Source organism: Ascaphus truei, chromosome 5 (genome assembly GCF_040206685.1).
Source record: "Ascaphus truei isolate aAscTru1 chromosome 5, aAscTru1.hap1, whole genome shotgun sequence".
NCBI lineage: Eukaryota > Metazoa > Chordata > Amphibia > Anura > Ascaphidae > Ascaphus > Ascaphus truei.
Window position 1 is genome coordinate 140,300,854 of NC_134487.1, and position 72,089 is coordinate 140,372,942.

At 45.9% G+C, this 72,089-nt stretch overlaps 2 protein-coding genes across 3 annotated transcripts in view; both read left to right on the forward strand.

Annotated features, from left to right (window-relative positions):
* Window positions 1-31,758: 31,758 nt before the first annotated feature.
* Window positions 31,759-56,288, forward strand: LOC142494679 (uncharacterized). The gene is made up of 5 exons (XM_075599112.1): window positions 31,759-32,055; window positions 33,448-33,525; window positions 33,903-34,592; window positions 53,231-53,304; window positions 55,509-56,288. The coding sequence occupies exons 1-5, from the start codon at window positions 31,779-31,781 to the stop codon at window positions 56,286-56,288; spliced, it is 1,899 nt and encodes a 632-aa protein (XP_075455227.1). The 5' UTR covers window positions 31,759-31,778.
* Window positions 56,289-64,695: 8,407 nt separating this feature from the next.
* The window catches only part of UBTD2 (ubiquitin domain containing 2), a 209,692-nt gene continuing 202,298 nt past the window's right edge, over window positions 64,696-72,089 (forward strand). The window contains exon 1 of one of the 2 annotated variants that reach the window (XM_075600978.1): window positions 64,696-64,885. In XM_075600978.1, the coding sequence (XP_075457093.1) occupies window positions 64,816-64,885 (70 nt within the window). In that variant the 5' untranslated portion in view covers window positions 64,696-64,815. The remainder of the gene's footprint in view (window positions 64,886-72,089) is intronic. The other variant, XM_075600979.1, reaches the window with a different exon arrangement.

Here is a 72,089-nt window from a genome sequence, read left to right on the forward strand (position 1 = left end):
TACACGGGGCAGAGAAGCGGACTTTCAAACGCTCGTTGGCCAGGGGTACCGATTGTTGGGTAGGACAGAGGGGGCAGGATAGTTTGGAGGGGTGCAAGGGCACCTGGCGCCATCGACCGAGCGAGGGTCAAAATATTGAACAAGATGGCGGGAAAGTTTGTGACGCAGTGTGGGGGATAGCAGATCACCCATCCCGAGTCCGACTACAAGTCAATCGGCCTGTTCCGGCCGACGGCACACACTTATCTGAGATAGGGGCGGACTTGTTCAACAATGATTTGCAGGAGGGGTTGGAGAAGGTCCTAGCGGTGTTGGCGGCACGGTCTAATTTAAAGAGGTTTAAATAGAGCCGTGAGTGGCGGCAGTTCGGGGGTAAGTGCTTGTCCTTGCCAGATGGGCTCGGGGCGGGCGTCGCCCAGGGGTAGGAGCGAATGGGCGTGGTCAAGCGAACGTGACACCCGGGAACCCACTCGCGACAACGGCCGGCTCTTTAGGGGTCGGCCGGGTACGGGGGCAGCAGGCCAAGGCCTGGCTGACCCTCTGACCCCACTCTGGCTTGGACTAGCGCTTACTCCAGTATTATGATTGTTAATAAACAAAGCCGCGGCCTTTTATACCTCCAAATCTGAGTCTGTCATTACTTGTCTGTTTATATGTGGGTACCGGTTCCAAGTGGGAGGGGGAGGGGTCCCTCGCAGCCTCCCTGGTCAAGCAATACCTCCAGCCAATTAGGCGAGGGAAGCCCATGACCAGGGGGCAAGCCCCCTCCCCCCTCACCTCGCTAGGATCTCTGGGTCACCGTCGTGACCCCTGAGGGGGGGAGGGGCAGGCCAAGGGAGGCTTCAAAAGAGGCAGCCGGGAGCTGAATCTGCCATTCTGCTCCCGGTCTGCAGCGAAATCCCCACCCACCCACCCCATTAGCAAGACAGTCGGGGGCAGATGCTTGCCCCCGGCCACTCTGTGGAGTAGTTACAATTCCCTTGGTTGATAAGCTGTCTGTACTACCTGTAAGCTGTAACATGTACCATCATATTTTACAGGGCAGAGTCCGAACACCTCCCGAGAAACAAAGGACTGAAGTTCCTTCAGGAGGCTCCAGTTGGTCGTTTTGCCACTGTCGCGGCGGCAGTTCGGGGGTAAGTGCTTGTCCTTGCCAGATGGGCTCGGGGCGGGCGTCGCCCGGTGGTAGGAGCGAATGGGCGGGGTCAAGCGAACGTGACACCCGGGAACCCACTCACGACAACGGCCGGCTCTTTAGGGGTCGGCCGGGTACGGGGGCAGCAGGCCAAGGCCTGGCTGACCCTCTGACCCCACTCTGGCTTGGACTAGCGCTTACTCCAGTATTATGATTGTTAATAAACAAAGCCGCGCCCTTTTATACCTCCAAATCTGAGTCTGTCATTACTTGTCTGTTTATATGTGGGTACCGGTTCCAAGTGGGAGGGGGAGGGGTCCCTCGCAGCCTCCCTGGTCAAGTTCCTGCAGTCCCCTCAGTCAGTCCCAACAATAATTTTCTCGGGGGGCGTCTCTTGTTCACATACACGCATGCACCTACACTGGCGACACACTTTATTCGAGCTTGGCTAGTCCCACGAATTCGGGTATACCCGGGTGTTTTGAGGTTTGTGACTGTTTTCTGCCCGAGTGCATTGAGTTATTTTCCGGCAGGGATTGAAGCATTTTATTCCCGCTGGCTGCAATACTGCACAGTACATATATATATACTGCATTACAATTCATGAATTTATGCCATCTGGTAGACACGCGAAGCATTGCAGCCTATTAAATCCTAATCATTATCATTTAACAGATCAGCCGCCCATCAGCCAGGCATGAACCCAGGCTGGGAAGGCAAATGCAACGGGGCTTGCCAGAGGTGAGGAGCGGCGCATTCCAGGTATCTGCCAGGTACATACCGGGTATTTGCTCGAATAAAGTGTGTCGGTGCAGTAGATGTGATGAGACGCATATGCGTTTCAACAAGCTTCCAATGTGCATGCGCCTGGCTGTCCACCAATTGTTCAGTATTTACTGTAGAAGCTGTTCAGCCAATGATATTGCTGGACTACATTTTGGCAAATTGTGACTAAAAGAACTACTGTAAATAACCATAAGCAAAGCGATAGATTACAGGAGAATCGCTTTACTGTGCATTGATATTGATATGGTAAAAAAAGAATATGGCAGCTGTTCCCCCCATAGACATTGCCATTCGGTTGGCGCCGAGCCACAGCAAATGTCCCGTAGTCTTGATTATGCACATAGTTGACAGGTGACAGCGGGCCTGCTACACCTGTAGTTGACAGCTGATGAAGCTGGAAATCGTTTTGGTACATGCAAGCTTACTGGCATCTGTAAGTGAAATCCTTCTCAGGCTGCAGGTATCCAGGTGGGGACAGATAGCAAGGGTTGCCGGTCAGCAGGTTTTCACTGATGGTCGGACCGTTATTGGAAGCCGGTGCTAGCGCTCGCACATTGCTTGCCTGGGACTGACGATTCTTAGTTGGTTTTACCATGACCTTTCGCCTTTTGAAGTCTCCATGATCAAAGATACTGGAAAAATCAGGGGCAACACACCAATACCCTCCTCCTGCAACTCCGGGTGCAGGAGCAATACGAAAAAAAACACGGATCGATACATAACTTTTTCCTTATTGCACGCTTCCACACATGAGCATCTGGTGAAAGTTTGTAAAAAAGTCATAATTTTCGATAAAATATTGATAAATTTGACCAACTGTGGCCATCTTATCATCTGCTGAACTAATTGCTGACCATATTAAATAAGCGTACGTTATGTCGGGTTTTCTGAACACGGACTTCAGTGGTGTACTCGTCTCTGGACCTATCTGGACAATAGAATAGAACACCAGACACTTTGCATTAAGTTTTTAATATGAAACGCCTAAATAGATACAGTGTTGTAACTTCTTCAGTACCAAGGTTAATTCACAAAGGACCACTGTGGTATTTTTTCAACACCTGCAAGTCGACATATTACTGAAGCACATGTAGTGTACACATTAGAATTCATTACAATTCATGAATATCTGCCACCTGGCGGATACGCGAAGAATTGCAACCAATTAAATCCGAACCATTCTCATTAAACAGATCAAGCGCGGGTGACGCCAGCATGAATGCAACATGAATACGGCATGAATATCGCATGAACGTGGCAAAGCGCGTGGCATTCGGAAAAAACCCGCCCCCAACCCCACCTTAAAATAAAATATATAAATAAAATACATGTAATAAATTCCTAGTCAGAACAACATTCGTGTATAAATGTATTTATTGTATTACATTATACTATAATTAGTCCTTGTTACGTGTGTGTGTGTGTGTGTGTGTGTGTGTGTGTGTGTGTGTGTGTGTGTGTGTGTGTGTGTGTGTGTGTGTGTGTGTGTGTGTGTGTGTGTGTGTGTGTGTGTGTGTGTGTGTGTGTGTGTGTGTGTGTGTGTGTGTGTGTGTGTGTAAATGTCGAATCTAGAAATAAAAGCCAGGTGTGAATGACTAGTTTCCTGAACCATATAACCAGTGTCTGGACGTCCCCGCTTCACAATATCTAAAGCAGCAATCCCGCGTGGGTTCCTACCTGATCCGCAGTCCCTCAATGTCCAGGTACCCTCACTCCCGCAATGTTATACATTGGAGGGGATGTGTTCCCTACCTGTCTTCCGATGTCTTCCGTGTGAAGCTTGAGTCAGATCTGGAAGAAAGCAGTATAGGTTATTTCGGTGTAGTATAGGGCAGTTAAGATATATAGGATAAATAAGATATCCAGATCCAGAGTGTGTGAGTGTGTGAGAGAGAGTGTGAGTGTGTGAGAGAGAGTGAGAGTGTGTGAGAGAGAGTGAGAGTGTGTGAGAGAGAGTGAGAGTGTGTGAGAGAGAGTGAGAGTGTGTGAGAGAGAGTGAGAGTGAGAGTGTGTGTGTGAGAGAGAGAGAGAGAGAGAGAGAGAGAGAGAGAGAGAGAGAGAGAGAGGGGGGGGGGTGGGGGAGAGTAGGGGGGGGAGAGAGAGTGTGGATGGGAGAGAGAGTGTGGGGGGGAGAGAGAGTGTGGGGGGGAGAGAGAGTGTGGATGGGAGAGAGAGTGTGGGGGGGAGAGAGAGTGTGGGGGGAGAAAGAGTGTGGGGGAGAGAGGGAGACTGACTGACTGGGTAGGTGACTGACTGACTGACTGACTGGGTAGGTGACTGACTGACTGACTGGGTAGGTGACTGACTGACTGACTGACTGACTGGGTAGGTGACTGACTGACTGACTGGGTAGGTGACTGACTGAATGACTGGGTAGGTGACTGACTGACTGACTGGGTAGGTGACTGACTGACTGACTGGGTAGGTGACTGACTGACTGGGTAGGTGACTGACTGACTGACTGAGTAGGTGACTGGGTAGGTGACAGACTGACTGGCTGAGTAGGTGACTGGGTAGGTGACTGACTGAGTAGGTGACTGGGTAGGTGACTGACTGACTGACTGAGTAGGTGACTGGGTAGGTGACTGACTGACTGTGTAGGTGACTGACTGACTGACTGACTGACTGACTGACTGGGTAGGTGACTGACTGACTGACTGGGTAGGTGACTGACTGACTGACTGACTGACTGGGTAGGTGACTGACTGACTGACTGGGTAGGTGACTGACTGGGTAGGTGACTGACTGGGTAGGTGACTGACTGGGTAGGTGACTGACTGGGTAGGTGACTGACACTTGGGTGGGTGGGTGACTGACTGGGTGGGTGAGTAGGTGACTGACTTTAGGTGACTGACTGACTGGGTGGGTGGGTAGGTAGGTGCCTGACTGACTGGGTGGGTGGGTGGGTAGGTGACTGACTGACTGGGTGGGTGGGTAGGTGACTGACTGACTGGGTAGGTAGGTGACTGACTGGGTGGGTGACTGGGTGGGTTGGTGACTGACTACTTGTGGTCTCTCTCTCCCCCCCCCTACACACACACACACACACACACACTCTCCTGCCTACACACACACACACTCTCTCTCTCTCTCCCCCCCCCATACACACACACACACACACTCCTCCCCCCCCCCCTACACACCGTGAATCGCTGTGGTCTCCGGTCTCTGTGACAGCCGAGTGTCGCCCTCGGCGGCTGTCACTGCGGGTCACCGGGTGGCAGTGAGGGATCCGGACACAGGGGAGAGAGGAGTGGGGGGGGCTAGTGATGTGGCTGGTCACCGGGTGTCAGACACACCGGGACATAGGGCAGCGGCAGCCTCAGCTCAGTGGCTGTCGGTGAAGGAGGAAACCATCTTCTCACGACGGGCTGATCCAGGTCACCGACCTGGCGGAGCTGCCACGCGGGGTCACGGAGGCCGGGGACACGGAGTTGGAGGTGAGATTGGGGTGTTGGGGGGGGTCACGGAGGCCGGGAGAGATTGGGGTGTTGGGGGGGGTCACGGAGGCCGGGAGAGATTGGGGTGTTGGGCGGGTCATGGAGGCCGGGAGAGATTGGGGTGTTGGGGGGGGGGGTCACGGAGGCCGGGAGAGATTGGGGTGAGGGGGGGTCACGGAGGCCGGGAGAGATTGGGGTGAGGGGGGCTCACGGAGGCCGGGAGAGATTGGGGTGAGGGGGGGTCACTGAGGCCAGGAGAGATTGGAGTGAGAGGGGATCACTGAGGCCGGGAGAGATTGGGGTGGGTGGGTGGGGGAGGTGGCGGGTGGCTCGATGGGAGGGGAGGCGACAGATGGCCCTGCAGGGGCCTGAGGCAGACAGGCGCGGAAGGGGCTGCCTGTCGGAAGGCGGAGGAGTGAAAGTGCTGAGGAGGGAAAGTATTGCTGAGAGGCGGGGGAGGAGCGAAGGCACTGCTCAGAGAGCCAGAGGCGGGATAATCTCCCCCAACAACATGAACCCGCCTCCTGCTTTTTTTTTTTTTTTTTTCTCCAACGCGAGCGCGGGAAAAACAGCAGCGCGAGCGGGGGAAATTAAATAAACAAACACGTATGCTGCTTGGGCCAATATTTACTCGCCCGGAGGTTAAATCCTCTCGCCCCGGGCATGTAAATGTATAGGATTGTCGAACACTGTATATTGGTATTTACCATCACTACTCACTTGTTTGGTTTATGGTTGTGTAAATTTAAGTTAGATCATAATAGCGCACTTCCCCCACTTACTTTTTTCCATTTGATAGAATATGATAGATAGATTTAAAGATTCATTCCTCGAAGGAGTACGAGCATTATATCAAAACCCAACAGCTTTATTTAAGCTCCCAGGGAATGGGTAGGATCTCAGTGGCCGGAACAGCACGAGCGTAGTAGGGGTCACAAGCAGGGGTCCGAGGCAGGCGGCAGGTAGCGAAGTCAGGTAACAAGCAGGGGTCCGGGGCAGGGGGCAGGTAGCGAAGTCAGGTAACAAGCAGGGGTCCGAGGCAGGCGGCAGGCAGCGAAGTCAGGTAACAAGCAGAGGTCGGCAACGAGGAGACTGGAACAGGACAGGCGGGGCAAGACAGGGACTAAGAACAGGGAGCAGGGACTGAGACCGGGGAGCAGGAACAAACAGGGACAAGCCAGATTACTAGCAAGGGCTTTTACTGTGAACAGACTCAAATACAGGTACAGGAACAGATCAGGAATCAAAGACAGAGGCATGTGCATACTGTAGGAGTCTGACTTCAAGCAAAGGCAAAAGCAACAGACGGGAAGCAAGCTATAAAGTACAGAGACAGGAGCAACAAGAAGACAGACAGACAGAGGAACCCAGAGCCAACAGAAGGCAGCAGCACACCCAGTGGACAAGGAAGCTATGGCTAGGCAGGAGGTCTAGGCGACCCTGACATTACTCCCCCCTCTCGAGAGCGTTCTCTGGACGATCCTCCAGGCTTTTCCCGGAGGCCTTGATGAAAAGTGGACTCAAGGTGACCCACCTCTGGTGGTTTGTCAGCGGGCAGAGGGTACTCCACAGGTACATTGGTTGCTGCAAGGAACCTCCGAATGGGTGCGTTCAGACCAAAAGAAGGGGCAGAGACATCAGGAATGTGGGCATCAAGGACGGCTGCAGCCTTTTGAAATGAGTCATTGGGGGCACAGAGTTCACTCTCCATGGTCTCCTCTTGCGACTGCCGTTTCGTGGCATCACCCAATGAAAAAACAGCTATTTGAGTTTTCAGCTCTTCCTCCAGCGAGGCTCTGGTTATGCTCAGTGTGGCCTTCAGCTCCTCATGCTGTTCTTTGGGGACACACTGGGTACTCAAATAATCTTGCAGCATCTTTATTTTGTAGGCAGTCTGGAAATTTTCTTCCTGCAGAACTCGCTGCTTTTCTTCAGCATTCACCCATTTCTCTTTGGTGTCCTGCAGATGTGTACGCAGTTCTCGCAGCTGACTCTGCAGCATATTTTCTGTTTGTGTGCGCCACTCCAGGGAGACACGTTCTTCTTGCAGCACTCTCTCTGCATTCTGCAGTGCTGTCTGCACATCTAACTTTTCCTGGGCCAACTGTTTCTTCTCCTCTCCTAATTTATGGAGTTTCTTATCTCCTTCACTGACTTGGACATAGAGATTCTTGCACTCTTGGGTTACAGTTTCAAAACTGATATTTAACCCTTCGAAGATTTCTCTCAATGAACATAGTTCTGTGTTGAAGTGGCAACTCTTCTCCTTAGAGGCTTCCAGCTCTCTAGTAAGCCTGTGAACCTCTTTCTGAGATGCTTCCAGTGCTGCGTCAACTTGAGCCATGAAAGTCTGGTACTGGGCAGAATCAGCGTAGGCCTTCTCCAGCTTACTTGACAAGATCAACCTGTCATTCTCCAACTGATATTTTTCTTTTTCCCAGTCACCCTCTGCTTTTTCCAGCGCTAATTGCATCCTTGACTTTTCTTCTATCAATAGTCTCTTCTCCTCTTCTGAGTCATGGAGTCTTTTATCTCCTTCACTGGCTTGGACAGAGAAGTTCTTACTCATTTGGTTTATAATTTCAAACCTACTATTTAACTCTTCGGAGGCGTCTCTCATAGAACGCATCTCTGTTTTCAAGTAGCATCTCTCCTCCCGAACGACTTCCATCTCTTTTTTGAAGTAGCAAACCTCCTCCTGGGAGACTTTAAGCTCTGTATTAAGCCTGTCAATTTCCTTCATAGAGATTTCCAGGAATTCTTTACTTTTAGAAGCGAGGCGCCGATTCTCAGCAGCATCAGTATATGCCTTCTCCAGCTTAGCTGAAATGCCATCCAGATCACTCTCCAACTGCTCTTTTTCTTTCTCCTGGAGAACACACTTAGCAATTGCTGAGGATAGACAGTTTTGTAGTGCAGAATTAGCTTCTTGCTCCTTATCTAAACGTACATAAAGACAATCAATCGCTTTCTGTGCAGCTTGAAGCGTCTGAGTAGGGGCATCTTTCTTCTCTTCCACTATTCTTGGGATACGTCTGTGAGTTGCCTTAAGCTGCAGCATATCTCTTTCATCAAATGCAGACTCTGAGGTTAAATTTTCATTCTTAATTCCTTCTGCAACTTCCACAGTAATGCCTCCCTTCTTTTTCTTCTTCTTCTTTGCTTTGAGAAGTTCTGAAGAATCAGTGGTACTGTGTTCACATTTACTGCTCAAGACTGTTTGAGTGGGAGCCATAATTTCAGACATGGGGAAACCACACTTCCCAAGAAACCATTAAAGAGGAAATGTGTTTTTAAAACAGAAGCATTAGAATGAACAACAGGAATATTAAACACAGAGAGACACAAGATAGGAGAGCTGACCTTTTGAGACTTAAGCATCAGTCACAGAGATTTATAAATGCAAGGGAAAAAAAAACATAGACAGAGAAACCTGTAGTTATATCTGAAACTTTAGACATCCGGCGTAGGGATATCATATAGACAAAGAAAACCTGCAGTTGAATCTGAAACTTTAGATATCAGGCATAGAAATATCATAGACAGCAGGAAACTAATACAGAGAAAACTTGTAGTTAGATCTGAAACTTTTGATATCAGGCGTAGGGATATCAGACAGAGAACCCTGCAGTCAAATCTGAAACCTTTGATATCAGGCGTAGGGATATCATATGTTGCAGTGAAACAAACTTATGGGGAACTTGCAGGTAAACCTGAAACCTTAGAACCAATCATAGGAAGAACTACAGATTGCTGTGATTTTTCCTGCATGCAGTAACAAAATAATGGAAGCACTCTTGTCTTTTGAAATGGGAACCCTGTGAACAGCAGTGGTCCAACCAGGGATGCAGAGACAAGCCTTGTCCAGGAAATGAAAAGTCAGAGTCTAAAAAGGTGGCAACAGGTACTGCAAGGGTTAACCCAGGTACTGCACAAAAAGAAAAATCTCAAAGAAAGCTGCAATAGTCTCTGCAGCAACAGTTCTAGTCTCAGCAAAAATGTTTTTTCGTTATGAACGCAATACTTCTTGCAGAACACTTAGCAGCAAAAAAAAAACCTTTCAAGATTCCAACTTGGATTTCCAAAAAAGAAACGAAAGTACTTATCTTCAACCATGCGGATGTGGTCTGCTGCAGCAGGCAGGAAAGGGTGCAGGCAGAAGAATAATCTGTTCCAGCGAGATCCAGAAGTGGCCTTTGCTTTCTGTCACGGGAGACTCCTGTGGCAGGTAGGATCTCAGTGGCCGGAACAGCACGAGCGTAGTAGGGGTCACAAGCAGGGGTCCGAGGCAGGCGGCAGGTAGCGAAGTCAGGTAACAAGCAGGGGTCCGGGGCAGGCGGCAGGTAGCGAAGTCAGGTAACAAGCAGGGGTCCGAGGCAGGCGGCAGGCAGCGAAGTCAGGTAACAAGCAGAGGTCGGCAACGAGGAGACTGGAACAGGACAGGTGGGGCAGGACAGGGACTGAGACCAGGGAGCAGGGACTGAGACCGGGGAGCAGGAACAAACAGGGACAAGCCAGATTACTAGCAAGGGCTTTTACTGTGAACAGACTCAAATACAGGTACAGGAAAAGATCAGGAATCAAAGACAGAGGCATGTGCATACTGTAGGAGTCTGACTTCAAGCAAAGGCAAAAGCAACAGACAGGAAGCAAGCTATAAAGGACAGAGATAGGAGCAACAAGAAGACAGACAGACAGAGGAACCCAGAGCCAACAGAAGGCAGCAGCACACCCAGTGGACAAGGAAGCTATGGCTAGGCAGGAGGTCTAGGCGACCCTGACAGGGTTGGACCCAATAAAAATTAAAAACGGCACAAGACAGGGATACCCATCGTCCCCTCTTCTAGTCGCCTTAACGATTGAACCCTTAGCCACGAATATACGAGCAAATGATCATTTACGAGGTATAGCAATTGAAAAAACAAATGACAACATTTCTCTATTTGCAGATGATATTATTTATCTATTTAACACTAACGAGCCCCCAGATTTCTCTACCGAATCTCCAAAAAGTTTTGTCATATTTCGGGAAAAATCTCATATAAAATCTTGGTATAAATATAGTGTATATGGAAAAACTCTCAGCCTATCTGAACGTCTCTACCTCGCGATTTTCTGAGATTTGGGCCCCCTGGTTCCGCCATGCAGGTATATCCCCATATATTGATTAGAATATTTGGAACAGATACATGTGGTAACTTAATTGTTGTGTACAATGCTATATTTTTACAAATGCTTCCCCTCCCCCATCTTCCCACACCCCCCCTTTTTATCTGTTATATGTTTTGTTAATTCTTATTTTGTATGAAAAATGCTCAATAAAAATTTAACTAATAATAATAAAAAATAAAAAAAATCAATAATGATCAGTCAGAGGCCCTAAATTTGAATCTCCCAGGCCCCGAGGTTAAACTGTTAAACTGAATTTGAACTACAGATGGAGTTCCTCTCATAGTAAATATGTTGGAGTAAATATGACCAGGTAAAAAGAAAATAGGTGCAAAACAGCGCTAGAATTATAAATATAAATGTTCAGGCAGCCAGGTGAAAGACTGGTAGTACAACCAGTCAGGGGAACAAATGAAAAAAAGAGGTTTAACCGGCGCCAAAAAAAGGGTAAATACCAGTCCTGTTATGACAGTCCAAATACAGTCCTTGGAATGATGAATGGTGATGATTTTCACCTCAGCAATGCATATATGAAAAAGAGAGAAAGAAAGAGAATAATGGTGCAGTAAATCAACACAGGAGGGGGAAGGAAGGGGGGGGGGGGGGAAACACAGATATTAGCAACAAAAACAACAAACAGAGCATACAAACATGAAACACAAGCACGGCCTAAAAAATAATACAAAGCTTATTTATTAGCGTGGACATGTGTATTAACCGCATCCGGAGGGGCAAAATTGCAACCCTACTTACGAAATGCTGGAAAGGTACAGGCAGATCTGCTGTAAGCAGCTGGGCTTTCAGGATGGCGACCGGAGCACTTGTGCTGGCGTCTACACGTGACTGGGGAATCAGGCGGATGTCTCCGATGCCGAGGCCTCTGGGCGGACGTGACGTCACCCCCGTTGTGTACTCTCCACCGGCTCACAGGACTCCAGTCCTCCAGTCCTCATTAACAGCCGCAATGTCGCCGTACCTCGGTTAAAACACTTGTAGGAGACTGCAGAATTTCTCCTTTGAAACTGCAGACTGTACCACAGTAAAAACACTCTAAAACTTGGAACTTCCCGACGCGTTTCGTACGCATGCGCGTACTTCTTCAAGGGATGTGCTTGTCTGATAGTCTCTAGGATATATATACCCTTAATCCAAAGTCCTGATTAGTTAATTGGATAAGTGGTATTAACCCCAATTTGGGCTAATAGACAACAGCACATAGACAAAGGCCTATGCTAATCTACATACATAACAAACATACAACATTAATTTGGGATAACAGAAAAGGGAGAAAAAACGTTAAAAACATTTAAAAAACATTTAAAAAGACATTAAAAAGACATTAAAAATATATACAGTGGCAGAACAGATAAATGACTTCAAATGATTATAAAAAGGCTTTGAGTTCAAAATCGATGTTTATTCCTTTAGGGGAGAGAGTTTTAAGTTCATATATCCAGTAAGCCTCACGTATACTGGCCTGCTGGAGTCTACTCCCCCCTCTAGGGTTAACATCAACCTGCTCTATTGCCTGGCAGATAAGACCCTTGGGATTCTTATCATGGTACAGAGAAAAATGGTGTGAGACACTATGTGTCACTAAGCCCCTTCTGATATTGTAAATGTGCTCATAGACACGTCTCTGGAAAGTTCTCCCTGTTCTGCCCACATATTGCAAGCCACAAGGGCATTGCAATAAGTATATAATGTATGTGGAATGGCAGTTAATGAAATTGTATATGGGGTAACTCCTATTAGTAACATTAGATGTAATTTTTTTTTAATTTTTAGTAAATGAACATGCTACGCATTATGCACAGGTGAAGAAACCTTTTAAATTCCCTCCTAGTTTCTGCTTTCTTTGGTTCACTGGACAACTAGGGGCTAGTTTGGATTTTAAGTTATTAGCCTTGGAAAATATAATGTTGGCTTTTTTTGGAAGGATATCTGCCAATACTTCATCTTGTAATAAAATAGGCCAATACTTATTTATAATTTGTTTAATTTTTGGCGCCATCTCATTATATTGAGTGATGAACGCTACCTGATTGTGATGTTTATTTATTATTTCCTTTTTTTTAACCTCATGTTGAAGTAAAGTGTCTCTATTAATCTCATTGACCTGATTGAAAGCCTCATTTAATTCAAACTCATTATATTTTCTATTAATAAATTTATGTTTTAGATCTTCTGCTTGTTTTTTAAAAATCTCGTCTTCTGAACAGTTACGTTTAAGACGTACCAGTTGTCCCTTTGGAATGTTTCGCAGCCATTGTGGATTATGGTGACTATCCGCGCGCACATAGTTATTTGCCTGCACAGGCTTAAAAAAGGTTTTTTAGCTAATCAGGACTTTGGATTAAGGGTATATATATCCTAGAGACTATCAGACAAGCACATCCCTTGAAGAAGTACGCGCATGCGTACGAAACGCGTCGGGAAGTTCCAAGTTTTAGAGTGTTTTTACTGTGGTACAGTCTGCAGTTTCAAAGGAGAAATTCTGCAGTCTCCTACAAGTGTTTTAACCGAGGTACGGCGACATTGCGGCTGTTAATGAGGACTGGAGGACTGGAGTCCTGTGAGCCGGTGGAGAGTACACAACGGGGGTGACGTCACGTCCGCCCAGAGGCCTCGGCATCGGAGACATCCGCCTGATTCCCCAGTCACGTGTAGACGCCAGCACAAGTGCTCCGGTCGCCATCCTGAAAGCCCAGCTGCTTACAGCAGATCTGCCTGTACCTTTCCAGCATTTCGTAAGTAGGGTTGCAATTTTGCCCCTCCGGATGCGGTTAATACACATGTCCACGCTAATAAATAAGCTTTGTATTATTTTTTAGGCCGTGCTTGTGTTTCATGTTTGTATGCTCTGTTTGTTGTTTTTGTTGCTAATATCTGTGTTTTCCCCCCCCCCCTTCCTTCCCCCTCCTGTGTTGATTTACTGCACCATTATTCTCTTTCTTTCTCTCTTTTTCATATATGCATTGCTGAGGTGAAAATCATCACCATTCATCATTCCAAGGACTGTATTTGGACTGTCATAACAGGACTGGTATTTACCCTTTTTTTGGCGCCGGTTTAAACCTCTTTTTTTTCATTTGTTCCCCTGACTGGTTGTACTACCAGTCTTTCACCTGGCTGCCTGAACATTTATATTTATAATTCTAGCGCTGTTTTGCACCTATTTTCTTTTTTCTGTGATTTTTTTGTACATTTGGTGTTAGCTGCTGTTATCCACATTTATATTTATTTATTTATATATTTTATCGATTGTAAGTGCCATCATGAGTTCTCTGTTTATGAGATCCCGTCATAATGTCAATATTGACCATATTTTTAGTGATCCTAGCTTAGTTCAAGGTATAGAAAGTGTGACCGAAGATTTCCACCCATACTTGCTCAGTTAGAGAAAACACTTATGCTAGAAAGCAAACAATGGTGGGAAGCCACCACACTGAGCAAGTATTTGGAAAATCACCGTATCCCTAGGGGGCTTAGGGTTCGAAAAAAGCCCACCGGGGATGCACATAATGAGGGCTTCATGAGGGAATGGAACGAAATATTAGATCATTGTTCATTCTCTCTCATGAAGCTTTTGGTGCATCAACGTAGGAAAACCCTGGCCGAACTGGACGATCATATATTAGATATGAAGATCCAGTTAGATCCCTATAAAGAAAACAAAGAGTTGCTCGCTCTAGAACCGACTATTAAGAAAAGGCTAGATCAGGCTGAATTAGAGATAGTTCAAATTAAACAACAAAATTTTTTTAGGGACAAACAAGACTATGACACTGGTTGTCAGAGAGATTGGGCAAAGAAATCTAAGGAGATTAATGTTCCAAATACAGATAATAAAAAATCCAGTGTAACGTCAGGACCTAAAGAATCTAATCCTAAAAAGAGCAGATTTATACAAAAGGGAGCTAACAATGTCCCAAAAAAACCCTCTATTAATGTACTGGTTCCCACACCGTTCGTTCCGGTTAAACAACCGTTGCATGATAAAAATCTATATCTGCAACAAAAAAGAGCCAAGGAGCGATATGATGCACTAACATTACCTCAATCAATTCCTATCACGGTCAGCAATAGATATACATTGCTGTCTGATATAGGATCAGAGAGTGATGTGGAGAGCATCTCGTATACACCACTCCCTACACCAGCCGTTAAATCAAACTTTTCTTTTTTAGAGTGGAGGAAGGAAAGAGATCACATCTTCCCAGAGGTGGAAATAATCAAACATGTATCAGAAATCCAACCTCCACAAAATTACAAAAAAAGAAAGACAGGACCCGAGGGAGAAGAGGAGGTACTAGTAGAAATCGGGTAAAAATTACAAAAGAGTATCCGAATATTTTTAATATAAGTCAGTACCAGCTCACCGACATTGAGAAAAAAGTACTCAACAAGGGACTTAAGTTTGCTCCAGTCTGTGGACCAAATAGTTTTAATCTCTACATAGATGTTCACAAATTTGCCCGTAAACTCGCCCTGAAAAAATACTTTGCTAGGGATAAAATTACTAACCAAATTAATCCCATTCAAGAGGTACGCAGCACTGCTGATCCTCAAGAAAAATATTTCAAAAAAGCATCCACGTTCTATCCTAAGTTCGCACAAGGACATTTAGTAAGTTCCTTTGTAGAAATGGTCAGCGTGGATTTAGAGAACTCATGTAGAACGTATAAAATCAAAAAAGATAATTTTAACATTAAAGAAAAAGAGGCAGTCCAAAATTTAGAGAATAATGACTCGATTGTCATCAAATCGGCTGATAAGGGTGGGGGTATTGTGGTCATGGACAAAGAATATTATTTAAAAGAGTCCATGAGATTACTGGGAGATGAGACCACATACCTCCCCCTTAACAGTGACCCTTTGGTACATTTCAAAGCCGAACTGGAAGAACTGTTGACTTCTGGCGTAGATAGTGGGGCATTATGTGAGGATGAGTTCAAATTTCTGTCTGTTCAGTTTCCACGTACACCGTTATTTTATTTTATACCCAAAATTCACAAAAATCTAACTGCACCTCCAGGGAGACCTATTATTTCTGGAATTTCTTCCCTCACTTCAAATCTTTCACAATTTATAGATCACCATCTTCAACCTATAGTCACTGGTGGTAAGTCCTATTTGCGAGACACGACACATACGCTACAAATTTTAAAAGATCTCAAATGGCAGCAAGGATACATTTTAGCTACGGCTGATGTAACATCATTATATACAGTTATTGACCATCATCAAGGATGCCAGGCCGTGTCTCGCAAACTGGAACACTCCAGTGGCTATTCGCGCACTAAGAGGGATTTTTTGATGGAGAGTATTTGGTTTATTTTAACACACAATTATTTCACATTTAATTCTCACTATTATATTCAGAAATGTGGTACCGCCATGGGCACGAGGTTTGCCCCTAGTTATGCCAACTTATTCATGGACAGTTGGGAGGAGGAGTTTATTTGGAACAACTGTCCTCTAGGGGCAGACCTGGTGCTCTGGCGGTGCTACATTGATGATGTGATTTTCATTTGGTCAGGCACTCAGGATTCTTTAAATGATTTTTGCACTTATTTAAATCACAATCACCTTAATTTAAAATTCACTTGTAGTTTTAGTACTGAACACATCGATTTTTTGGACCTCCACATATATGTCAAAGATGATATATTGCACACTAAAACCTTTTTTAAGCCTGTGCAGGCAAATAACTATGTGCGCGCGGATAGTCACCATAATCCACAATGGCTGCGAAACATTCCAAAGGGACAACTGGTACGTCTTAAACGTAACTGTTCAGAAGACGAGATTTTTAAAAAACAAGCAGAAGATCTAAAACATAAATTTATTAATAGAAAATATAATGAGTTTGAATTAAATGAGGCTTTCAATCAGGTCAATGAGATTAATAGAGACACTTTACTTCAACATGAGGTTAAAAAAAAGGAAATAATAAATAAACATCACAATCAGGTAGCGTTCATCACTCAATATAATGAGATGGCGCCAAAAATTAAACAAATTATAAATAAGTATTGGCCTATTTTATTACAAGATGAAGTATTGGCAGATATCCTTCCAAAAAAAGCCAACATTATATTTTCCAAGGCTAATAACTTAAAATCCAAACTAGCCCCTAGTTGTCCAGTGAACCAAAGAAAGCAGAAACTAGGAGGGAATTTAAAAGGTTTCTTCACCTGTGCAAAATGCGTAGCATGTTCATTTAGTAAAAATTCAAAAAAATTTTACATCTAATGTTACTAATAGGAGTTACCCCATATACAATTTCATTAACTGCCATTCCACATACATTATATACTTATTGCAATGCCCTTGTGGCTTGCAATATGTGGGCAGAACAGGGAGAACTTTCCAGAGACGTGTCTATGAGCACATTTACAATATCAGAAGGGGCTTAGTGACACATAGTGTCTCACACCATTTTTCTCTGTACCATGATAAGAATCCCAAGGGTCTTATCTGCCAGGCAATAGAGCAGGTTGATGTTAACCCTAGAGGGGGGAGTAGACTCCAGCAGGCCAGTATACGTGAGGCTTACTGGATATATGAACTTAAAACTCTCTCCCCTAAAGGAATAAACATCGATTTTGAACTCAAAGCCTTTTTATAATCATTTGAAGTCATTTATCTGTTCTGCCACTGTATATATTTTTAATGTCTTTTTAATGTCTTTTTAAATGTTTTTAAATGTTTTTAACGTTTTTTCTCCCTTTTCTGTTATCCCAAATTAATGTTGTATGTTTGTTATGTATGTAGATTAGCATAGGCCTTTGTCTATGTGCTGTTGTCTATTAGCCCAAATTGGGGTTAATACCACTTATCCAATTAACTAATCAGGACTTTGGATTAAGGGTATATATATCCTAGAGACTATCAGACAAGCACATCCCTTGAAGAAGTACGCGCATGCGTACGAAACGCGTCGGGAAGTTCCAAGTTTTAGAGTGTTTTTACTGTGGTACAGTCTGCAGTTTCAAAGGAGAAATTCTGCAGTCTCCTACAAGTGTTTTAACCGAGGTACGGCGACATTGCGGCTGTTAATGAGGACTGGAGGACTGGAGTCCTGTGAGCCGGTGGAGAGTACACAACGGGGGTGACGTCACGTCCGCCCAGAGGCCTCGGCATCGCAGACATCCGCCTGATTCCCCAGTCACGTGTAGACGCCAGCACAAGTGCTCCGGTCGCCATCCTGAAAGCCCAGCTGCTTACAGCAGATCTGCCTGTACCTTTCCAGCATTTCGTAAGTAGGGTTGCAATTTTGCCCCTCCGGATGCGGTTAATACACATGTCCACGCTAATAAATAAGCTTTGTATTATTTTTTAGGCCGTGCTTGTGTTTCATGTTTGTATGCTCTGTTTGTTGTTTTTGTTGCTAATATCTGTGTTTTTCCCCCCCCCCCCTTCCTTCCCCCTCCTGTGTTAATTTACTGCACCATTATTCTCTTTCTTTCTCTCTTTTTCATATATGCATTGCTGAGGTGAAAATCATCACCATTCATCATTCCAAGGACTGTATTTGGACTGTCATAACAGGACTGGTATTTACCCTTTTTTTGGCGCCGGTTAAACCTCTTTTTTTCATAAATATGACCAGGTACTACCGCTCTCTATATCAAAGCAACTACGAACCCCTATTCAATAAGATCAAAAAAGATTTGGCAAACTGGGAAGGATTCCAGGTGTCGTGGATCGGGAGAATAATATCAGTCAAAATGAATATACTCCCAAGGTTATTCTATCACTTCCAGACCCTCCCGCTCTGGATACCTGGATCTGAATTAAAAAACCTACAAAATAAAATATTCCATTACACCTGGCAGGGCAAAAAATAGCAGTTATGCTCACGTAAAAAATAAGAGGGGGCTTGGGCGTGCCAGATGTCTCAAAGTACTACCAGGTGGAGGTCTGGAATGCCGACCCTCCTCTCTCTCCGCCTTCCCTCCTCTCTCTCTCTCTCTCCCCCCCTTCCCTCCTCTCTCTCCCCCCCCCTTCCCTCCTCTCTCTCCCCCCTTCCCTCTTCTCTCTTCCCCTTCCCCCCCCCCCCCCTCTCTTTCCCCCCTTCCCCCTTCCCTCCTCTCTCTCCCCCTTCCCCCCCTCTCTCTCCCCCCTTGCCCCCTCTCTCCCCCCTTCTTCCTCTCTCTCCTTCCATTTTCCCTCCTCTCCCTCCCCTCCTCTCTCCCCCTTCCCTCCTCTCTCCCCCCACCCTTCCCTCCTCTCTCCCCTTCCCTGCTCCCCCCTTCCCTCCTCTATCTCTCTTTCCCTCCTCTGTCCCTCCCCCTTCCCTCCTCTCTCCCTCCCCCTTCCCTCCTCTCTCCCTCCCCCTTCCCTCCTCTCCCTCCCCCTTCCCTCCTCTCTCCCCTTCCCCCTCTCTCCCTCCCCCTTCCCTCCTCTCTCCCTCCCCCCTTCCCTCCTCTCTCCCTCCCCCTTCCCTCCTCTCTCCCTCCCCCCTTCCCTCCTCTCTCCCTCCCCCCTTCCCTCGTCTCTCCCTCCCCCCTTCCCTCGTCTCTCCCTCCCCCTTCCCTCCTCTCTCCCCTCCTTCCCACCTCTCTTTCCCCCTTCCCTCCTTTCTCTCCCCTTTCCCTCCTCTCTCCTCCCCTTCCCTCCTTTCTCTCCTTCCCCTCTTCTCTCCACTCACTCCCCCCTGCTCCCCTCCCCTTCCCCCCTTCCCTTCCCCCTGCTCCCCTCCCCTTCCCCCTGCTCCCCTCCCCTTCCCCCTGCACCTCTCTCTGCTCCCCCCTCTCTCAGCTCTTCCACCTCTCAGCCTATACTCCCTCTCTCTCGCCATCTGCGCTCCAAAGTAAAATTGAACTGTATCCCCAAGCACCAAGCTTGGGAGAGCGTACGAGCGCGCGCCGCGTGATCAGGGATGTTAAGATAAAGTTTAAAAGAAGTTCTCGTCAAGCGCCGCGCACCTAGCGCGCTCAGCGCCAGCATGGACGCAGCCTTATAGTTTAGCACTGCTTAGTAAGTATGAACATAAATATCGGCCGCACAATGGTAACAATATGGTAATTACACATACCATTGACCTGTGCCTCATTTGCAGAGCTAAGAATTGTTTTTTTGTGAAACTATTGTGCACCAAATGTGCCGTGTTTTGGATTTCCTGCTTCTGTAAAACCAATTCACGTGTTAATAAATGTTGTTATGATTCTGTCCACTAGCTGGCAGGCTGAGTCCATTAAATGTATGAACCTGTTCTACCAGCAATTCTGTGCGAATGCATGCTGCCTTGCACACATTTATTTATATAAGTGTAACAATATTGGTATCTTGAACAATATTTATCTTGATAGATATATGTTCAATATAAAAAAAAAATTATCTCAGTGAATTAAAAAGATTTGAACTAAATGTTAATCATTTGCAAGTTATTTAGAATTGGCATTTATTACAAGTTAACTGTGTTTGTAAAGAACTTACAAATGAATACAAATAAAACGCCGCTACTTGTCATCATGTATCATTTACATTGGCAGCTCTGTCTTCCTTCAAGCTGTCGCCTCTTAAACTGTGTGTGACTAAGGCCGTGCCTATAGTGCCGTCGTTGGCGACGGCGACACGGCGGGTGCCGTCACCCGTCGCAAGTTATGTTTCGCCGGGCGGCCGGGTCGCGGGATTCCGACAATTTGATTTGTTCAAGGGCCGTCACGTGACGCGACGGCCCTTGAAAAATCAAATTTTGCTGGCTTTAGGTTTTCGCGACGGCGGAACGTCGCGCGCACTATAAGCGCACGCGGCGGCGGCAATGTATTTGTTTTCGAGCGACGTCGCGTCGCCGGCAGTATAAGCGCGGCCTTACTATCCCTAAAACACCAATGACTGACTGATAGCAATACTGCGATAATCAGTGCACCAAATTGGATTTTTGAACTGGGGGTATGGCTAAATCCAACAAAGTTATTAACCTCCCTTCCAACCCCCCACCCCCCACCCCCGCCCCCCCCCCTCCACCCCCCTTCAAAAAAAAAAACTCATGGCTCGAACTCCACCTGTCATAATTTCAAATGTGAGACATTCAAAACAAATCAATCTTACAAAAAAAACAATTAGAATAAATCAAAATAAACATCTGTTATCACTTATCAGCACAAAGCCAAACAGCTTTACATTTACAAAGTGGTATAAACATTTTTCAATAGAACATTTAAAAAATAATATTACTGAAACTAAAATACATTACAAAATGTCCCACAAACTTTTAAATTCTGAATCATCATATTGCCCCTTTTCCGCTTTACGACATGCAGTTTCTTTAGCACGGCGCCTTCCCAGAAGAAACCAAGACTAAAGCAGCCGTTCAAGCAATATACTACATGTGTTTTTTTGTTTTGTTTTTTAATAAATCAGTTCTGTACTATGAGAAAATACTTGAAGCATTTAAAAAAAATGTTTTAAAGACATTTTTAATTTTTCTAAAGTAGGAAGCATTACCAAAGTGACAGCCCCTTCCCCTTCTGAAAGGGTCTGGCTCTTGAACCCCTCCCTCTCTCTAGCAGTGAACCAATTGTATCTTGTAACTGCCCAGTCACATAATATTGCTGGACTACATTGCCCACAATGCTGAGCAAGAACTGAATAAAATAACCAGAGCAAGCAATCAATTACAGGAGAACGGATCGATCTGCCACTTTTCTAATCACTTGTCAGTGTGCAGATTTTATTGATGCACGTATTGAATGGGGGGGGGGAAATATATATATATATATTTTTTTATTTTTATTTTAAACGGCAGCTTGAACTGCAGCTTTTTAACATACACTTTTGGATTGAAGAGAGAAAGAGGTGGCTCGACCAAGTTCATAAAATGTATGTTTCGTAGGTGTTCCACATTAAGACTTGCACGTGTGGTGAAATGGGATGAATTCATTCCACTGAAACTTCTCTCACTCTCTGCAGTAGAAACTGGTATTGAATTAACGGCTTCAATAATTTTTTAAGATCTTCTTGTATCTCAATTCCTTTACTGTCATTACATTCTCTGAAATATCTCAGTGTATGTCAGTGTATGTCTTCCATAAAATCCCACATTCTCTGCCAATTCTTGTACATTATTTCATTGTTCTCGTCTGTAAAATTTGAATTCTGTGACCAATCTTCACACTTTTCTTTGCATGCTGATGCCGGAGTAAATAATTTGGATTTCATATTGTTAATCAAACTTTTTACAAATTGATTCCTTTTGATGGTGGGAACTTTACCAACATGAAGTTAAACATTACCAAACATCATTTTTCAAACCGCTTGTAGCCCTGTTTCCCCCACCCCTAAGTGAGATCAGGAGGGGTGACTAATTAGCTACTGGTGCTGCCCTTTTACCTGTTTGGCTCACAGGAGCCTAAGCCTCTGCCGCTGGGAGCCTGGGGTGAATTACTATATAAATGGTGCAGCGCCTCCACCTGTGAGAGATTCTAGCAGAGTGGGAGCAGCCCCTCACAGGACACTCTTACAATGAACCACACAGCTTGGTAAAATAGAAAGGGCTTTACTGGAACATAACATATCTCTAAGGTAACATCTTATAACTCTACTGTAATATTATGACTCTACCAACGTAAGGCACAACTACCCACACACCTCGCAGGGCTATAATCCCACACCCTGTACCCCACACCGTGTCCACAGTACCCCAAAGTCCCAAGTGTTCTGCAACCCACCCCTTAGGCGTGATCAGTGCCTGTTTGATACCGGTAATGGTGGTGCACTTGGTGACTGTACCTGCCGGGTGTGTCCACACCCGGTATGATGAAACTTCACAAAGGATCCACTGATCCCGCGATGAATCCGCCTCCGCGTGGGATGGTGTCCCGCCGGACGCTCCCACCATGAAGAGAGTCTCTTTCCTGAAGAGGTCTGTTCCCAGACCAAATTTGTCAGGCCACGTGCACACAGCTGTGTCCCTGACTGTATTAGAATACACCTGGCTGCTAAGGGGATCCGTTCCCTATCTAGGCCATGTCCCTATAGCAGCTCCAACCTTTCAATGACTGGGGCCTAGGGGATTACGGGCCTAGTGCACTGGGTCCCTGACCCCTACACACACAACCTCCCCTGTCTCACTCCCAGTATGATCTCCTCACACACCCACAGCACACAATGTATCTATTCTGGCAGAAGAATCTCTCAGCCCTATTGGCTGTAATAAGTCACCTGTGCTCCAGCCCCTGGGGCTGCTGGGAGTTGTAGTCCCTTGGAGAGCTACTTGCTATGGGGACCGCGTGCGCGATCTCCACTGCGCATGTGCGAAGCTGTAATGGCTGCCGCTAGCACTATCTGCTCCTGCGCAATCTGTAATGGCCACCGGGACTCCACACACTGACTGCGCATGCTTGAACCTCGCACCAACCCCAACATGGCCGCCAAACAAATTCTGCGCATGCGCGGACACACCAAAGCCCTGCCGCAGCTGCCACCGGGAGCCCCCAGTGACGCGCTCACCCCCGCAGCGCACCCACGAAGCTGGAGGTAAGGGGGAAGAGAACCGGGAGTTAGGGGGACCCTGGCTACACGCTTCTTTTCTTTGATGTAGAACTTGCCGGGGTTTTCAATCTGACATTGTAATGTATGTCTATATTTGTATAGCGCCATTAATGTACACAGCGCTTCACAGCAGTAATACACGTGGTAATCATATAAATAACAAATAATATAAATAACAGGTCATGGGGAAATATGTGCTTCAGACATAAATGTAACATTTAGGAAGAGGAGTTCCTGCTCCGAGGTAGGTAGGAGGTCTACAGGGGTCCAAGCTTTATGTATCATGTGTCTAGTAAAATCTACGGTGCTACTCATATGCGTCTTTAAGCAAGTGTGTCTTAAGGTGGGTCTTAAAGGTGGATAGAGAGGGTGCTAGTCGGGTATTGAGGGGAAGGGCATTCCAGAGGTGTGGGGCAGTCAGTGAGAAAGGTTTAAGGCAGGAGAGAGCTTTAGATACAAAGGGTATCAAGACATCCTTGAGCAGAACACAAGAGTCGGGATGGTGCATAGCGAGAAATTAGGGCTGAGATGTAAGGAGGGGCAGAAGAGTGTAAAGCTTTAAAAGTGAGGAGGAGAATTGCATGTGTGATAGGGGATTTGATAGGAAGTCAGGAGGGCGATTTCAGCAGGGGAGACGCTGAGACAGATTTAGAAAAGAGTAGAGTGATTCTGGCAGCAGCGTTTAGTATAGATTGTAGGGGTGACAGGTGAGAGGCAGGAAGACCGGACAGCAGGAAGTTATAGTAGTCGAGACGGGAGAGAATGAGGGCCTGAGTCAGAGTTTTAGCAGTCAAGCAACAAAGGAAAGGGCGTATCTATGTAATACTGCTGAGGAAAAAGTGACAGGTTTTAGAGATGTTTTGAATGTGAGAGACGAGTCAAGTCTGACCCCTAGGCAGCGTACTTGGGCTACTGGGTGAATGATGGTACTTCCAACAGTAATGTGGAAGGAGGTAGTAAGGCCAGGTTTGGGAGGAAGTATGTACTGTAAGTACATTCTAAAACCATTAACATTCTATTTATTTCTAAGAGAGCCTTATGCAAAGTACATTTTTGACTTTGTAATACCAAACAAAGTTCACAAAGCTCCAATAAAACATCATACAGTACAAAAGACCTACATTTTCAACGAATGCAGACGATTCAAAAACCTTCTTTAAACCTTGATATTTGGTTCTTTCTGTGCTTACTCTATAAGCATCAGAACATTAATTGCTGAAATGTTCCCATATAGCAGCATATGATTGCCAAATAGCTTTGACCGTGCTAAAAGATTAAGCAACCCATCTTATACAGTACTACACATGTGACCAATTTTCAGCAACTGACATTGTAGAGACTCTGTTCAGGATTTCAATTCGTCCTCATTTTGTCACAAAAAGATTGTAAAACATTCAACACTGCAACTTCATCAACAGAATAACACATTCAGTTCAAGTCTATTATTAGAAAAAATTATTAGCATTGGTAGGACTGCTGCCCTTTGTGAAAATAGGTCAGAACTCACCAGCAATGAAAAAATAAAAAAAAGTGTGTAGCAGGGTCCCCCTTGACTACTATTCTGCCCAATAGGCTGGTAGTAAATCCTGGTACTATCAGGTTTTCCCCCTCACCTTTGGTACTGCAGTTGAGTGACAGCAGGGGGTGGTACATCCTGTTGTAGCTGGGACAACGGGCTACCCGCCTTCTGGGTGTACTTAACTCTGCCTCCGATAGGGAGGTGGGGAAGAGCTAAGACGGTGCCCTTATCCTGTAGTGACGGTCTAGGGACCATTTTCAGTGATAGCTGACCTGACAGACTGTATATGGCAGAAGACTGCTGAGTAACTGTTACTGCAGAGTGTAGTAATAAACCCGTTCCTGTTTTGCAATATACCTCCTGCCTGGTGCGTGATCTTACTGGGGGGAGAGGTAATAAGTTCTACCGTTGGAGATCATCTTCAGTTCCTGGAGCCTACGGCAGATGGAGGCGCTGCACTGCAAAGTTGATATGTGGGGTATGAACCCCAGAAGCCTGTTCCTGTGTCCCCACTACCATCGGCGGACGACTCAGCCCTCCTGTTGCCAGCAGGTATATGCACCATACACCCTGTAATGGCCCCTATCTGTGATTGGGTGGGGGAAACACCGTTAAATGTATTTACTACATATTAAAAAATAGGGCAAAGGTGCAGAGACAGGACAAAAAATCTTCTTCCACACGTTTCACACCCACCCTGGCGCTTTTTTAAGGAGAAAGCGCCAGAGTGAGCGTGGGGGGAGATTTTTTTGTCCTGTCTGTGTATCTTTGTCCTATTTTTTAACATGTACTGTAGTAAATAAACTTTTTTTGAATTTTTTCATTGCTGGTGAGTTCTGACTTTTTTTCACAAGGGGCAGCAGTCCTACCGATCCTAATACTTTTCTGATATCTTACGATTGGAGTGACGCACACGGGGTTCACGGAGCATTCTTTCACAAGCTTTGATCACAGAATGGTGAATTGTTTGAGGGGTCAGATGGTGATTCATTGTGAGCAGCAGCAAGCTCCACCTACTGGAGACACGGGGTAAGATTTCCAATCGCAGTGATCCCGTGGGGTCATTACACTTGCCTCTCACGGGAGTCACTGGGCTGATGTGTTACCTTTCCCTATAAATGTGTCCTCCTCTTACTTCCTCTATATATGTTATATCCAGCAGTAGAAGGTTTACACAAACTCCGTTTAACCCGATCAGTGCCCCGTTTTTCAACAAAATATATATTTAAATCATTTGGTTATTGCATACCACAGTGTGATTTCCTAGAGCTTATATTCGGTTTACAACACATTGTACAAGTGTGATTAGCACAGTACCAAATAGTTGCATCCCTTTTCCCCATGTCAAGGGAAACTACCTGCGCTGCCGTTACTTGATTGGCTAACAGAAGGCCTGATCCTCCGCTGAAGGGAGCCTGGGGTGACCTTGTTCGCTACTCATACAGCGCCTCCACCTGAGAAGGATCCTCACACAGTAGGATAGCCCCTCCCAAGACAATACAGCACTAAATACACACACATGGTACGATAAAGGAATATTTACTAAACACATAAACACCACTATACAACTATTCAACACAATATTAACTCTGGGAGTAACCTCACAATACTTGGGGTGAAGTGGCACCAATGTCCCAGTGTCTGTCCCACAATGTCGGTTCCCATCCAAAAGTGTTGGGAGTATCGCTACCCCTGTGGACAGGTGGTGCACATGGAAATCCTACCTGGTCTTAGGTCAGACCAGGCCAAACTGTAGCGTGGATCTGTCGGACCGCGGAGTGATCCCACAGCGGCGTCCACGTCTGAGGGAGCTCCCGTTGGAGTGTGTCCCTTTTAAGAGTCTCTTTAAGTGACCTCATGGTCTGGTCCCAGAACACAGGCCGCAGCCCACGCACACCACGTGGCTCCTTTCACCAGCACAGCAACACTCATTAACCAATACTGAGGGAAGCATCCCTATCTGGGGCCTTCCCTAGAGCAGCCACAAACTTATAAGGGATAGAGCCTATCTGGGGCCTGGGGGAATATCTGTCCTAGTCCGGGAGCCACCGGCACCCCGACACTACCTTCCCCTTATCTCTCCTTGCTCCGAGTGTCAGCGCGCGTTCCTTTGCACCAAACTGTATCTTCTCTGGCTTTACTGCAGCTCCCTAAGACTCCTTGGACTTGTAGTCCCTTGCGGAGCCTAGCCACAAAATGGCCACCGCCTCGGGAATACTGTGCATGAGCGAAGATAGGAATGTGCATGCGTGAATACAAAATGGTGGCGCCCTACACACTTGGGCCACCACGTAACTCTGGTGATCCGCCGCTCTCCTGCGACCCTACCGCCGTGCTCCCCGCCGCCCGCCGGGTCCGCCCACAGCCCTGACGCCACCCGGGCAGCTCTGTAGCCATCTCACCATCCCACGGACTGGGAGGTAAGGGGGCCTAGCTACATTAGATGTAGCCAACTTTACAGTCCCGTCCCCTGCTGCAGTTGCGGTGTCAGAGACAGTAAAGTTGGTTACATATATAACCCATGGACCCCGGGGCAATCGCAGATCGGCCCCCCTACTCTGTACTAGGGTCTGGCTACATGACTTAGTGTGGTGCATACCTGCTGGCAACAGGAGGGCCTGAGTCTCCCGCGATGGTATGGGGGATAACAGGAACAGGTTTTTGGGGTGGATGCCTTCATTCTCTTCTAGTGGTGCAGCGCCTCCATCTCTAGTAAGCCCCAGGAATGCGGGGTGGAATCCTTCTAGAGAGTTTCCCACACAGGGAGGAGAGATTCCAGTCTCACACACACAGCTTTCTTTATAAGCAGCAGGTCTTTAGTCACAGCAGTGGTAGTATCAGCAACAACAGCAGCAGCAGCCAGGTACAGGGTGTTCCCTCCACTTATACTGCTCTCCTTCAGGATGGTCTCTTCCCCTGCCACCACCCTGGGTCAAGGGCACCCAGGGTTGGGCTAGCTCTTCCCTCACCCCCTAAACAGGGTGAGAGGCATTGATCCACCTCACTATCTATAAATCTAGCAGCTCTACTCAGAGGCTGCTCCTCTCCTTCTCCAACTGTAACTAACTAACACTGTTACACTGGACTAGAGTGTCACACTCTCTCCAGACTAGACAGACACTAAATAGGAAGTGCAATGCTCTTTATGATATCAGCAGGCACCGCCCCTGTGCCTCTTGCTTTGACACAGGGTCAGGTGACCTACCTCCACCACTCAGGGCAGTGCTTGAAGTGGGGGAAACCCATGATAACTCCTGGCAGCCTGCCCTTACCAGGGCTTATACAAGGAGGAGGAAAGAACTATAGCCCCATTTCTTACCAGGGCTACACATATGTATGACAAATTGTGCATTACTTGGTCAATAGGTGGTGCTAGCAGGACAATATTAATAAAAAGAAATATCTAAAAATAAATCAGGTGCATACAGTATGTAATTTTAAATTGCCAATATTCTTTATTTATCTACTGTTTTTTCGATCTTCGGAACTGGGGGATATCATCTTCCTGCAAACACCACCCTAAACCCCCCTCACCCACCCCACCCTCCCCCCCCCCCCCATTTCCAGCCTTGGCGATAATAAAGAACTGTAATATCGACTGATCATCATTTCTATTACAGTTTTTCACTATAAAATAATTATATTGCCCAACTCTAATAATACTATTATATTCCTCAATAGAGAAGTAGATAAAATGCCTCCATCTGAAGTGATATATCTGTGTGTCTAGGTGATGCTTGCACCAAAGAGGCTGTATGTAAACTATGAAGACATGGACCATTACTCAGATTCCCCTCAGACAGTATAGTGGGTACAGTGCTTTAGACAACAGATATCAATCATTTAATGTCATTTAAAGTCTTTGGATGGTGAGCAATATTAGAGTTCAGGTTTACGTAGTCTTGTCACAAAGTCTGCCTCACATAATTTTCTGGCACCCTCTCCGTCTCTCGGGATTTCCCAGGAGATGTTCACCTGGTATAAACAATACTGCACTGATACTATATTGATTGCTAACAGAATGCTGGAAAACTTTTCAACCTATTTCTCTTACTTAATGTTGTAACTTGGCTACTAGCCCAGCTGAGCACTTCAAACATTTCACATCTACCACAGGATTCCTGGGATTCCCAGAAGCTCTCATTAAGGTATGCTGGCAGCCCTCTGTACTTGTTCCCTGTCTCTACTGTTCTAGTTGCTTTTTCAACCAGTGTTGAGGAGTGTATCTGCATATGATGATCACTGCAGTATGTATGCCTTTGGCCTAAGGCCTCTGATTATACAGATTGTTTGGTGTCTTTTTAAATTTTACAGCTTCTGTGTATTATCTGCTTCTTAGCTAGAGAAACCACCCCCATATTCAGACATCCTGGAGTACTAAAGATGCAGTTCCCTAAAATATCCCCTATTTTGAAAGTGAGCTACCATTTGAAGCCCTTTAAAATTAGATTACAAGCCTTATATTTTTTGTATTCGTAATTTTCATTTTATTTATAATTTTTTTTATTATTTAAAAAGATTGACCATCTGCAGTGTATTTTTCACATTGCAAATGTACATTGTTTATTTACATTGTTTACACCATTTACATTTACACCCCACCAGGCAGCACCAACACCATTTTGTCTCCCATTTTCTGAGGTAATCCGACTGTTCATAGGATTCAAGCACCTCTTCAGACAATCTGTTGTGATATCCTTATCCAAAGCGCCAGAGAGGTCTGACGTTCTAATAACCTAGGAGAAGTGACAGAGAAAAAGATGTTATCATTGACTTGGATCCTGAAACAGAGGAATTTACACCAGTGGGTGCCATTGAACAGGTGAAACTTAAGATGCAGAAGTGCTAGATAGTTGTGAGCCCCCCTCAGGTGCAGGAACCGCAGCACATGAACCATGAGTACCATGTGGATCCTCTGAAAAGCAATGGGAAATAACAGTAGTACCCCCGATATTCTCACCACATCTCAAAAGGGAGATTAGACCCCATATGAGACTGACCTATGATTCTCCAAGGGGGTCTACAGAGGTTCATGTGGTTAGCACAACTATATGGGTAGTACCTATGACTCTAGAGATAGGTGACCCTGGCAGCTGTGGGACCATGTGGTGTAACAGTACTACAATCTGTATAAATTGTATGTGTGTTGGTTCCACTGTACCTATGATTCTATATACCTAAAGAGGATGATGTGTGTTAGGTAGCTATGTTAAGTGCCACAAGGACTGTAACCTTGTGTAACTGTGTGTAGTGATCCTCATCCGAGGATCCCAACATTCCAGTTAGTAAGGTAAAAGTAGACTAATTGTATCACCCATACTGTGTTTGTATTCTTCCGGCCGTCTGACCGTAGGCCACGTGTAGACCAGTAAGTGAGGTTCATTGACTCAGGCCCCAGTATTAGCAATAGTAATAAGTCTTGGAGCTAAACGTAGAGGGGTTACATACCTACATATGTATCTGAAACCAATAGATATAGCACCTTTCGGTAGCGGGCATAAGGGCACAAAAATCTATGTGGACAATAGGTGGGATGTGCTGCTTTAAAAACAAAATAATTTGGAAACAAAAGCTGCCAACACAAACAAATGAAGCCCATCACTGTAATCAGTTGACTTATGGTCCATTTTTAAATTGAATGGCACTTTTAAAGGCAGGTTATCCCTTTTTTCTTTTTCCACTTTCTCCCACTTTCTCCATCTTCCCCCACACATCTCTCTCCCTCCCTTTTCTCTCTCTATGGGCCTCATGCAGTAAGCGTCGATTAAGTGAAATCGGCAAGCTTACCGATTAGTCATGTTAATGGCGATTTTTCCTCTCCGTATGCAGTAAGTGCCGAATACATTCAAAATCAACCCGAAAACAAATCCGCCCACTCTCACGATGATTATCCGATCACACACAGGTGTATCGGCGTGCGTGGCGGGGTGCTGATAGGTTGCCCAATCACAAATCTTGCTGAATCAGGCGAAACAAGCATGTTTTGGATTGCGCGCCATATTTAAAGGCAACGTGTACTGCTAATCATTCTCTGTGTTGTTGGGAGTGAGAGAGAGAGAGACGCACAGAGCTGGCTGATTGAACATTTGCATATTGACGGAGAGACTTGTTGTGTATTGGGTGAGCTTTGTCCATTGTTGTTTTGTTTACATCTTTGTCTTGTTTTATATGTGGAAGTGTTTCGTGTGATTGGCTGTACATTAGTTGTCTGTTTTTTGTGAGTGCTGGAAGTATGCCCGCAAAGCGTGGGAAGAGTGATGCTGGTGGGAGTGGGAGTGCTACTCATGCGAGTACGCGTCGGAGTGAACGTACTGTTCAGGGGAGTGATGTTGCTGGTGCACCGAGTGGTGTTGCTGGGAGTGGGAGTGCTGGTGCTGGGAGTGCTGTTGCTGGGAGTGGGAGTGCTGTTGCTGGGAGTGGGAGTGCTGTTGCTGGGAGTGCTGTTGCTGTGAGTGGGAGTGCTGTTGCTGTGAGTGGGAGTGTTGTTGCTGGGAGTGGGAGTGCTGTTGCTGGGAGTGGGAGTGCTGTTGCTAGGAGTGGGAGTGCTGGTGCTAGGAGTGGGAGTGCTGGTGCTAGGAGTGGGAGTGCTGGTGCTGTGAGTGCTGCTGGTGGCGCAGTTGCTGATGGGGTGGATGGTGGTGGCGTGCTTGCTGGTGGGCAGCTTTTGGAGGCTCTTCCATTGGAAGAAGGAGAGTCCAGTCAGCACCAGCCAAGCTCTGACCCTAAACCTGCTCGGAAGAAACGTGTGGAGAAGCCACGTAATCCTCGCTTCAATGACCAGGAAAATACAGCTCTTGTCACTGGCATTCTGGAGCACTATGACAGTATATATGGACATTTACTAGGTAAGTGTACCTTTACATTTATTATTCAAATACATGTGATCCTAGGTCATCTGAGTTTTGTTCATATGCAAATATGGGTTCAGAATATCTTTCTATGTTAATTAGTCTGGAAACACAGCTTTTTATCATGCCTTACAAGGACAACTAAACACAGGCGGTCAATTTGCCATAACTGCATACAATATGAATGCAACCTTGCTTACATGTATAGGTTTAGTAGTGAATGCTCATGTGCTTCACATATTACACATAAAACAGCATGTTTGCTATCTCTTGGAACAGCTAGCAGTGTAGGAAACTGGTGCTTCTATTATTATTCATTTACCTCATATATTTTATATGTTTTTCAAGGGCGGACAAGTTCAGCAAGCAGAAAAGAAATGTGGGACACAATAGTCATTGGTGTCAATGCGTGTGGGAATCATGTGAGGGACAAGCGGAATTGTCACAAGAGATTTGATGATATTAGGTCCAAATTGAAAAAGAAAATACAACACCAACGCGTGCATGCTACTGGCACTGGAGGTGGCCCGACACCACAACGTCTCATATTAAGTCCATTGGAGGAGCTGCTTCGGGCAAAATTACTTCCCGTCGTCGTGGAAGGCTTACCTGGTGACCGTGATATAGGAATTTACCCCTCACAATTTCCACCAGGTGAGAAATATTACTGTACTAGGCGTGTCGTTGCTTACAGTTATTTTGCATAGTTACACTGCTTTTTATACTGTCTTCACAATATAAGCATACCTGCATCTATATATGTATATGTCTGATTCTGTATATATATATATCTCAAAATAGACATATATGTTGTAGTCCTACTAAAAGCAGTAACTAATATAGCACGTGCCATTGCGTGCTCATTTACATGTGAATTCCCAAAATGCATTGCTGCAGTGGAAGCAATTGATGGTGGGCGAAGATGGGGAACAACAGGGTAGTACACATGTGTAACACATGTTAATGAGAAATTATTACTAGCTACAGGTACAGAACAGAAATATGTATAATATTATTGTGTATTTTATTTATTTTACTCCGACAAACATGACATTACTGCCTATTTTAAGCATGCATCAAATATATTGCATGCAACGGCCTACAAACATCACTTGCACTAACACATCTATAGTTGTTTATGAAAAGGTCCATTTTTGCTTTAAGTCATATACAGACAGCATAATGAGGCACACGTATCATATTTTATGTTATTGTTTTCATAACTTAAAAACTGCACACGACTATTTAGCTCATCTACCATTGTGTTAAAGCAGCTGCAATTAATATCTCATCACAGCATACACTTCAACAGAGGGGGTGGGGTTCAGCACACACACTAATTACAGCCTCATTTTAGGGTCAACTTAGTTCACACCATTTTCACCTGTTTCAAGTAATTGAAAGGTGTGGCTGATTAGGCTTTTTGGGGAAGGGAATACCGTTCTTACAACCTGACTAGCACAACTGAAGTTAATCACACTCATTTGAAAGCTACACTTTAGCTACTAAATGCCCCAACAACTCATTACTTATCAAAGCGTACGTCACACATTAGTTCACTCATATCTATAGTTGAACTACTACTATCAACGACACATTATCACACACTGCATGTGTTGTCTTGTTTAGTCACAGCCACATTCATGTGTGCCACATCTTATATTAATGTACCACACATATCCTCTACCAAAAACAACACTTTTTGCAATATGACCACCTTCATGATAACCATTGTGAATGGTCATCTCATGATAGTTATGTACATTATGATACTGATATCACTACACAACATATGATTTTTATGTACAAATTTTATCTATTTATCCTCACGCATTACTGCAGGAACATAGTATGTTTTATGTTAGGGAACTCAAAAGTTCTAAGTACACAGGCATGTACATTGTTATTACAACTATTTATGTTCACTTTCACACACACATTTTGGGTTAAGGAAATGATGCTGTTAGGTACTCATAAATACAGAACATACAATAACTGTTTGTTTTACACATGTAAATGTAAAACTTATGTTATTGTTATATATAGTTGCCCCTGAAGGACATGTGTCACCTGAGACTGAACAAGTGTCTTCACCTGGGTCAGCCAGCTCAACACACCTAGAAGGTGAGTGTATCAGTTGGTGGCCATATAATATGTGCTCTTCTATATGTTATGTTGTCATGTTCATTATTTGTTTTGCACATCTTCTTTAAATAGGATTACTTAGTGTCAGTGAAAATGAAGTGTAAGGCAACTTGTATTGTGTTAGTGATGTTAACTATCATGTAGGAGTTGTGAGTTTACAGCAAGTTTTCATTCACTCATATTTCATACTGAGTCCAAACATTATTCTTAAGTCAAGGTAGTTTTTAATGTGAGGTTATAAAACGTTATAAAACGTATGGAAACATGTTACTTATGTTACTTATGACACAGTACAATTACATAGTAACACAGCAGAGATTAACATGCCATTTAATAATGTGTACATTTATTTGTAGAACATGATGAAGAGGATTTTGATGATGATGATGATGATGATGATGCCGCCGCCGCCATAGACACACAAATACAAGCAAGTGACCATGAAGAGGTTCCAATTGAAACTGTTTTACCGCCAAAACGTCCAGCAAATACCACATATGATGCAATTGTAGCTTCTGAGGGAAAAATTGTGGAAGCAGAAAATCGTCGCCATTCTGACCTGATGACAGTGCTGGAAAGGATGATTGCACTGCAGGAAGAAACAGTTTCACAATTGGCACATCTCCACAGAGTCTTCATTGAAGTGCCTAAACAGTTGCAAAAAATCAACACCTCATTCGAAGCATTAGTTGTTCAGCAAACACAAGCTAATTACTGGAGAATGACTAATGTACCACAATTCAACACCTCCCAGCCAGGATCTGTTCATGCAGGTCAGTTTTCACCACATTCATCTGATATTCATTCACCAGGCCCAAATGTTACCGGTCAAGTAGCAGACATTGCTGTGCAGGTTCCTGATGACATCCTACCGCTGCCATCTGTACAAATTCAGCAGCAGACACCTACAAAGGAGGCGACAAAAACAAAACAAGACACACATGAAACAGACCAACCATCACTTGTGCAGTGTCTACCAACTTGCTCACATGTGTCAGTGGGCACAAGCCCTGTCCGTGAACAGTCACTACCCAAAAGCCTTGTAGGTGAGTCACTGGCCAAAAGCCCTGTAGGTGAATCGCTGCCCAAAAGCCCTGTAGGTGAATCGCTGCCCAAAAGCCCTGTAGGTGAATCGCTGTCCAAAAGCCCTGTAGGTGAATCGCTGCCCAAAAGCCCTGTAGGTGAATCGCTGCCCAAAAGCCCTGTAGGTGAATCACTGCCCAAAAGCCCTGTAGGTGAGTCACTGGCCACAAGCCCTGTAGGTGAGTCACTGGCCACAAGCCCCGTAGGTGAACAGTCACTGGCCACAAGCCCTGCCCGTGAAGTGCCAGAGGCCACTCAAAGTGGCTCTGTTGTGCCTAAAGTTGGTGGCAAAAGAAAAAGGAAAATTCAAGAGACAACAAGCAGGCCTGTTACTCGCTCGCAAAAGGAACAAAAAAAATAAATGTTATAATTCAGAAAATATGTCTTTGGCCTTGTTTTGTTGACTTCAGATTATCTAATTACTATTGTATGTATGCTGAAGACTGTGTTGTTTCCAAACTTTCAAGTATGTTCTTGTACACGTGAAGTTTTGGAAATGTTAACACTCCTAATTAATGAATAGTGTTATAAATATTTATGTTTTAATCGTCTGTTCAGTAATGGTCCACCAGGAGCCAGTTGCTAAGTTTAGAGAAGCTGCCATTGACTTTGCAGCAAAACATTGCATTTGGGTGTGTTAATTGATGTAATCATTGCATGTGCATATTATTTTCATGCAATTATAAAAGCACCTATTTAACTGCAAACATCTTTCTTGTACGTGTACAGCAGGATTTTGTGTTAAATATTACTTACCTTTGGTGGCCATTGTAATGTTGTCCTTTAATCATTTATGTGTTCTTGTTTCAAGAACATCTCTGAATTTATACTAAAATATATGTAGTATGTATTGATATATGCACACACACACACAGACACACACTGTGTGTGTGTGTGTGTGTGTGTGTATATATATAGTACTATCTAAACTGGTATAGATGTATTTACAAAAAACATACACTTCATGCTTCCTTGTGAAAACACACTATTTTAATAATACAGGCCTAATGTTTGACAACTATACTAAGTGTGAGCCTCTAACATTATTGGGTGCAAACAAATGTTTATGACTTAATTCACTCATGTTTATCACCATTTAAATAGGTTTCATACAAGGCCTACTTACTGCCATCAATATGTTGTGTGTACTCCTGCAATATAAAAAAAAAAAAAAAAGATACATTATATATATATATATATATATATATATATATATATACATATATATATACACACACACACACACACACACACACACACACACTATACATATAGTACAATATACACTTTATATATATATATATATTTTTTTTTATGAGAGAGATATATTTATATATATATAGATACACACGTATTTAAACTCATGCAGACAGGTAGTTAACCAGACTTTCAAATACACACAGAAAAGTATGTGGGAAAAAAACATTTCATTTTGCAGGTGTGTGTATTTACTGATATGGCTGTCTAAGCACTATTTTCACACAGTGCTCTTTGTTATTTTTATAGAAAACTCAATGTTACTGAAATAAGTGTAGGAATGTTTTCACAAACGAGATAAAAAAATGATACATGTTTTTCCCACATTCGCCTATCACTAACCACAAAACTTAACCCAATTAAAAGGACACATCCAATTGGCGTTTGAAATAAGGAGTAAAAGTAGTTACTTTTGTTGACCTTGAAAACGAAACACAGGAATTTGTTAGCCATTGAGCAGAATCATTTTGATGAGCAAAGAAGACAGAACTGCACACATCTTTTGTGCTACTCTGACATGGCTGATGAATTCGTTAACAATATGAATCCCCTTTTAGGGTATAAGTACATGGTTTCAGAAGCAATTTTAAACAGTCGCGGACACAAAGCAAGCACACGCCAAATCTATGATTTGATTCGAGCTAAATATCCTTATTACCAAGACCGTAGGCATGCGCGGAATTTTAATTCCTCAATAAGATTCACTTTATCAACTAATGACTTTTTTGAACGTGTGCAGGATAAGCTAGAACACACCTATGGTTTCTGGAAGATTGCAAAGGAAAAGCATTTTACCCTGAAAGAGGGCACATATATTGTTGTGAAAGGCATATTTATTCCTAATGCCAATAGCAATGGATCCGCTACTACTGTTCCGTGTGAATCGATACCTGCTGCAATATCTGCACCCTCCATTCCTGAAACCCACATTGTACAACAACAAAAGTACTATGATTATGTACCAAGCCTTTCAGCTGAAAATGCATTGGAATGGGAACCAGTAGAAATGAACCTACCTCCCGACCAATTGTTTGAAGAAAGCAGTGGCGATTCCTATGAGCGCTTCATGGAGGAGATGTGTGTCATACTGGATTCAGCGGGTGGGTCAAGCGTGGATGAAAATGCCTTGCATTTCTGGAGCGACCAGTTGCAGCCAGACGAAGAGTTAATTCTAGAAGAATGGTAAATATAACAACCGTTATGCGTTGACTGTGCGTTTAAATGTTTTTTTTTTTTTTTTTTTTTAACCACCATTTTCCCTTTCAATGCGTGGATACAGCGTAACATTGCAGACTGCATAACATGTAGCGATCACAAAGAAATTGTTGCCGAATACAATATAGTATAACCTGAAAGAGTAGTACACATTGCTGACGGAATAAATATACGTACTTTCCTATCCCTTTAACCATATTAGCAACATTTTAACATAACTCTAACACATACCTGTTTTGTTATCATGCAACATTTAAAAGCGGGTCCACCACGTATGACGTGGGACCCTTGTCATGGCCCAAGGCGTCCTTAAAAAGGATTACGGATGTAAGTCCCGCCCCCAAGCGACGTGCGCGCCTCAAAGCCTATTGGCTGTCATGTTTTGTTATAGTAACGGGAACTGCAGTGTGTCATGTGTGCGGCTCAGTGTTTGTAGCCGTAAAGTGGGCGTTAGCCGAATGTTAATTGAGTGGGAGGAGTGTTAGCGTGCGTTTCACGCTGGTTTAACATGACGTCACACGTATTGCATTTGCGCATTGTGTTATCGGCCGTCCTTTCTGTCCAAACACGTCTGTTTAAAAAGAATACAGATGTACTCGTTTAGAACGAATGTAGTTTCGTATTCATTGTATTTGAAATAAAGATTTTATGTTTAATGGTATTTTCAAGATGTATTGAACGCACAACGTACGCTTTGTTTTGCGCATGCGCTAACAGTTAGTGCAGCCAAGCGTGAAGTGCGTGCGCACACTAAGATGTGCGCGCACATTTTTCAGTATACAGGCAACGTTCACATCATATACATAGTTATGCCTGCTACAAATTTAAAGAAACATTACATACTGATGTACACTTGTACTTCTAACATATAAGTGAGTGACGTGTGTATGTACACAATCATATAGAGCTGTGTAATGCGTTGTCACGGATACATATATAGTAAGGTGCCATATTTGACCATCATGTGTTTGCTGTATTTCAGAGATGTCGGGGAAGATACAATCGGATCAATGTATGATTTCAGAAGAGTCTACCTTTATATGAGATGATTGTGAGGAGGAGCCACGACTACTATACTACATATGGAACTAATTTTATATTGCTTGCAGCGCTTATTAACAAACAATTAAAAATGTGATACCCTTATGCCTATATTGCATAAGCACTTAATTAACATAATGATGTTGCAAAATAGTGCCTCATGAATTTTTATTGAGTGTTCTTTAATGACTACTATCATTTTATGGCATGGTGTGTTTTATATATAACAACCATTCCCACTCTGCTAACACATTTGTGAATTCTATTGTGTAATGGAACGTATGACTGTCGAAACTATGTAACAATAATAATAATAATAATAATTATAATATGAGCATGTTCATGTATAGCGCTGCTAGTTGTACACAGCGCTTTACAGACACATTTTTCAGGCTGAGGTCCCTGGCCCGTGGAACTTACAATTTATTTTTTGCCGCCTGAGGCACAGGGAGATAAAGTGACTTGCCCAAGGTCACAAGGAGCCGACACCGGGAATTGAACCAGACTCCCCTGCTTCAAAATCTCAGTGCCAGTGTGTGTCTTTACTCACTGAGCCACTCCTTCTCCCAATGTAAAGGACACTTACAACCAACTAGCCATTTCTTGTTAAAAATCTCTTGTTACATGGGTATGTTGATAAAATGGTTTGGGACTGTAGCAAATAATGTTATTGGCCAGATGTTGTGGTCCCCTACAATGCATGATGTTCTGATTATGACATCAACATCATGTAATGAAGTACGTTTCTGTGTATATTTCATTAACCTAACTAACTATAGTTTACTGTGTTTATTAAACGTTCTAAAAATACATAGTATAGTCAATATGATGATATAAGCTACCATAATAAAGCTGGTGTTATCATTTGTCGGTGTTATACATGGATCCTACACAAATTGATACAGACACAAACAGTTGTCTTACAAAGTGTGTCTATGCTAATGTGCACGTGATTGACGTTACAATTGTGACAATACTTGATAATTATTATCATGATAATGATGAAGTGACGTGATTTATATTGCAAAAATATTACCAACATTGTCATATTGGTAAATTATAAATGCTAAATGACAGTAACATTAGTGACAAATTTGTCTTCTCTGTTAACAGTTTAACACTTGGTACATGTAGGACACATCCACACACGTGTGACTTATACATACACATGTCACAAATTTAAATTAATGTTGACTATTAATTCCTAGCATTACAAAACACCAACATTGCTAAATATAAGATGTAGTACGCATTGTTGTGATTGCAGGCATTCATGCATGGAGTTTTATGATCAGTCAATTTCATCCGTGATGAATGATCTCCCGTAAGTAAAGAAATAACTACAGTTATCCCCTTGTCTCCAAACACCTCTATATTACATTAATGGAATTTATAAGGAAACATACATAAAATGTGATGAAATGGGAGTAATCATTTTCTAATACAATGCACATGAAAGCTCAAGAGTAGCTAAATGCATATACATGATACAGAAAGTACATATATGTAACATTTGTGTTTAAATCAATATGTTGGGTTTTGACTTCAAATAATTATAGGAAGATTGATGTAGGCACATCTTATGAGAGATGTCAGCAAATATACATACCATGATCAGTCATACTGGAGATATACCTATAATGCAAAGGAACAATATATAAATTGCAAACATTGACATGCCATCTTCAGTACCGTAAACAACACAGCAAAGTGTGTATTTGGTGTTAAATGTGCAACACCATGTATATTTCATGACATTCAAAATGTAAATCAGGCTGGTGTACACATCATATGGATGTACATGTTACACTGCACCAATAACATTGTATGTAAGCATACTAGAAGCATGAATGAGTATGGGCATAATATGTGTATTGTGTTAGCATAAGGAACAACACAATGCTAAAATATTAGTGCTTTGTTACCCCAGTTGTATTCACATACACACAACTAAAGTACAATTGAAGAGGGATTATATAACCTGTGCAACAATAACATACCGGTGCCACATCCCTTTGTGCACACAGCAGAGAAAAGAAAGGTGTGCAACCCATATTCATCTGTGTCCTACCAGAAGGGTATATAAAAAAACATTATTGTTAAGATAACATAATGTAACTATAAAAGTAGAACTTGGAACATATATGTTTTTACTTACAAGAAAAAAATGAATTGATGAGATTCTGGCGTGTCTGGCCACCACTGGCTGTTTGTTCATTTTCAGCAGCTACATGGGTGGGATGCTCGTCTACCAAAGGCTCAGCTAGGTCTGATTGTACATTGTGCCTGAGTGCAACATTGTGCAAAATGCAACAGGCAAGGATAATATCAGACACTTTTTGAGGCTTGTATAGAAGAGCCCCACCAGTTCTGTCCAGACACCTAAATCTGGTCTTGAGTAGGCCAAATGTCCTCTCTATAACAGATCTTGTAGATATATGGGCTGCATTGTACCTCTCCTCTGCTTCAGTTTGAGGGTTTAGCACCGGAGTCAAGAGCCACGGCCTAATTCCGTATCCTGAGTCACCTATAATGAATGGAGCACACATAAGCTGACATTAGTGATCAAATTGTACAATGCCAACATTCCTAAATAAAAATGTGTTTTGTGTTAGAACATGTAAATGTGTACTCACCCAGCAGCCAACCATGTTCAAAATGTCCCTCTTCGAACGCATGGAAGACTGAAGAGTTCCTCAGGATGGAGGAATCGTGACTGGAACCAGGGAATTTGGGTACCACATGCATTATCCTCATCGTCGCATCACATACCACCTGTACATTGAGTGAATGGTAGTGCTTACGATTGCGGTACACATGCTCACTCTGACTAGGTGCAATCAAAGCAACATGTGTGCAATCGATTGCACCCAGCACACATGGTATCCCTGCTATATTATAAAAGCCAGTCCTGACTTCCAGCCACGCTGTCGCCTCTGTAGGAAAATGAATATAATTCCTAGCGCGTCTATTGAGTGCATAGAGAAACTGGGTCAAGGCCCGCGAGAATGTAGATTGCGAGACCCCGCCCAGTATGCCCACAGTTGTCTGGTATGACGCGGAAGCAAGATAATGTAATGAGCACAGCATTTTAACAAGCCCAGGGACTGCACGACCTCTGGCTGTGAAAAAATCTAAATCTCCCCTTATCTCCTGATAAAGAGCTAAGATTGCTGCTGAACTCAAACGATAGCGACTTACAATCTCCTCCTCACTCATCCCATCTAACAGGGTTCTCTCCCTGTACAGACGCGGACGAGGCACAACTTGTCTCCTCTGTCTTCTCCTCTGATCTCCTGTCCCTCTCCCTGTCTCTGTCGTATCCGCGTGACTGTCCCTGTCACTGTCCCTCGGTGTGTCCCTCCCTTGCCCTATATGATTGTCTTCATCATCAAGCATGTCATAGAAAAGAATGTTCCTCCGTCTCCTAAACAATCTCAACATTTTGAAATGAGTAGCTGTGAATGATCAGGTAATGGGCGTCCTTTAAATAGGTATGTGATGATGTCAGGTGACATAGTAAAATGCAAGGTGTTACATTAACATAATAAAGTACTTCTGTGGCAAGCTGTGTGCAGTTCTTGTTATAAGTATTTGTTGTGTGTATTCTGCAGGGAATGATGATATTTGGCAATGATGTGACGTGAACCTTTGTAGAAACATTGCTTGCAAATAAATAGTTGCATGTGCAATGCATGTAACACTTGTGAACGCAACAGTCAATCATGTAATTAGGCAAAAAGGCTGAGATTGACGTGGGAAAAGTTTTCTGTAACATGTGTAATTAGGCATGTTATTGTGACATGTTGACAACAATGAATAGTCGTGTGCATATGCATGCATTTCTGTAAGGAGGATAGTTGGTATAGAATGAGTTAACAAGGTGTCCCAATGCTGAATTACTGTACATGTGTGTATAAGTTAGGTTGAAGTGCTTGTAATGCTACGGTTACAATGTAAACATGCAATGTGATTGAGCGTCCAATAAGTGACGTCATGAAAATAGGGAGGACCCAAAAGTATATGTAAACATGAGAAGACAGATGTACATGAACGTTTAAAGATGCGTGTCACATTACAAGCATTGTGTAATGTAAAGGAAGATGAATATACTGTGTATGTGTGACATGTGTGACATGTGTAACATCATGTAAATAATTGTCGCTCAGTTCAGTAAAATGTGTGATATGATGTGAGGTTCTCCTTTAAGAGTTGAGTATAGTATTTTCCCTTGGCACATCATCACATGATGAGTAATGTGACCCGCAAATGCTGCAAACATGTAAAAGTATAATGTTATGCAAATAATACACGTCAGCTGTGACACAATGCAGGGAATGCCCCCACACTGTAATGCAAATGACGTTTGTATTGTGAGCAATGAAACGTAAACAGTACTATACTGTTATACGTCCCCGCTCCATTGACTCCATTGATGTACAGAAGATTTTTTTTTCTAAGTGCCGTTCCGGCAGCCTTAGCGATCGTTCTCCCCTCCAAACTGCCAACTTTAGTTGGCGGGAGAAATTGGCCATAACATCTCAATTTCGTAGTGCCGATCAGCCCCGATAAGCTGTTTTTTTTTGTTGAATCCAGCCGATTTAAAAAAGTGGCGATCAGTGGCGAAAACAGGCTTATCGGCAGCCGACTGCCCATAACAAAATAATCGGCTCCGAAACATGGCGATATCAAGCACTTATCGGCGCTTACTGAATCTCAAACCCAATTTTGGCTATAAAATGGCGATAATTCCCTTATCAACGCTTACTGCATGAGGCCCTATGTTCTATCAACAAACCTGACTATATATCTATTATCATTTAAGCTACAGAGGATCTCTGGAATTTACAATTTATACACTAAGTGCTATTTTGCGTGATTTTTTCTGTGCCCCCAATACCTCAGAATCCACTCAGGACTATATATGTGCATTATGATGCCTCTGATGAGCTATATCTCACAAAGGGGTGGACAAAACTGTTTTTTAATATAGTAAGACATTGTTTATTGTTTGTCTTTTTAATTTTATTTAAATGTATGTTAAAGATATAAACATTTAAAACTAGTAATACAGGGAGTTGCAAAGTCTAAGGCCCTTATTCTGTATGGTGTGTTTAGCGCAGATGATGTGCTATCGCAGGAAAAGTCCAATTAATGTCAATGGGGCTTTCATGCGATAGCACATCGTCTGAGCTTATCATACCTTACAGAATATGGGCCTAAGACTCTAAAGCCTATTTTGTCCTGAAGCACCGGGTCTCCTGAGCTGAAAGGCATTTAAGGTCCAGGGACCCCCTGCATTCTCAGTCTGAAAACAGGGCCGTCCAATGGGCAAGGCGGCTGCCTTGGGCTCCTGACCTTCGTGAGGCCCCGCGCTCCCTCTTCCTGTTTGGCGCTGGGTTCCAAATTCTGCCAAAACAGCAGCGAGAAGACCTGGAGGAGAGGGGAGCTGGGAAGTCCCTGAGCCTGTGCAGGACTGCACTGCTGCTCATCACAAGGTATGGAGGCGGGGAGGGGTGTGTGTATTAAGAGATAGCTGGGGGAGGTGAGAGGTAGCGGGGGAGAAGTACGTGTATGCACATGCAGGGGGGTCTTTCCTTATGCTGTGCAGCCTTCCTTCTGTAGCGTCAAGTTGTCACGGCGACGAGTTGCCATGACAATGCAACATCACGTTCTGTCGTCACGTCATGATGTTACAGGAGGAGCAGCCCCGCAGCCAGCATGCCACTTCAGGCCCAGCCAAAGGTTAGGCCGGCCCTGACCGAGACACTTATAGCTCTGTATGTACTGCCGGTACTTGCTGGTGGTCTTAAATCTCCCATGGCATGTGGGCCAAAAGGAAGCTGCGATAGATTATGTTGTGGCCTCCTATTGGCCTGCATGCTGTAAGAGATTTTGTTTCCCCTTTAGGGTATGGTACTGGCTGCACCTTCGGAGGTAAGTATTAGTATTAGTAAATATAACCAGGGTTCCCCGAGGCCGAAATGAATGTGATTAAGCTCCGGGAGACTCCCTGCTTCACACGTAGGGAAAAAAATAAATCCCAAGTGGAACCACATTTTTATATTACAATCACAACATTTTAAACACTCCCCTCCTGCTATAATCAAATGGTCCGCGTCACAGGCAGGGACATAAATGACATCACAGAATGTGAGAGATGCAGAACACTGAACATGGCAGCACACAGAGGAAAACCATGAAGTCTAATACTTGGTATAATTTGTGCATTATTATTTTATTCATATTTACGTCTATCTTGATAAATTAAGCACATAAACAGCTATTACATTACATGAAAACATTCACACTACAGTTTTTCTTGTTTTTCGGTGTAACCTGCTTTCAAATGGAGAACATTTATGACAGGCCCACTAATATTTGACAGACTGGGTAAAGGTCCAAAATAGCAGAATATTTTAAAGATGCTCTAACAAATTTACATTTCTTAATATTTTGCTGGATGTAACTGCTGATTGCAATTTTTGCTGACTGAATGAGGGAATGCAGGAGAAAGGACCATGAATCACATATTGAATTATTATTTTGTATTGAGCATTTATGCAGATTCGTACAACATAATAGTTCTCTCATTTCCTTGTATCTAACCCCTGCTGAGGCTCTTTTCCTCTATGTATTTGTGTGCTCTGTTTTGTAAGTGACATGTGCTGTGAGCTCACCCTTGCTTTTTAAGAAGTTGTTAAGCCAGCAGCTCCTGCAATAAGGCACTGCGGGAGTTACCAGCACAGAATCCCCTAGAAAAGTAATCCACGTAACAAGTTGCTTGGCTCTTATCAACCCACGTTTGCTGGAAACCTGTTCTACCTACACAATTTTAAGGCCAACTTGCATTAATACTCGTTAGTGTGCTGAACTGTTAACGTGGTTTCGTGAATGAGGCCTCAGTCTCTTCTCTGAGCTTGGTTAGAATCAACACTGATTTCTCCTCCTTTTGCAGAGGTGGGTGTATTGGTGCAGTTTCCCCCCATAATTGTCAATCTCTCTCCCACTTAGAGATGAATCATCAGAGAAAAGGCATTTACTGCAGCACTTGCACACAAAGTAACAGCACAGCTGTGTCAAGCAGGAGAGATAGCCGGATGGTGCAGACAGGGGCAAATTAAAAGTATCTCATTCATACATGAAAAGTCATTTTAGCTGACTTGGACGAGGACAATAAGCTATTTAGATGTGACTCACTTAGATGTCAGCTCTTCTGACCTTGATGTAGTATGAGCTGCTATATTGAAGAAACATTCTAATGCAATTCATGTAGTTTCAGAATCTGATGTAATGGTTTACTAATCGAATATCAATACATTAGAATAGAGTATGTCAACACTATGGATGCTTCCCAAATGAGGCAAACATTTGTGTTTTTGACAAAAAGGTTGCACATCTGTCTTACTGACTTGTATAAGAAACAAAGACATACATTTTAAGTCAAAGTTTTTGTACATTCATTTGTGAAACAAAAATATAGAAAATACAACCAGTGTCACAATGAACAAGAAACAACAGTCATCCTCCTGGGTCCGCATGCGCAGACACTGAAACGCATTGGGTTCCACTACACAGGACCCAGGAGGATGACGTCATCGGACATGGACGCAGCATAATAAAGATGGAGGAAAAATCTGCGGAGGCAGCCTTGAGGCAGCTAAATTAGAGGTTATATGATTGCATCATGGGTGTGGACATTGGAGGAATGGAGATATGCAGCACATGTTTTCTATCTTTGCTAATTGGACATATTGCATTATGGGGATTAGGGTGCTATTTAAATGCTGTCTTTTGGGATTGTGTGTTATGCCACTATGTCACTTGATAAAGACCGTGTAGGTCGAAACGTTGTGTTGGCTCAATAAATGTGTTTAGATTTGCAGAAATCCGTTGTGCCCTGTGTTCCTTCTACTACTGATCTAGGACTGGAAACAGGCTTTCGTTCAAGCACGGGAGCACCGGTAATTGTATCATTCTAACTATTTTGTAAGATGTGCAGCATTTACTTCATATACCTGGAATGCTCTCTGCTTGGCCATGCGATTCCTGGCCAGCTTGTGGCGCGTGAGTGGGGGGGCTCGACCATGATGTCACATCGCTGGTTCGCCCTCATTGGGCGGACCACGCACGTAACGCGCCAGCGAGTGGCAGAATCAAATTTACTTGTCTCTGCAAGCAGCTGAGCGCTCACGGGCACATGCGCTCACGTTGGCGACACATTTTGTAGCAATGTGTTTCATTGCGGCGAACGAGAGCGCGTGTGCCTGCTCAGCATCACCCTGGCTGTAATCATATTTCTACATGTTCTCATACTCGCCTCCAACAATCAACTTTACCTCCTTGTGGTGTAAACCACTCTAACCTCATACCCATCTCCTGTAACTCTCCTTCCTCTCTCTTTCTCCTGTGCTCTTTGGAGTGCGCGCTCCCTTTCTAACAAGTTCCTTTCTGTGTATGACTTCTCTTTCTCTCACTCTCTACTCCTTTTTTCAATAACTAAGACTTGGCTCACTCAGCCTGACTCTGCACTGGAAGCTGCCCTCTCTTATGGTGGTCTTTCTTTCTCCCACACTCCGCACCCTGATGGAAGGGGTGGAGGCGTAGGGCTCATCCCCTCCTCAATCTGAGGCTACCGAATCCTTCCTAGTCCTCTCTCTCTTTCTTTTCTTTCCTTTGAGGATTAACACTGTCCAGCTTTCTTCTTCTCTCCCTCTCCAAATGCCGGTTATCTATCGCCCACCTACCTCTACTAATCCCCCCTCTGTCTTCCTCACTTTGAATCCTGCCTCTCCTTTCTCTCCTCCGACTCCCCTTTTCTTCTCCTTATGGACTTCAATTGCCATATTGATGACCCTTCTCTCTCTTGGGCTTCCCACTTTCTCTCTCTAACCTCTTCTTTTGGCCTTCACCAATGGACTGCAGCAAGCACTCACAATGACAACCACTACCTGGACCTGGTTTACACAAAAAAACTCTCTCTTTCTGATTTCTCCATTTCACCCTTTCCTCTCTCTGACCATCATCTCATCTAATGTTCTCTCTCTCACCTTTCCCCTTCCATCTACCCTTCGTCTCTGCAGAGATCTGCACTCTATTAACCTACCAGCTCTTGATTCCACTTTGCGCTCCTCCCTCTCCTCTTTCTGCTCTGCTCCAGACTCTGACAACCTGGTTAGGAACTACAACTCTGCCCTATCCTCCTGTCTTGATCTACATGCCCCTATTTTACTCTGCTGTTCTCACCCTTTTGACCCCAGACCCTGGCTAAATTCCCACACGCATGCTTTGTTCCTGCACTTGTATCTCTGAACAACTCGGGATGAATTCGCACACTCTCACAGACTTCCTTCACTACAAATTTATCCTATCCTGTTTCAACTCTGCCCTCTCCCAGGCTAAACAAATCTACTTTTCATCACTAATCAACATGCAGAAGTCTAACCCACACCGACTCTTCTCTGTCCTTGACTCTCTACTCAGACCACCATCTATTACCTGTTATTATTCCTCCATTTTACCTCAGGACTTTGCTGACTATTTAAAAGGTGAATTCTATACGTCAAAACATCCCCTGTGTATCCTCCTCACATTCTACACCTCTTCCTAACTCTCCTCCTGCCTTCCTCAACGGTTTTTCCGCTGATACAGAAGAGGGTGTGTCATTGCTGATCTCATCTTCTCCCTCAATTACTTCTTGAACCCATTCCCTCCCATCTCCTCAAACCTCTTGCTCCTACTCTAATCCCTACACTCACATATTTTCAACTCTTATCTCTACTCTGGTACCTTTCCCCCTTCAAACAAGCAACAGTTATATCCTTACTCAAATACAGAATGCTTATCCCACCTGTCTCTCTGTAATGGGTGCTCGCCACAAACAGGTGTTACGCCGGTGCTGCCCGCAGACCAGACCCGTCCCTTATACTGGAGGTGGGGACGTATAGGAACACACACCCGCAGCAGAAGGAGCGTGTCCGGAGTGTGGTGAATTAGGCATTGCCAGGCCAGGTGGTGTTTGCTAGCAATACTTGCCGGTACCGGTTAAAGAAGTTCCGTAGTCGTAGTCCAAGCCGGGTTCGAGGGATATCAGAATGAGCGTTGTCAAAGGAGTGCCGAGATCGAGAGCCAGAGGGGGTAGTCGTACAAGCTGTGTCAGAACCTGTGAAAACACTAAGAGAATCCTGAAGTACTTCCATGCAGAGACTATGTCGAGCAAAGACTGAGAGCAGAGAGGAGCTAGATAAAGCAGGAAGGTCCAATTAGGAACGGAGGCGGGACAGGAAGAGCTACAGGGAGACACTGCAGATTGGTGCAGGCATAACAGGCCAGGTGAGACTTGTTGGTAACCTAAGTATGCCCGTGCGGCTTGTGGGGGCGGAGCCTGAGGTCCTGGGGGACGGGAAGAAGAGTGTGCAGACTGAGCGCGCTCCGTAACGCGTGTATGCGTGTGGACCGAGCCAGTGGATGGTGCAGGTGTGCACGCGGGACGGCGTGGGCGCGCCCGGCGCTGAGCAGAGGAATCGCCGAGGGAAGTGAGTGCTCTGTGTGGGGAGCGCATAGAACGCCGATTCCTGACAGTACCCCCCTCTTCAGGAACGGCCTCAGGACGGTCCATGAACGGTTTCTCTGGAAACTTTTTCCTGAAGGACTTAAGAAGGGCCGGGGCATAAATGTCCTTTAAAGGTACCCAGGATCTCTCTTCAGGGCCAAAGCCCTTCCACTGCACCAAGAACTGGTCTTCGTATTCCTCGTTATTTTGGACAGTAATGGGGTCCGGTTTTCGAGTCTGATCCGAAAAGAAGTGACTGGTGATGAATGGTTTTAAGAGGGACACATGAAAGACATTGGGAATCTTCATACTGTGTGGTAGTTGGAGCCGGAATGCCACAGGATTGATTTGTTCACAAATAGGGAAGGGACCCAGGAACTTAGGTGCCAATTTTGGAGATGGTACCTTGAGGCGGATATTCTTAGAGGAGAGCCATACCAAATCCCCTGGCTTGTAACTGGGCGCCGAACGACGACGACGATCGGACTGTAGTTTCGATTTGCGGGAGGAGTCGAGAAGGGTAGTCTGAATCCTAGACCATGCGTTTTGGAGGGCAGTAATGCGTTCATCTACGGCTGGAACTCCAGAAGGGATGTTGGAGATGGGTAGGCAGGGGGGGTGGAATCCATAATTTATAAAGCAGGGCGACTCCCGGGTGGCTTCATTTTCAGCAGAATTGACAGTGTACTCTGCCCAAGGAAGGAGTTGAGCCCAATCATCCTGGGAATCGGATATGAAACATCTCAGGTATTTCTCCAGGGATTGATTGATTCTCTCTGTTTGTCCATTGGACTGTGGATGATAGGCGGAAGAGAAAGAAGAAGAGATGCCCAATCTCTTGGTGAAAGTTCTCCAAAATTTGGATACAAATTGAGAACCTCTGTCAGAAACAATGGACGAAGGAATCCCATGAATCCGGAAAATCTGCTCCGTAAAGATATCAGCAAGGGCGGGGGAAGTGGGTAATCCCTTAAGTGGAATAAAATGGGACATCTTTGAGAACCTGTCCACGACCACCAAGATAGTGTTCATTCCTCTGGACCTGGGCAACTCCACAATGAAGTCCATCGAAATGTGGGACCAGGGGCGGTCGGGAACTGGAAGAGGTAACAGAAAACCCTGAGGCTTTTGACGGAGAGTCTTGCTTTGAGCGCACGTGGGACAGGCGCGGGTAAACTCCAGAATATCTTGAGACATCCTTGGCCACCAGAAATTCCGACGAATGAGATCAGTAGTCTTCTTAAAACCTGGATGACCTGCAGATTTAGAGGAGTGACCCCAAGACAGGACCTCTGGAACAAATTTAGAAGGTATGAAGAGTTTGTTGCCAGGAACGACCAAGTCCTTGGGAATGCGTCTCTGGGAGTGCAAAATCTTGTCAAGATTCTTGAAAGTAGACGTGGCGAGAATCTTCTCTTGTGGAAGGATGGTCTCCAAAGGTTCCTCTGGTCTCTCTTCAGAAGAATGTATTCGGGAGAGTGCGTCTGCCTTTACGTTCTTGGTCCCGGGGATATAGGAAAGGTGAAAATCGAATCGAGAAAAAAAAAGAGCCCAACGAGTCTGTCGTGGACCAAGACGTCGAGCATTTTCTATGTAAAGAAGGTTCTTGTGGTCCGTGAGAATAGTAAACGGCTCTTTCGACCCCTCCAGCAGGTGTCTCCACTCTTTATTCGGTAATAAGGGGGAGGGGGTAACGATTTTTAACAGTTATGCGGTTCAAACCCCTTTAATCGATGCAAGGCCTAAAGGACCCGTCCTTTTTCTAGACAAAGAAAAACCCAGCCCCTGCTGGAGAATTGGAGTGACGAATAAAGCCTTTCTTGAGATTCTCCTGGATATATTCATCCATAGCATGAGATTCTGGTAACGACAAGGGGTAGGTCTTGGACTTGGGTAGGGAGTAACCTGGAACCAGATCGATCGGACAATCGTAAGTCCTGTGTGGCGGCAGAAGGTCTGACTGTACCTTATTGAAAACGTCCCGGAATTGGTGGTAAACAGAAGGTAGAATAACCTCAGGAACAGAGGTATTGGCCAGCAGTTGAGGCGGAAGTATGGCTGGTGGAGATGGCTCCTCTGACCTTGACCTCCAAGTAATAGGGTCTTGGGATGTCCAGTTGATGAGAGGATTGTGCTTCTACAACCAAGGTAAGCCGAGAATGACTGGAGTTCTGGGAGCGTGGATAACATCAAAGGCCAACGTCTCCTTGTGGGAGTGAGAAGAAAGGGTGATGGGGCAAGTCTCCAAGGCAATGTATGCTGGGGTGAGCGGACGGTTGTCGATCCCAACAAAGGCAACGGGAGACTTCTTCCTAATGAGTGGAATCTGGTTCTGTTTAAAGAAGGTTTGGTCCATGAAATTTCCTCCCGCGCCGGAGTTGATAAATGCCGCAGTGGAGGTGCGGAAGGTAGGACCCGAGAGAGAAACGGGAATGGTCAATTTTTTGGGAAGTTCCTTCCTGGAAAGGGGACAAGGAGATTTAGCACCCAGGGAGTCCCCCTTCGTACTCACTGGGTTCGGTCGTTTCCCGGGCATAGTGGACATTCACAGACCAGATGCTCGGAGGATCCGCAGTAATAACATAATCCACCGGCTTGGCGAGCTTGCTGCATCGGTGTCCGGGAATGCTGGACTCCAAGTTGCATCGGCTCAGGAGCCTCCAGAGCGGGTAGCGGGGAGACGGCAGGTCCTGGGGTTGGAGAGAATCTGGGAGAAGGAGCACGGAAGGGCATAAATCGGGGAAGCTGGCGCTGGAGGCGGCATACCTGAAGGCGCTGATCCACTCGATTGGCTTGGGAGATGAGTTCCTCCAGAAGCCCTGGCCTGGGTTGTGAGGCGAGCTCGTCCTTTACGGAATCCGTTAAGCCTCGCCAGAAGACTGAGACCAAAGCCTCCTAGCCCCATCGTGTCTCAGCTGCTATGGTCCTGAACTCCACGGCGTACTGGGCCACGGAACGACGTCCCTGGGAAAGCTCAAGCAAAGAGTCAGAGGCAGTTTCTTAGCCTGCGGGGGTATCGAAGACCTTTCGAAAGTCTCGTCTGAAGGCTGCGTAGTCGCGGGTGATATAGGGACGTAGTTCCCAAATTGGGGCGGCCCATGTCAGCGCTTTCCCTGTAAGCAGGCTGTAAACATACGCCACTTTCTTGCGACCAGTGGAATACTGCTGTGGAGCCATCTCAAACTGGATCTCGCATTGATTGAGGAAACCGCGGCAGGCATGCGGATCCCCTGCATACGGTTTAGGTGCCGGGATCTTCGGGCCCGAGGTCACGGCGGATACTGGTTCTGGCGACAGTGGCAGTGCGGCAACATGTGGTGCCTGAAATGAAATGTCATGAACCTGTTGAGTGAGAAGAGCCATTTGGTCCGTTAGGGCCTGGACTTGTTGATACATGGCCGTCATCATGGAGGCCATGTCAGTCTGGTCTGCGTCTTGTGGGCTCGACATAATGTTACGCCGGTGCTGCCCGCAGACCAGACCCGTCCCTTATAATGAGGTGGGGACGTATAGGAACACACCCGCAGAAGAAGGAGTGTGTCCGGAGTGTGGTGAATTAGGCGTTGCCAGGCCAGGTGGTGTTTGCTAGCAATACTTGCCGGTACCGGTTAAAGAAGTTCCGTAGTCGTAGTCCAAGCCGGGTTCGAGGGGTATCAGAGTGAGCGTTGTCCAAGGAGTGCCGAGATCGAGAGCCAGAGGGGGTAGTCGTACAAGCTGTGTCAGAACCTGTGAAAACACTGAGAGAATCCTGAAGTACTTCCATGCAGAGACTATGTCGAGCAAAGACTGAGAGCAGAGAGGAGCTAGATAAAGCAGGAAGGTCCAATTAGGAACGGAGGCGGGACAGGAAGAGCTACAGGGAGACACTTCAGATTGGTGCAGGCATAACAGGCCAGGTGAGACTTGTTGGTAACCTGAGTATGCCCGTGCGGTTTGCGGGGGCGGAGCCTGAGGTCCGGGGGACGGAAAGAAGTGTGCAGACTGAGCGCGCTCCGTAACGCGTGTACGCGTGTGGACCGAGCCAGTGGATGGTGCAGGTGTGCACGCGGGATGGCGCGGGCGCGCCCGGCGCTGAGCAGAGGAATCGTCGAGGGAAGTGAGTGCTCTGTGTGGGGAGTGCGGAGAACGCCGATTCCTGACAACAGGACAGAACCGTGAGGCTGAGATGGGGATTTAGAAAATACCAGCCTGCAGCTGTGAGACTGCGTCAGGTATGCAGATCCGTAGTCGTGTGGCCGGGTCAGGGTAGGAGAAATAGGATAGTGTTGATACTCACCGTGGTCAAGGGTTGGAGAGGTAGAATAGTCGATGTGTGTAGCGAGGTCAAGGTGTAGAATGTAATGGGTGCTCACCACAAACTGGACGGGACCGCGAGGCTGAGGTGGGGATGTTAGTAGCCACCGATCTACAACCACGTAACCGCGTCCGGAGTGCAGAGAAATAGTTGTGTGGCCGGGTCAGGGTAGGAGAGGTCTGGATGGTAGTATATACTCGCCGTGGTCAGGGATTGGAGAGTGGAATCGTCGTTATCCGTAGCCGTGGTCAAGGAGGAGAGAGTGGAAGTCCAGAAGCGAGCTGAGGTCTATGGACCAGAGAAGGCAGAGGTTCAGGTACGAGCTGTGGTCAAAACGGAAAGCAAAACAAGACAAGGCAGGGCCTAACCTAAGTTTATGCTCAGCCAGTTTGCAGGAGGGCTGGCTGAGCATTTAAAGGACAGGCAGCCAACGGAAAGGCAGCACACAGCTGCAGGGTAATGAGTAGTTAGACGTATCCTGTCTCCTGATAGGCCGGGGCAGAAAGCACTACAGGTGTGGAGCAGCTGATGAGTGTTAACCCCTTGTTTGCCTGTGTCTGCGCGGCACATGCGTGTAGGTAGCATGCGACATGCGTCGCCCGTGTCGTCACAGGGGCAGAGCCTGGGACCGGTCGTTGATGTATTTTCTTTCCAAGTGGTATGGCGCCTATGCATAGGTTGTAGCTGACGCGCGTCACCGTGACATCGCAGGTTGTCTCACAGAGCCGGGGCCTGATTCCGATCCTGACAGAACCCCCCCCCCCTTTCAGGGGCGACCTCTGGGCATCCCAGGGATGGTTTAGAAGGGAACCTCCGATGAAAGGCCTGAGTGAGCCTAGTGGCATGTAATTGATCTCGAGGGATCCATGAGCGTTCTTCGGGGCCGAAGCCCCTCCAATGGACTAGATACTGGAGTTTTCTCCTGGAAATTCTAGAATCCAGGACTGACTGCACTTCAAACTCTTGCTGTCCTTCCACTAGAAGAGGCTGAGGGGGTGGTGCTGGAGCAGGCGACTGGGGGCCCCGGATGAAGGGTTTGAGTAGGGATGTGTTAAAAACGGAAGGAATCCTCAGACACTGGCAACCGTAGGCGATAAGCCACTGGATTGATCTTTTCGGTAATAGAAAATGGGCCAATGAACCTAGGTGCCAATTTAGCGGTGGGTGCCTTCAAACGAATATTCTTTGTAGCAAGCTATGCCTTCTGGCCTGGGTTATAAGTGGGAATATCGCGACGATGCCGATCTGCCTGTCTCTTCTGCATGGGCACTGCTTTTTTGAGGTTGTGCTTGTCCTTCCCCAGGACTTCTGAAGTTGCTGGACCCTGTTTTCTGATGCTGGTACCCCAGAATTGGAACCTGTAGTAGGAAGAGCTGAAGGATGGAATCCATAGTTGGTGACGAAAGGTGAGTCCTGAGTGGACTCATTTCGTAGGTTGTTGTGGGAGAACTCAGCCCAGGGCAGGAGGTCCGTCCAATGGTCCTGGGTGTCAGAGATAAAGCACCGAATGAATTGCTCGAGGGATTGGTTGGTCCACTCCGTCTGACCATTAGTCTGCGGATAGTAGCCGGAAGAAAAGTGAAGGGAAATGCCTAGTTGTTGGCAAAAAGCAAGCCAGAATTTAGAGATGAATTGGGATACTCCATGAAGGCGAAAAATGTCCTTGATGAAAACTTTGGATAGCTTAAGAGTGTTAGGTAGGTCTTTAAGAGAAATTAAATGGGCCTGTTTGGAAAAACGGTCGGCCACCACCAAAATAGTATTTTTCCCCTTAGATACTGATAACTCCACGATGAAATTTATGGAGAGAGTCCATGGGCGATCTGGGATTGGGAGAGGTTGAAGCAAGCCTGCTGGTCTGTTATGGGGAGTCTTATTTTAGGCACAAGTAGCACATGCGGTGACAAAGTACTTTATGTCTTTGCGCATCCCTGGCCACCAGAAGGTTTGTTCCAGAAGATCGATCGTCCTCTTTGTACCTGGATAACCGGAGCTTTTTGACAAATGACCCAATGCCAGTACCTTCCTTCGAAATGTTGGTGCCATGAATAAGCGTCCTTTTGGCACCTTGAGACTCTCCGGAATGTAACATTGAACTTGCGTGATGTCTTGTAGTGAGTCGAAGGTGTAAGCTGAGAGTATACACGCTCAGGGAAGTATAGACTCTTGTTGATCCTCCGCCTTGTCCTCTATCAAAAATTGTCGTGAGAGAGCGTCGCTTTTAAATTGCCACAGCCCAGTGAAAGCCTGGAGGACCACACTGGGAACCATCTCTTCTCCTCCTCCCAAACTTCCATCCAGGGTCTACACCCCTATCATACTATGCAGGGACAACTTTAGGACTGCCACACGGCCCTTCCTGGACTCCGAGTCAGGGGGGAACTTTATTGACCAGGGATTTGCGGAGAGGAACAAAATACCCATAACAGATAAGGATCGCCCGTAGGTCTCGAAGCTATCAATGGTCGTCCACTCCAACCCTCCTTCATCACTCTACAAACTTTACCCCTTTTCTTGCAGGCCGTTGGAGGCCATTCCGAGAGCATACAATTAGATGTCATTCACACCGCCTCTGTGGACGTTATCCTAGGACTACCATGGCTCCAGCAACATAACCCTCAAATCGATTGGACGGGAGTCTTGCCTATCCGTTGGAACATACAGTGTCAAGGGAAGTGTCCATCTCCTTCCAAAAGTCTAGCTGGAGTGCTACTGCCGGAATCAGGGAATAAGCTGCCTGAGATGTACAAAGAGTTCCGGGATGTCTTTGATAAAGGGCAGGCCAAGGAACTACCACCCCATCATCCCTATAACTGTCTTATACATGTTCTGCCCGCCCGGTGCTACTCTTCCCAGGGGGTGCTCTTATCCTTTGTCAGCCCCGGAGACCAAGGCCATGAGGCAGTACATTCAAGAGAATCTGAAAGCAACTACAATGTGGGAATTCGGGAACTCCTCATTAATAAAATGGCTTTGGAGGAATGGAGACACCTACTCGAAGGCACAGAGAACCCCATCACCATCTTGACCGATCACAAGAACTTACTTTATATTGAAGGTGTGCGTCGCTTGGGGTCACGTCAGACACGATGGTCCTTGTTTTTCACTCGCTTCAATTTCATCATATTTTACCTCCCCAGTTCCAAGAATATAAAAGCGGGCGCATCCTCTCTGCAATTCCTAGTAGAGGATAAATTGGAGGATCACCAGGAGACTATACGTCCCCCGGCGTGTATCCTTTTAGCTAACGTCTTCGGCGCTCTACCAGATATCACAAGGACACAGAGCAGCATTCCTTAGGGTACCCGAGGGACGCCTGTTCACTCCTCCCACTTTCCACAGACAAGTAATGGAATGAGGCCACGCATCCAAAACGGCAGGCCATCCCAGTACAAGGAGGACAATTGACCTCTTGGAGGGCACCTTCTGGTGGCCTGGTATGCGTAAGGACATCAGGAACTTCATGTCGTCTTGTGTCATCTGCTCTCAGAACAAAACGCCCCGCAACAGAACCCCAGGTCTTCTTCAGCCTCTTCCTATTCTGGAGCGTCCTTGGACCCATCCATCAATGGATTTCATTGTGGAGCTACCCAAATCCAAGAGGGGATGGATACTATTTTAGTGGTAATAGACCGCTTCTCGAAACAAGTGCATTTTATTCCACTCAGAGGTCTACCCTGTGCCGCCAGATTGTCCGCAATATTCATAAAGGGTATCTTCAGACTTCACGGGACACCGCAAGTCCTCGTATCAGACCGAGGATCACAGTTTGTATCCAAGTTCTGGAGGGCTTTCTGCCTAAAACTAGGTATCAAATCACATTTTTCGTCCGGCTACCACCCACACACCAACGGACAAATGGAGAGAACTAATCAATCACTTCAACAGTTTATCTGCTGTTTTATATCAGACGCCCAGGACAATTGGGTGGATCTGCTTCCATGGGCAGAATTCGCGCACAACAACTTGCGCAACGAATCCACGCAACAATCTCCCTTCTTCATCAATTATGGTTTTCATCCTTCCACTCTTCCTTCCTCAGTTCCCATTTTGGGGGTTCCTGCCGTAGAAAACAGGATCCAATATCTCCAGAAGTTTTGGGAGAAAATTCAAAGAAACTAGAGACACGCTATTTCCCTACAATAAAAGGCTGATCATCATCGCCGGGAGATTCCTACCTACTGTACATTCCAGGACAAAGAGTCTGGCTGTCTACAAAAAATATCCGCCTTAAAGTATCTTCGCCCAAACTGGCGCCTAGGTTTATCGGACCTTTCTCCATCTTAGAAAAGGTTAACCCGGTCACCTACCGGTTAAAGCTTCCCACGATGATGAGGATTCCATCGGTATTCCACATTTCACTCCTGAAACCTTTCTTACCAGACCTCCAATCTTCCGCTCAGGATGTAACATCTCGACCCATCTTAGTGGACGGCCAACAGGAGTTCGAGGTTCAGACTATCCTCAACTCTAGGGTATCAAGAGGAAGGCTCCAGTACCTGGTACATTGGAGGGGATTTGGCCCCGAAGAACGGGAATGGATTCCTGTAGAACAGATACATGCTCCCAGGTTGATCTGGAATTTCCACTGCAGATATCTGTCAAAGCCATCCCAGGGTCGCCCGGAGGTCTTCCCTGAAGAGGTGGGTACTGTTAGGATCGCGCATGGTTCATACCCCCTCGACACGTCACACAAATCATCCAGAGGGGTGCGCGGACTCCCGCATGCACGCACACGACCACAAAATAAACAAAACCCTCAGACGCATGCCCGCGACAGTACAAGAGGGCAAAGCCTTGTCGGTAGCACCCCCGCCGCACGCTCCCCGTGCGTGCACGCCTTTCACGATTGATGACGGGACCATCCTCAGCTGTGTCACACCTGAACTAAAGGTAACTTTCTCCTATCGGCTTTCTACTTACTTCTAGAGTACTCCCCTCTCCCGCATTTTCATTGGTTCCTCTCCCTACTTATGCCACTCTACCTTCTGTCTTGTTGCTGAGCATAGACCTTTGTTTATGCACCGTGCTCATTGCAGCCTGAGTTTGCCTGTATCTGGAACCTGCCTTGATCTCTGTTGTGATCCCTGCCTGTACCTGACTCGTCTCTTCTATTTCCCTGGACTTCAGCTTGTTATTGGACTTCTGCTCTCTACACTCCATTACCACGGCTTACGGACTACGATTATTCTTTTCTCTCCAACCCCGGACCACGGCAAATATTCAGACCTACCTACACTCTCCTACACTGACCCGGCTACATGTCCCTGACTCTGCTATCCGGACCTGGCCCCGTGGTTGTAAGGCGGTGGTTATAAACGTGCCCACCTCGGCCTCGCGGTCTTGTTCAGGTTGTAGTGAACATCCGTGATAGTGAATTGTGCTATGTCGCTGGCGAGGTCCAGTCTTTGGGTCCCATTCCCAGATGGGTGAAGCCCATAACAAAGCAACATCAATCAACAAAGATACAATATATGCCACCTTAGATCGCTGTGATACAAAACTGGATGGAGTAATTTCAAATTGTATGAAGAATTGGTTAAGGAACCCGCGACAGCCAAGAGGATCACCGATTGGGTGCAGGAAGTTGCGGGTCTGAAGCTACAGTTATTGGAATAGGTTCTGGGACAGACGCTGCTGGGGAAACAGAATTAAATGAGGTACGCTGTGCCTGATCTGTGATAGATTGAACCGCCACTTGGAGTTGCTCCTTACGTTTGTTATTTTGTCGAACATGTTAGCATGCATGTTCAAAACTCGACCCACCTCAGCGGGGTCCATGTTTGTGGGTGCTCACCACAAACAGGACAGAACCGCGAGGCTGAGGTGGGGATTTAGAATACACCAACCTGCAGCTGCGAGACTGCAGATTCGTAGTCATGTGGCTGGGTCAGGGTAGGAGAAGTAGGATAGTGTTGATACTCACCGTGGTCTAGGTTTGGAGAGGTAGAATAGTCGATGTGCGTAGCCGAGGTCGAGGTTTGGAGATGGTGGGAGTCCAGGTACAAGCTGAGGTCGTGGATAAGAGAAGGCGGGGGTCTAGGTACAAGCCGAGGTCGAGGATACTAGGAGACAAGACAAGGTTAGCAGAAGTGCACAAGGCAAAGCAGGACACGGCAAGCTGGGTGCTTGTGGTTAGCACTTCGTCGCAGGTTAGGACTTCTATGCTCATCCGATTTAGAAGTAGGGATCGATGTCCATATAAAAGGACTGTAATCCAATCAGGGGAAAGGCACAATGCTGAATGTGAGGATTGCTTCTTGATAGCAGAACCAATCCACGCTGAGTTGTACGGCTGTGAATGCTAATTGCCATCCGCCCACTAAATAATCAGGGGGAGTAGTAAGCACCGCAGGTGAAGTAGATGAGATGGTTATCCTGCTGTCAGTGTTAACTCTTGGTTGAGTCCTTTGCCTGACAACAGTAGAACGATGCCTACGCACAATCCTGTCAGCGAGGCATGTGACCAGTAGCGTCATGGGTCACATCATGGAGGCGGGACCTAAGACCGATCCCCACACTCTCTAACTATCGTCCTGTCTCCCTCCTGAATTTTGCCTCTAAACTCCTTTAACGCCTTGTATTCACTCGCTTGCTCCATTTTCTTCACAACCTATTCTCTCTTAGATCCTCTACATTCTGGCTTCCGCACGGCTCACTCCACCAAAACTGCCCTCACCAAAATAAATAATGACATCCATGCTGGCAAAGACAAAGGTTATTACACTCTTCTCATATTACTCAATCGCTCTGCAGCCTTTGATACTATGGATCACCGTCTTCTTCATATTCTCCATACTCTTGGTATCCATAAGAGAGCTCTATCCTACATTTCTTCCTACTTCTCACATCAAACTTGTAGTGTCTTGTTTGCTAACACATCCTGATGCTTTGTCGATCTCTCTCTGGGCGTACCCAGGTGTCTGTCTTGGGACCTCTTCTTCTCTTTTCTCTTTACACACTCTCTAAGTGACCTTATCACATCACATCACTTGGGTTCAAATATCACCTCTATGCTGATGACACACAAATTTACCTTTCAACCCGACCTTACACCTGCTGTACAGACCAAAGTCTCTGAATGTCTCTACACTACAATATGTCATACTGGATGGAAATCCGCTGACAAACTTAACATGTCAAAGATAGTGCTCCTTAAACTTCCTCCAAAGTCTGACGCTACTGCCCTTTTACATTGCTATTGTCAGTACTATCATACACTCCGTTTCACAAGCACGCTGCTTTGGTGTCACATTCGACTCCTCCCCGACATTCTCCTCTCATATTCACAATATAGCTAAAACATGTACTTTTTTCCACCATAACATTGCAAAGATACACCTTTTCCTCTGTTGCTCTACTGCTAAAACTCTAACGCAGGCCCTCATTCTCTCCCGTCTCAACTATTGTAACTTTTTACTGTCCGGCCTTCCTGCTCAACTGTATCCACTACAATCAATCCTAAATGCTGTTGCTAGAATTACTTTACTCTCTCCTAAATCCGACTCCGCTTTTCTCCTGCTGAAATCCATCTTCTGGCTTCCTATTAAACTCTGTATCACTTACAAAATTATCCTCTCTTTTAAGGCTATACACTCTTCTGCCATCCTTACATTTTAGTCCTAATTTCTCGCTATATACCTGCAGACTCTTGAATGTTGATCAAGGATGTCTTATGTCTACCACTTTTGTATCTTAAGCCCTCTCCCATCTAAAACCTTTCCCATACCTCCAGAATGCCCTTCCCCTCAAAATTCGACTGGCACCCTCTCTCTCCACCTTTACCTTTCTTAAAACACACCTCTCTAACAAAGCATATGGGTAGGTCTGCTGGCTGATATTATACATCTCATATGGACTGATCTTGACCCCTTGCAGAAGCACTTACCAGAACACCCTACTTCTGTCTCTGTAAGTTCTCCCCACTTACCACTTCGATTGGAAGCTCTTTGGGGCAGGGACTCCTTTTCCTATTGTTTTGTCTGAAGCGCTTATTCCCATTATGTGCTACAATATTATGTCACGTATATTGTAAAGCGCTATGTATCTGGATGTTGCTAGATATGTAGCACCTTTCCCCCCCCCCCCCCAAGGGAGATTTGTCCGCTACCTGGTGTTGTGTGGTGCTCACCTGTATGTTCACAGGAGCTCTGAGCGTCCGCAGTTGGTATTGGGGATCAACAGGTCAGGCTTTTGGTTGTTCATCTATCTCTTTGGTGCAGCGCCACCATCCTCCAGGGGCCTATCATAGATAGGAGTAGTCCCTGCAGGAAACTCTCTTCTTTCCCCCTGAATAACTCCATACTCAGGCAGGATAAAACAACTCGGTCTTTGTATATTCTCCTATCCCTGAAGCAAACCCAAGGAGCTTAAGGCCCCAAGAGCCCTTCCTTAGCTCCCTTACGCCCTGATGGGATAAGGCAGGGGTGCGCAAACTGGGGGGGCCTGGGATTTATCAGGGGGGGCGCGGGTGGTTGCAGAGGCCCCGCGTTCTTCCCCAAGATATTGAAATGAAATGCTGGGGGATCGCGTGAGGCCTCTGCAACTGAACTTACCGAGGTTCAGATGGCTGGTGTGACCCGTCGCCATGGCAACACAGCATCCAATGACGCAGCGGGATCATGCGACGTCACGGCACATGACCCCGCAGCTTCATTTGATGCTGACCTTAGAGTTAAGGGGGGCGCGAGGAGTGAAGGGAGAAAGCAGGGGGGCGCAGCTTCAAAAGTTTGTACACCCCTGGGATAAGGGGAATCAGGTCCCTCTCCCCTGAGGATGGGAAGGGAAAAACAAGAACCCGAGCCCTGGCTCAACAACAACTAATTTGAGCTGCAGCCCCTTTTTATTACCAGGGGAGGGTCCCAGGTCTTAGCCCCGGTAGGTGGGCAGCACCTCGGCCGTGAGCCCACACCCCCTGTAACTTCTGGGGATGTACTTACTACAGCAAGAACAAGGGATTAACCCTAACACGGCCTGCACTGGTACCAGGGCTTATATGTTAGGGCACAGGATTTTAGTAGCCAGGGGCTATATGGCTACACATACATATATAAATTAATGCTCTCAAAAGTATGTGTTTAGAAAACGGTGGTAGTAGTACTGCAGGCAACAAGCTCACACACTTCAGAAGATTTACCAAACTCTGTGGAGCTACTGTGGCTTTGTGAATGGACCCTAAATGTGGGATGTTCCCTAAACGTTTATAACCGCTAGCAGTAGCTCATGGTTGTTCACTTGAATGCTTATTGATGAACGTTGTGAATAACACTCATAAATGTAAATAGTCTTACTTACTATGCAACTAAGTGTAATTCATTGGGGTTCTTGAACTTTGACAGCAACGCTTATTGCACAAAGTATTCTAAAAATAACAACACCGCTTTAATTTTGTTATATTCAGAAAAAAGGAGTAACCCGTTTCCTGTCAGAGGGTCACTGCAATGGACTGATTGCAGACACCCAACATTTTGCACATACAAATAGGTACCATGTTGTTCCTATATGTGTGCTGGATGGAGGCACTTCCAAACAATTCCTATGCAACTCTGTGTAATACAACAGGCATATGCTTACAGGGGTCCGTGTTAAAATGGACTGGAAGTAAAAGGTGACACACTGTGTGCTCTTTGCATGTAATTTCCCAGAATCCCTGGCTGCAATGGAAGCACTGTATGGTTGGAGATAATGTTGAAAAACAGTTTTGCAGACCTAAGACGTGACTATGCTCACAAATTGTATTTTTATTTGCTGTACACTGCATGGTGGAGGGTTTTTGTGCCTTTTATACCCATCATAACTTATAAAATGTATGCAAGTCCCCTCGCCCAGGGGTGCACAAATTGGGGAGCAATTATCTTGGGGGGAGGGCGGCGGTTAGAGGCCCTGCTCTTCCCAGAAGGCATTTACGGGGATCGAGCGAGACCTCTGTAACTTCAGTTACCTTGGTTTCCAGCGACGTCTCGCCATGGCAACCCAGGGTCAAATGACGCTACGGGGGTCACGTTGTAACGTGACATCACATGACCCCGTGACGTAATTTGATGTCGGAGCAGAGCAGAGGGGGGGGGGGGGAGGTTGAAGCAGGCAGAAAGTTTGCGCATGGCCCTAACCTACACACAAAACGTTCTGTTTAATAGGGCAGTGGATATTCACAGTTGAGTGCAAATAGCCGCACGGCTATTCACAGTTGAGTGCAAATAGCCGCACGGCTATTCGCACTCAGTAGAAAATAAAATGGAAAAAAATAAACACCCCAGCCAGGAATCGAACCCTGGTCCACTCTGCTAATGGCCTGGAGCATAACTACTGAGCTATAAGACTTTATGATACTTTTCTAGTGAATAAAGGCATAGAAAACTACTGATATTACAGTGTTCATAACAGCTCGGCTATTTGCACTCAGTAGGAAATAAAATGGAAAAAAAAAAGACAGAACACTCCCCTATTGACATTCTATACCCCCTGCATCTGTAATCAGCGCGGCTTTAGGCTGAGTCCCCAGTCAGCACTGTGACACGCGCCCGGCGGGGGGGCGGCGCATGCACAGCGCTAGTCCGCGATCTGCGGTCTGTGGGGAGAGAGGAAGTTTGTGACGGGAGGGGGTGTGGTGGTAGGTTTGCGGGGGCGTGGCCACGACGTCCCGCGGCTGGTTCGCCCTCATTGGCTGAACCGCCGGCGGGGGCGTGGCCACGCCTCCGTCACAAATGCCAATCTCAAACTCTCAAAGCCTGAGAGGGAGCGTGGCGTGCTGGCACACGAGCGCTGCGCCCTGCTCGGCCGTGCAATTTGTGGCTACGTGCACGCTCATCTGGGGGCTCATCACAGTGCTGACGGTGGACTCAGCCTAAAGCCGCGCTGATTACAGATGCAGGGGGTATAGAATGTCAATAGGAGAGTGTTCTATCTTTTTTTTTTTCCATTTTATTTCCTACTGAGTGCGAATAGCCGAGCTGCTATGAACACTGTAAGGTTTTTATTAACTAGAAAAATATCAGAAAGTCTTATAGCTCAGTGGTTATGCTCCAGGCCATTAGCATAGTGGACAAGGGTTCGATTCCTGGCTGGGATGTTTATTTTTTTCCATTTTATTTTCTACTGAGTGCGAATAGCCGTGCGATTTGCACTCAACTCTGAATATCCACTGCCGTTTAATAGGTACAGTTGGTCTTGCAGGTCCAAATAAATGAGTACTTCAGTTTCAGGTTATACCCTTTTTCTCTGGACAACAATTGATATTTTAGAACAACCTTTGCTGCGGAAGAAAGCCGAACTCTCGAAAGCACGTCCTAAAATATCGTTAGACCAAATAAAAAAGGGAACAATACTGAAATACTCATTTATAGTGCACTGAGCTAACACTGCTACTTCTATTTCATGCTAACAGGCCACAAAAACATGTAGTACGCCTGCTATATAGGTACCGTTAGAAGATATGGTTAAAAGCATTTACACTGACAGAAGTCCTGTAACGCCTATACTATTAGTACGACCCTATAGCAACACCTTGGCAGCCACGAACCCAGGCGAGCTGCACAGAAAGGCACAGGCTCGGTGACTGACCGAGAAGAACCCGACCCGGACTGTGACGTCACAAACACTGGAAGAGGAGGTGGTGGTGGTGGTGGCGGCGGCTTCTACTGCAGCTGCAAGGAGTGTGTGACGGCCCAGGCGCGCCCCCGGGGAGCGCGCACTAGCGGCTCGCTCGCTCACCTCCTTGTCTTCGTGTCCGTGGCCGCGCTTCGTGAGCGCGCCCGCCTGCCCGCCCGCCCGCCCGTGTGAAAGGCAGAGAGCGGCGCGGTAACGGCAGAGGCTGCCTCCGCCGGCACCCATGGGAGGGTGTGTGGGCACCCACCACGACTCCTCGGGCAGCCTGAACGAGAACTCGGACGGGACCGGAGGTGAGGAAGGAGAGATGGGGGAGGAGGGGAGATAAAGAAAGGGATGTGCTGCCCCTTTGTCTCACACTGGCCCGGTGCAGCTACCCACCTGGGGGCAGCAGCCACTGCTGATCTGCCCCAGCTGATGCCCCTCAATGTGGGGGTGGGTGGGGGGGATTTGGAAAGAGGTGACTAGGTGTTTATACCCTGAGTGTATGATTGGACTCTTTCTGCACCCCTCTGGATGCCAACTACCCCACATGACTGAGGTTTGGGGGATGCATGGCTGGCACATGCATTGGGGGGAGGGGAGGGTGTGTATGGCCACTGAATGAGTGAACCTCTGCCCCCATTAAAAAGAAGTAGAGGAGTTGGGTTACTGTTAAGTTATATCCCTATATCTCACATCCATCCTATACAATTATAATGGATGGGGACATAAGTGCGGGCAATGCAAAACCCTACTATTATAATGTTACCCTCTGGTAATACCCAGCCCAAGGACCAAGGGTAAATATACTCATGAAGTGCCTGCTACCATCACTGGTATTGCCTTGCGATTTATTGAAGTCTGTAAAATATCACATTCACTTGAGTCGTTCCAATGAATGGTAACACAACCCTTGTAGGGAAACAATGTCACTAACTGGGCAGGCACCAAATGTGCATCCTGAGAAAGGGTCAAACTCTGTATCCTACTTCTATCTCTACAGGCCTGAGAAGAAGTCATTCATTGAGTTAGGCTCATTTCCAGATTCAGTGGCCTGGTGAACTTCAGAGCCGTCTTACTTTTTTAAATCCGTATTTATCCATTGGAACTTTTTTTTGTAGCCGTCAGTTCTTGGGGTTTATTCAATCTGCAATAATGTTACTTTTAGTGTTAAGTTATTGATATTACGGTGTCTATTTACGTAAATGCGTTATACATCATTGAATCCATAATTATATTTCATGTGAATGGCTGGTAACAATTAATAATGGGATATATTGTTTTTTTTTAAAATTCCTAATCTTAGTATTCATTTTTAGAAATATTGTGATGGTCCTGTCAGCATGCAAATTGGGGAGTGGTTAAATGGAGTTACAGATGAGTTATGTAATGCATTGTCATTTATCAAGTTCATCTCCTTCATTCATTTTTCTGTGTGCATCCAAAAAAAATCTGCCAGGTCTGCTCGACTAACAGATCATCATCCACTTTGATACTTGATAAAAGACTTGAATAATTTTGACACAGATGCGAAAGGATGGAAGAGGGATTCTTTGACCTGGTGCAAGGTCGAAATTGGCTGAACTTGGTAAATAGAGCTCTTGGTGTTTGACAGCTGTGTCGGATCTCCACTACCATCCCAGGTTAACCCAATGCACCTGCTCATCGGTCTCACGGGTCCTTTTGCTGCACTTCACTCCTAACCCACTGGACCATGGATCTCTCTTTACTGTCATTATTATAACAGACATGCTGGCACCCAACTGCCGGGCATCATTAGTTTAATCACAGTGCAAAAAGGGGCACATGAGCAATGACAGCAGAACCCACATTGTTATTGTCCTATAAGCAACACATTCCCATCACTTTGATGTATATCCCATACACCTTTTTTTGTATCCTGAACTCTCACCCCGGTTCTTCTTTCACTGTTTCTTCATCTCACTTTGCTCTCTTATAACTGTACCCCATACTCAGAAATTCAGCTTTCTCACTCCTACATACAAACCCTAATATCAAACCCTGTATCTGGCATCCCAGGGCAGGCTACATTGCAGGCCATGGCAGGAAAAGTATTAAGAGATCCTTTGCACCAACCTGAGTCAGGACTGTGTGCCGACAGATTTTTGGCACGTCTTCCTAAGGTAATATGTCCTGTTTCCGTTACTAGAAAGCTTTGCCATTTCCTCACTGAGGATTGAACTGGGGTTGTGGGTTTGCAGATGCTGCAAAAAAGCAAGGAAATAATCCCTGCATACTGTATGCATGTGCACTTCTTGTTTGTTTCCTGGAGCCAAACCATTGGTGATAGAAAAGCCTAGAAGTTCTTCTTTTACTGTAGTGGTTAGCAGGTGTATAAATAAAAAGGGAACTTGAGGATGAACCATTCATAGTTATTATCATGGTCCTTTGTTTATTCTGATGAATCACACGCGTGGTTACATGGACTTTTGTTGGACTTAAAGGGGGCAGTCCCTCCTAGGACAAAAGTTTTCTAAAGGCAGTGAGATATTTAATATGTTAAATGGGGATGATTGAAGCTTTACATTTTTTTCCCTTCAAAATGACTAAAACAAGTGTTTGTAAATAACGTTTCAAACTTTCACTGTTTCCATGTTAAATGAATAATGTGAAAGGATTTTCCATATTTTTTTTTAATCTAAACTCTTTAAAAGCCATGGATTTTACACACCAGCCCTGAGAGAGATGTCTTACGGCTTAACATCACTTCGTAAATATAAGTCTATTTGTCAATTTTCAAAAACACTGGTAAATTGTGCATTTGTAAAGTAATTATTATAGAATAAAATAAATAACATTTGTACTTTAGGGGTATGGAATCATGCTAAGGAAGCCGATCACGCATACTTTTTGTGACAGTCTAAAGGAGGCTGTCTTTTTGTCTCCTATTTGTGACAGAAAATATTTTGTTATGTAAATATACATTATATATTCTTTATTATTGTAATAGGAGTCATGTTTGTATCCTTATACATTACTATAACACACTGTACATTGAGCTGAGGAGCCTCCAATCTAACTTTTTTGTCTGTGACCCAGAGACACTTGGGTTTCATTAAGCCCAAGTGTAAATTGCCATTGACGTTCATGTCGGTTAAGACTGGATCAGCGTGCGATAACCTGCATTGGCACTTCGTAAATATGGGGCTACGGTTGAGATCTACTAATTGGTGCTATTCTATAAGACCCCTTACGGTCCATTGACAAGTGTCTTCAATAGCACCACTATATAAATATAAATGGGCCTCAATGTCACACGTTGTCACTGGGATTGGAACCGGGCTGATTCGGAGGCTGGACCTTTTTACAAATGGAACCGTGTATGTACTCTTCCTGCTATCATTTGAGTTGTGTAGGGAAACCATTGCAGTGGGTAAGCACGCTCCTGCAAAATGCTGTGGGTCAGGAAAACAGAATTGGTATCAATTTGCTGGGGCATCTTTCACATACTTTTTTATTTTATTTACTTATCTAAAGAGAATGCTTGTTTGAGTGGGGCAATGCTGGGAGATTGTATAGATACACTTCATCATTTATAAAGACAGTCCGTTCATTGTTCGCGATTTGTAGATTATTTAAAAAAAATTCGCCATGGTTAGTGCTGCTTTAGGCTGGTTTTATAGTAAGCGCTGGCATGCATGGCGTTGCGCTTGACGTGCGCGCTTTGTGCCTGTAGTCCAAACGGTGACGCTCGTGGCTATGATGTCAGAAGGGTAGGCCTCTCTGTGATTGGTTCACCGTGTCACATGACACACCAACAGCGCGAAAATAAAAATGTAATGTCTTTCCTCAGATCTGCCATGCCAACGCTCACGGCCGTGCGCGCATGTGTCACAACTATATCAACGTCAGACTCGCACATGCAATTATCATTGACGCGCACAGTAGCGTCTCCATGGGGCACTAAACTCACAACAGAAGACCAACTATAGAGTTAATACAGCCACTCACAGTTTATAATACCCGTCTTGTTTGTAAACCCTTGTGCAGCAATAAAAATTCCATCAGATCAGCCTTGCTCATGTTGCAAGCCTGAGGACACTTAATTACAGTCTGCTTACACTAAGTTCCTCAAACAGTTAACATTTTTCTTGTATGCTGTTATTTGGGTTGCAAAACAGTCAAGTTAAGAGCACAGTACCAAGCACAGCTTCTCCTTTCCCCTGAATGGGTGTGAGAGAAGTAACACATGTCAATTGGAGTGTTATGGAGCAACCTTTGCAATATCTCTGCCAAAAGGATCTGACACTAGGTCCTTTCATTTAGTGCTGAATATAAAATATTAATGTAACGGGTATTCCACCCCACCCAATCTCATATATAGTGTGGGTGAGTAGAACATGCGGTGTTACCGGTGTGGTGCGTATACCTGCAGGCTCACAGGAAGTCTGAGCCTCCGCTAGTGAGAGCCTGGGGTGAATCCTCTGGAACGAATCTTCTTTCAGCGCCTCCACCTATGTAGGATTCTAGGGAAGTGTAGAATGACCCTACATAGGAACCCAATCAGAAACCACACACACAGTGATTATATAACTAAGGACTTTACTAACGAATAATAATGATAACCTGTGTCTCTCTCACGGTGAGACACTAACAGTGACGTCTCGCAGGACGATTCCCAAACACTAGGTGATCCCACCCAGTGTCCCAAGAACCCCACCCAATGTCCCGTACTCCTACAGAGATAGTCAATGGGTGACTGCGCAGTCACTAAGAACCTCTAGGCCTGTTGGTGCACATGTGATGGTATAATACCTGCCGAGCACTCCGGTGCTCGGGTCAGCAACAAACTTCTCAAAGGGTCAGACGTGTGATGAATCCGTCTGATCCAACCGAACTCCTTGCACGTGCGGACCGCTTCACAGGAACCGCAGCGTCTGCTGTGTCCCTGTCTAATCTAAATGGTACTAACGTGACAGGAACCCTAACCTAGGGCCTGTCCCTGTAGTACAGCAACCTGTAGTGGCTTGGGGAACTCCTAGGGCCTGCAGGGGTAATGACCTGTCCCACTCCCCCAACTACCCAAGTCCCTTCGGTAAGTGATCTGGAATGGACTAGAGTACTCTTCCATGCAGTACTTGGGCGTCTACCTACTGTTGGCTAGCCTAGTGCAGATCCTCTCCAGAATTCCTGACCTTGTTAACAGGCTATCCCTTCAGGCATCCTACCCCTAGCGCTACCTCAAGGTGACTAGAACAGCTATAGCCCTTCTCCAGACCCACTACTCTCTGACTAGTCCCCGCGCCTACCGCAGCAAGCTGTAACTCACTGGAGGCTGCAGCCAACGTGCTGCGCAACAAGGTGCCTGCCTATCAGACCTCACAGCACTGCTCGCTGTGACCCTGACAATGCAGCACTCTAACAACACTAAGGGCAGCGTCCCTATCTTGGGCCTCCCTCAGTACTTAACCCACTACACTAGCGGGGGGGTTGGGGCCTACCTGGGGTGTGGGTACCTATGGGGTGCAGGAGCTGCTCTCACTCCCCGCACCCTTCTTCCCTCACAGCTCCCTAGCTCCAACTCTATCACCTTCCTCAACAGTTACCCACCCAACTAGTGGGGAGTTGGGGTCTACCTGGAGTGTAGGTACCTATATGGGGCAGGAGCTGCACTCGCTCCCTACACCCTACTTCCCTAACAGCTCCCTGACTCCAACTCTCTAACTGCAGACTTCCTTCTCTCAGCTCCCACTAATGTAAGTGGCAGGGTCCCTAACCTGAGGGCTGCCCCTGGCAACACTCACCTTACTGGGGAGCTGAGCTATCCTGGACCAAAGGGGGTGCTGGCCTAATACAGGGGAGTCCCTCTCTCCTGTACCCTACCTCCTTCCCTTGTCTGCCTCCTTGCTCTGCTTCTTCCTGACTGACGTGACTCATGCAAAGCCCGGGAAATGTATCTCTTTTCCTCCAGGGCAGTCCTACATCTCTATTGGCTCCTATCAAGCACCTGGTGCCTGCCTCGCTATGCCTCATGGGAATTGTAGTCCCGAGGCCCCTACAATAACATTGGGACCGCGTGCGTTCCTCCCCTCTGCCTACACTAACTCCTAATGGCCGCCTCAAGCTCTCCCTATGCTTCCCTACTCTCGCGCGACCTCCTAAGAGCTGCCTTAGCTCCCTACCCCTATCTGCGCATGCGCGACCTATCTGGGGCTCTCCTGCCCTCGCGCGATCACTGCGCATGCGCGACTTGAAGCGCAATGGCGGCGCTCTCCTCGCCGGCCGCCGGGACCTTAGAGACGCGACCGCGGCCTTAGCAACGGCCCGATCGCGTCCCCGGCAACCGGCCCGCTCGCGGAGACAGCGCACCGCTCCCTGCAACGGCCCCCACCCTTGGGATGGCCGTCGGGTCTGCCGCTGGCCTCCGGCAGTACCCAGCATTGCTTGTGCCCACGGAGGCTCCCGAGGGGGTCGCAGGGGGCAAAGGGTGACCTGGCTACACTCTCCCCCTGGTGAAACACCCAACGCCCTCGCTTGGGGAACGACATAACAGGGCACAATTTCACACACTGACAAATGGCATGGCATACCCCGTACACTTAACAGATCGGCTTTAACCTCACCAACACATGTCACATCACACCCCATAATTCCCGAGGCTAGCTGAGACCATTTGTGGGGTGCCCCTAACTGATCAGGTGGGGGTACCTCACTTTTGCGTCCGTGAGCCTCTCCCAGAAAATTCTCTTGAAGAGCACACTCTGGGGTGACAGTTACTGGTTCAGTACTACTTCCTCCCCCTGGTGGAAGGAATAGCACAGTGTCTTTCAACCCGGTCTTTACCTGGTCATCCACGCCTTGGAAACAGCAGGCCAGGCGGCCAAGACCTTTCCCACGGTCCACTACTTGGCGGATGGGCCGCTTCTCTTTCAGCAAAGTCTCTATTTCACCTGGCAGGGGGTAAAGGGTAGATACCTTACCACTGCGGTGATTCACGGTGTCCAACAGGTCCTCGGGGACGCTGTCAGTTCCCACCTTGGTAGTATCGGGACCTGTCCCCAACTCTTCTGGGACAGTCCACTTACGCGCTGAAAACTCGGGAGCGTTGGATCCCAGTCCTGGGACCACTTGTGTCGGAGCACACGGGCTCACACTCCGCTCAGGAACCATAGCTTTGGCCTTCTTCACGGCCACCTCCATCGGAGTCTGTGAGGAACAAGGGGGTTCCTTACCACTCGGCTGGCTGACGATGGGCTTCCCTTCTTCCGGAAGGATCGGCGGTAGACACTGGTCCACTCTCTTCTCTGGACAGCTACCTTCTAATGAGGACACCTCCGCCAAGACGCGATGAAGAGGGGAGCCCTTCGCCCGGGCGACCTGACTTAAGGAGCCATCGTGCTCCGCGGTCACCTGGAGGCTCACCCCCGACACCCCTGGGGCATTCGACTCACCCTTGTCGGCGTTAGGTACTGGTCCCCATTCTAGGACCGATGGTACCTCTGTAATAGGTCGGACTGACCATTGTAGGGCACACGGGCCCACAGCAGGGTCCGC

Excerpts from the sequence above, each read along its gene's own strand:
- LOC142494679 (XM_075599112.1), top strand. The coding sequence starts at position 31,779 with ATGTGGGACACAATAGTCATTGGTGTCAATGCGTGTGGGAATCATGTG. Across the intron at positions 32,056-33,447 it reads CCCCTCACAATTTCCACCAG|TTGCCCCTGAAGGACATGTG; the intron begins GTGAGAAATATT and ends TGTTATATATAG. Across the intron at positions 53,305-55,508 it reads CAGAGAAGGCAGAGGTTCAG|GCCGTTGGAGGCCATTCCGA; the intron begins GTACGAGCTGTG and ends CTTTTCTTGCAG.